The sequence below is a fragment of the Onychostruthus taczanowskii genome, unplaced genomic scaffold (assembly GCF_017590055.1).
Source record: "Onychostruthus taczanowskii isolate IOZ18803 unplaced genomic scaffold, ASM1759005v1 scaffold34, whole genome shotgun sequence".
Classification (NCBI taxonomy): domain Eukaryota; kingdom Metazoa; phylum Chordata; class Aves; order Passeriformes; family Passeridae; genus Onychostruthus; species Onychostruthus taczanowskii.
Window position 1 is genome coordinate 374,005 of NW_024500794.1, and position 68,984 is coordinate 442,988.

Here is a 68,984-nt window from a genome sequence, read left to right on the forward strand (position 1 = left end):
TAAGGGGCTGGGTGTGTCCTGCTTGCCGGCAGGGGTTGGCAAGGGTGCCTGTGGTAGAGGAGGTGGAAGATGTGGGGTGGCTGGGAGAAGAGTGAAAAAATATAGAAAGCTACTGAAGCCCTAGGCAGGGAAGAAATTCCTGCCTTATGGCACTAGTGGCCCAAAGAAGTCACATAAATGGTCGCATCCTGTAAAATTAACTTGACTTGAAAGCGGCGAGACCTTAGTGAAGTTCCCCCCATCTGTTTTGCAGTTTTCTAATTTAGCTGGGGCAAGACTTTTGCAAAATGTTACACCTCATAAAGTCTGGATATCTGGGTGGGTTTTCTTTGTTTTACAATGAAATGGAGGGCGTAAGGGTAGGGATTTAGGAAGCAGAGGTGGTTTGTCGTGTTGCAGTACCCTGGAGGAGGGGGACTGTAGAGTGTGCCAAAGAGCAAAGAGCTGTAAACACCTGCAAGCAGTTAAGCAAATCCTGCCCTGAAGGTATTAGATGCAGGAAGCAGATGTGTGGAGGGGCAGAAAAGGAGAGCCCAGGAAAAGACAGAGTTGCATGGAAACTGCGAAGATGGGGGTTGTGGAGCATTAAGAGTCTCTGCTCTTCAAATCCCTAGTAAGCATGAGAGGGAAGGGCATGTGTGGGGAAGGTGTGGTGGGCTGGAGGGAGAAGTTCCATCCCTATGCTAGGAGCCAGGTGTACCTTCTTCAGCAGCCAGGAGCTTGGGGCCTGGCTGTAACGGGGTGTTTGAGGTGAAGCCGTCTCCAGTACTAATACTTGCTTCCTTCCTCACGCTTGCTTTCTCTTTCCTCCGTGCTGCTGCCACCCCCCAGTCCCACAGACGGCAGCACAACAAAGACAAACCTTTTAAGTGCCACAACTGTCACCGTGCGTACACGGATGCTGCCTCGTTGGAGGTACACCTGGCTACGCACACGGTGAAACACGCCAAGGTCTACACCTGCTCCATCTGCAGCCGGGCCTACACCTCGGTGAGTGTTCGCTGCCCTGGGGCTGGCAGAAGTGGTCACCTTCCCAGGGAGCAGCTCCTGGAGATCCGATGGGAGCAGTCCCCTGAGTTTCCGTGTCCCTCCCTATTGGCTTTTGCTCTTGCCAGCTTCGTTCCCTCCTCTCACGCGGTCCTTCCCGTTGCAGGAGACGTACCTGATGAAGCACATGCGGAAACACAACATCCCTGACCCACAGCAGCAGGTGGTTCAGGCACAAGCCCAGGCCTCGCAGCAGCAGCAGCACTTCCAGCCGCAGGGCGGGGGGGCAGCAGGGGGCCCTTCTGGAGACACTAACCAACCCAACCCTCCCCCCCAGTGCTCCTTTGACCTGACTCCTTACAAGACTTCAGAGCATCACAAGGACATCTGCCTCACTGTCAGCACCAGCGCCATCCAAGTGGAGCACCTCTCCAGCTCCTAGAGAGACCTCAACCCAGGGAGCAGAACGCCTCTTGTGCATAGCCTGTGCCAGGGGCACCGCTTGTGCAGCGGCCCTCCTCGTGCAACAGTTTCCGGCCTCTCCTCCTGCAGCAGCCTCTCCTGGCTGTGTAACCCTGTTCATGGCAGCCCCTTGCACAACAGCCTGTCTCAAGGGGGTGCTCCTTCTGTGCAACAGCCTGTCTGGTAGGAGGATGCTTCCTTGTGCAAGAGCCCCTTTCCTGTGCTGGGATCACTTCCTCATGCAAGAGCCCCTCCTTTGAAACCCAAAGAAAGGCCCCTGTTTTGCCTTCTCTCTCACTGTAGGATGTGTACGAAGCGGGGTTGCGTGTTGAGACGCGCGTGGTGGATGGGATGGAGAGACGGCCCTTGTATATACAGGGGCTTGGACACATGTTTTTAGCAGGCCACAGAATGTGGTAGGGTTCACAGCTGGATGGGGTTCTTTGAGGATTGCCTTGAGTGTCTAAGAGAGAAATATCCATTCCTGTCCCTCCTGCTTGTGAAAGGGAGGAGGGGTCGCTCGTCCTGCCCCAAGGACTGGATGGGAGAAACCTTCTCCCCAGTGGAAGATGAGACCAGTGGAGGGGGGAGAGGTGAGGCATGTTCTCTGGGATGGACAGGTGCCTACACTGCCTAAGGGCTGTGGAGTATTGCATTCTTTCTCCTCCCCTGGTGGAGAGCAGTAGAGAGGAGTCTGTCTGAACTGGCTGCTGCCTCTCTCTCACAGCTGTCTGAGCAGCACAGTGGCCCCGTAGGAATGTGGGTTCCTGCTCATTGCCCTTCCTGCCCGTTGTGGATGATATCCTAGCAGCTTGTACTCCTCCTCCTCTCCCTCCTGCTTTTCCTCTCCTCAGAAAAGTCAGCAGGCATCAACAACAAACCAAAAAGCAACTGGAGGGAGGGTAAGAGACTGCCAAAATAATCATCACCCTTCTCTCTACTCCCTTTCCTGAAAGGTGGGATGACAGCAGTTCTGACACACACACCTGTCCTGCCCCCAGTTTCCCAAAGGGAAAGAGGAGGAGGAGGAGGAGGAATAGACCAGTCTTTTCAAGGGGCTGGCAGGAAGCAGGGAAAGGCTAGCTTCTCCTGCTCATCTCTTGCCAGAGTGCTCTCCCAGGCTCCCTCTTGCCAAGACGGGCTGGACTCACATGGCAGTGGTGGCCTCTTCTGGACCCTGGTCATGGGAGAGAATCCCCAAAAGTTGGACAGTGGAGAGAAGGGGATGAAGATCCCCACAGAGAGACCAATCTAATGAGAAGGGGGAGCCAACAAGAATAAACTGAAGGCCCCTTGAATTTATATATATATATATATAAATATCTATTCCCCACCCCGGCCCGCTCTGTCCTTGCTGTAACTGTTTCTATCTCTGTGTTTATAAAACGCATTATCCTGGCGAATTTTTATTTTCAATCTTCGTTTGTTTTTCCCTTTCTCTTCGTCTTCAATTCTCCTTCCTCTTATTATTTTTTTTCAATTGGTCCACATGACTGCTAGTCTTGTGTGTTACTTATTAGTTTCTTTGGATCATGGAGGCTGACTTGGAAGAGAATGAGAAGGCAAGGGAAAAAGCATGTGTTGTTGGGTTTTAAAATCAGTCACCCACCCAAAGCCTATAGAATCCCAGACTTCTGTATGAACAACCAATAGGGGCTTCTATTTTATTTTTTTTAACCACCCTGTATAGAAATAAATTGGTGTAAAAGGCTCCTTGAAGGTGCTGCTGTGAGCACCCTGCCCCTGTGACGTGTGTTCCTTCCCCCTGCACCCGAGCCCTGCAGGAGTCTCTGGCTGCCCCGAGTGTGGAGGGGCCGTGCGGGCAGGCGCGAGGGCAGCGCGTCCCTGCCTTTGGCACTTTGCGGTTTGCACGAGGAAAGCGAGGAGCTCTGCACCTGGGGAGCCTGTGGCAGAAACCTTTTCTCTGCGTTTAGTCACCAGGTTGGCTGCAAACGGGTGGAGTGTTCGGTATTGCACAGGCCAGGCTAGAAGGAGCTGTCTGGTTTGACTCTGCATTTCACGGGTGACATTTCAATCCATTCGGCCTGTACTGAGCCCCGAGGTCTGATCAGTATTTGAACTGTGTTGACAAAATGCGTTGGCTTGATTTTGAGGCACTGGGACGTAAAATCCATTGGTAGCCTGCTGCAAGGGCTTCGTGTTTTCACTGTTTAAATATTTAAGCCAGTTTTCCCCTTGCTTTGGCTTCTGGTTCCTAGTTCTGGAAACATTCATCTCTCTGATTCAGAGAACCCAAATGGGACTTTTCCCCCCCAGACTTGCATTTAAACTCTCGAATGTCTCTTTTCAATCCACTTTTTGACAAGGTAAACAGATAGAACTCTGTAAATCTTCCACTGTAAGATTTCTTCCAGCCCATGGATTACTCTTTTCTTTCTACATCTTGTCAAAGTTTTCATTATCTTATAAACACATTCATTTTGGAATTGAGTGTTGAAGCCCCAGTGCCATGGATGAAGTCCCCCTGGCTCTTTGCCTTAAGTCTGCAGAGGACTGCATTTTCCCTCCTCTCACGGCATTATAGAGGAGCTCACAGTGGCTGCTTGTCTGGTCAAGTCTGATCATCCACAGTCTCGGCCTTCCATGATAGTGTTTTCCCTTCTCTACAGGTATGCTCTGTGTTCTTGTTTCCTGGGTGCTTCCCGTGGGGCTGTGTCCAAGTGCAGCCTGTGTGAAAGGACCTGGCTGACTGATGGACCAGGTTACTCACAGCTTTCATGGCTCTGTCACCTGCAAACTGTATCAGTTGTTATTTTTACTTTCAGATCCAGGTTGAAATGCAATATTGCATCTGACCTAACTTGAAAAGCATTGAGTGCAACTTCTCATTAGCTTTTTCTTGAGACTTGCAGGCTGAGCATTTCTTAATCTTCTTAGTATTTGATTATGTACAGTTTATCTTTCTGACTTATGGTGCTAGGTGAATGCCTTATACAAATTTAAGTATGTTGCACCTATGCAGTCCCCTTTGTTAAACCAAATGTATAATGATGTCATCTAAGAATGAAATTAGGGTTTGGGGTTTTTTTTTTGTTTTTTTTTTTTTTTTTTTTTTTTGTTTTTTTTTTTTTGTTTTTTGGGTTTTTTTTACTACAGAATCTGTATTTTGTAAAACCTTTATGTTATAGGTTTTATTTTTCTGTTCACTAATTCTTCATCTCTACAATTTTTCCAAGATTTTGTCATTGAGTCACTTCATTTGCCTTTTGGGAGTACTGTCATGAGTGTCTTAAGGTATTTGTCTAATATCCCAAGTTTAATTTAAAGATCAGAATCACTGGGCTAGAGAGCTAGTTACTAAACTCTTTCAGGCCTCCTGTTTCTTTGCTGATTTCAAAATATACATCCCTAGTAGGTGTTGTCTCATCTCCTACTTTGATACTATGGTACTAGGTAGAAGTTGCTGTTTTCATATGACTGCTACATTTTGTTCCTTTCTTTAGATGGAATTGGAAGTATTTCTTGACTGGTTTCTCCTGTTCTGTGTCACTAGCATTTTCACCATTTTTGTCTAGCATAGATCAGTACTATTAGTAAGGTTTCTTTCTTTATTTTGTGATTGAAAGGAATGAAAGAGCAAAATATTCCTTTTACCACTAGTTTTTGTAGTCACAAAGCCTTTCTTAAGAGTTTTCTCTATTTTTATAGTGTCTAATTTATGTTGGTTGCTGTCTGACCTTCACCTTTTCCATCTGTTATGTTTCTTCTTACAGGAGAGTTTAATTCATATTCCTCTGCCATCTTTCTTTTTTTTTTCCCATGGACAGCTCAGTTTATAGTTTTGCTCCCCTTGGAAGTTACCAGACTCAGGTTTATTACTACTTGTGTCTCTCCTCTGCATGTCTGTGTTCCACACAGACAGGACAAAACTGCCAGTTTCACTCAAGTTCTTCTCTCATCTTGAATGCATCGTCTTGAAGTCTGAAAAATGACTTGGATTGGGTGCAGTGTCTTTGAATTAAGCTGGGAAGGCTTTAAAAGTCAGAGTAAGACCTTGCTGACTGGTTGAATTCCCTGGAGAATGGCTCAAAAGTTCAAATTCTTTGCAATGATTTTTTGGTATATATGTTAAAGGTGTTTGTAATCACCTTTCCTGGTCCCTGGTTTGAGGTTTTCTGCTGTCTGTTGCCCTTTCCCTTCTTGGAATCTGATACCTGGCAGGGGTATCCATATGTATTTGAGGCTGTACAATTCCTGTTACCAGTCATTTCAAAGGTGTTACTGTTCGTGTTTGTGCAGTTTGCTGCTGAGTCTATAGCTTTTACTGTTGGCCAGGAAGAAACTAATTATTTCTTACTAAGGGACTTTTCCATTGAGCTTCAGAAATGCCACTTTATTCCGGGCCTCCTTTTTTTTCTTATCAATGAGAATTTCTCTGTTTACCCAGTCCTGTTGCTGATGTGGAAATAATTGAAGATACCTTGCCCTCATTATCTCTGCCACTTATTTGAGTTTGGATTAGGTCTTCCTCTTTGGATTCCCATGGTTGTTTCACATATTCATAGTGCTCCAGATGGTTTAAAAAGTGCTGTAGCTACCTGCAAGACACAAAATGTATCAACTTGTACAAAATTCTTCCCTCTTTAGATGAAGCCTGAGGTTCTGCAGTCTGCAGCTTTGTGCACTCAAGCCAACAACAGTTTAATTATTTACCTCCCACTGACAAGAGTGGAATATTCGCTTAACAAGATCTCATGGTCCTTCTTCAGCTCCATTAATTCTTTCACCCTGCATTTTCATTGTGCTGCCAATCCATTTGTTTCTGTATGTTTGTACCCAAGAAGACTTGAAAATGACTCTGGAGTTCTGTATTAGGTTGAATCTTGTATCTTTGCTGAAAGGTAATAGCACTTTTTCTTCTTGTCCTTTTCCAAGCTGATTTTCTGCTCTTAGCTGGATTTTACAAATTATCATTGCTTTAAAAGGAAACATCATGTAGGCTGGAAATCATTTAGAAAAGTCACCCACAAACAGTAACAGAATCTCAGCCATGACTAATGATAGTATTGCTGGTCTATAATTCAGTTAAATCTTCAAGAAAGATTTAAGACTTTTATAATTTAAAGCCTTATGGTTAATCAACCATGTCCCTTATTACAGTTTTTTTGTTAGCTATCACTGCCATTGAAACTGCCACTCTATATTGCTACTTTTTTTTATTCTAATCCATAGGGTCTTGGCTATGCCTTTGTTGAGTACATTAAAGTCTTCTGCTATAAGAAGTCTTTCTTCTTGTGTAATGAATTACAGACCATGATCAAGTCACTGTATTCATCTTTCCAAACAGCTGAATTAAATTGAGCTGGTTGAGGTGTTTCACGATAAGGCTTGGCTCCATCATGTAGTTCTTATCTGTGGCCTTTCTTTTCCCTTTCAGCAACCCAGCTGTGCAGTGTTCAGCTAAAGTCTTGCTACATTAGTCCTAGATGGCTATCTTGAGCCACCAAACTTAACCTGCCATGCAAGGATATCCAGTTCTTTTAATTAGGACTTTTCCTTCAAATTAAAACAAACAACAATAAGTTCCTTTCCTTAGCTGAGTGCGGCCCCTGTCAATGCCACTGTGATTTTGTCACATCAGTGTTAGGTTAACTGCCTTACAACAACCTGGATGAGCCTACTTGCTTTGCAGATACATCTTAAGGAAAAGTATTGGCTGGTCTGGAACACATTCAGAACTTCAAAGTTGTTTGGAAAAGAAAGCCCATTGCTTCCATCTGCTTGCCAGATAATTCTTTTCAAATTACTGATTGTCAGTTTCTAGCTATGCAACTTCTAGGATGTTTTATTTAATGGGTAGAACTAAACATCTTCCTAAATCTCATTGGCAATAGGTAATATTTCATTACCTCATGGATGTGTCTACATCATCCAACTTTCTTCCTAATATAGAATATAATTATGAGATTCTGTCTGTCTTCTATATTTTTATTGATTATTTTATCATCTTTATATCAACTAAAGGATATATATCATGTTTAGGATTTTCTTCTGATATTTTGCAGGTAATGTACCTGAAAGCTGCCCAAGTTTACTAGTGCAGTTTCAGAACACAGAATGAAATTGCTCTGTACACTTCCTTAACTACAAGATAGGTACCTGTTCAATCGTCCTTTCAGGTACAACAGATTAAATTTGTGTGCATGGTTTCTTGTTTCTGTATAGTAGAACACCAAAGTACTAGAGAGATGTAGTAACTTGGTCCAACAAACATTTCGATTTCATGTAGTGTCTGTGTAATGAATGGAAAAAAAACTGCAAGAAAAGAAATCGTGACACCAAAGAACTAGAGTCTACGCCTAGTTTTGCTACTGAAGTAGGTATGTTTTTGAAACATGGACACAGTTATAATTTGTGGCCTTTGGCATCCTCTTTCGTTTGTAAAGTTAATTAACCCCCTCGGGGCCAAGTGCTGCAGATCAATCATTTGCCGTTTGTGAGAACAAAGTGTGGGTACCTCTGGTGTTTCCTGAAGACAGGAAATTGAAAGTTCAGGGACCTCTTAACTGAGAATGTTAAAGAGTGAGAAGAGCTGAACCTCAGCAACAAAAAGGTAACTGAACAAGGGTCGGAAGTTACAGCTGTCCTGCTGGGGTCTGCATGAGGATCCCTCTCAAGCACTGGCCTTTTCCTCACAGTCCTTGGACAACATTTAAGAAGTCTAGAAGGTAACTAAAATCCGGAGGCTTGAATTTGGGATGCAGATGTTTACATTTCCAAGGGAAAACACATAGGCATCTGCAGATCAATAAAGGTTGAGAACAACTCCTGCAGACTGCTTCCGTAGGCCGTGCAGCTTCCCTGCGGAGGTGCCGAGGCCTGGGCAGCCCCGCTCATCCCGCAGGTTGTCTGTGGGACCAGGAGCTACCTACAGGATTGACTGCAGGATGGAGCTGTGGCAGCAGCCTGGGGCGAGGGGGAGGAGTGTGACAGCCACGGGGGTTAGCGTGTGAGGCTTTGTTCCTACAGTGTGTGAGGCTGGGCGAGGGTTAGACAAATGGGCCTGGGTCTCTAGAGCTTATTCCAGCTGGGACAGCACCTTCCTGCACAGCCATCTGTGCCCCTGCTCGGACTTGGGCGTGCAGAAGTGTTTAAAAAATACTCCTCGACAAATAACTGCCGTGCTGACACTTCCTCTGTGGGTGAGGGTGCTTCTGGAGCCCTGAGCCATGCAAACCCTTTCTTTGACTTTGTAAAGAAAGCAAAAATAACAAGCTTTCCAAGACTCAGAGCTCAGGAACTAGATTTTGCTGGAATGGTAGAGTTCCTACTGCTGTGAGACCACACAGGCACACAAAACTGCCTCTCCCCTTTATTTTGCAAATTCACAGTGGCAGTTCATGCAGTTAGAGACACATTTGTATGCTTTACTGAGATTTGCCATTTAGATTTTGGGCAAGTGCCTCTTCTTTGCCCTATCGTTTGTATCTGTAGTGGCAAGAACTCCAGAGGGAGATTTTCTTTCTGGCATCTTCCTAGCCTTGGCTTGGAGGATAAGATGGGGTTCCCAGGTGGTCTCCTAAACAATTTAGTGCTGTCTAAGAATGTCTGATTTTTAACATCAGCTCCATTCAGCTTGGTAGCCCCAACAGGATGTGTTTGGGAGATTCTGGTTTAGGACTGTGACATGGTGTAGGGAGCAGATTTTTTTTTTTATGTAACAGCCACATCCTTCCCCTTAATTAAGAGTATAAGGCAATTTATACGAGAATTTTGAAGCACTTTAAAGAGGCTTAACAATAATGTTCAGCTAACTGAAGCCAGCTGCTCCACATGGGAACTGAAAAGACTAAGAAATGTGTTTTGAATAATTAAAAATATGTCATAAATAACTTAAATGACTGTAGGAAGAGGAATGAAAAACTCCATCGTCAGAACACAGAGACTCTGAATTAACCCAGTAGTTTAACAGCAAGATGGTTCATAGTTCAAACAGCTGCAGTTCCTTTATGTAACAGCTCCTCAGTCTTGCAGTGCAGGCTGCTCAAAGAATTAATCATAGTATATCCATACAGATAAAGGCATGGTATCTTGGAAGATCTTTGGGAGGAAAAGAGAGAAAAAGAAATCTAATCACTTCTCCTTGTGGCCAGAATCTGGGAGCATTCAGTCCTGAGCGATGGCTGTCATTGCATAGACTGTCAGGATAAAACAGGATGGTGTAGGGCAGGAGAAAGGTGGATGAAATGTAGTATTTACCAAACCTAGTGCCTCCCAAACTGCACAGGATGCTAAATAGGTGCTGACCTCTTGAAAAAAAAAAACAATCCTGCATGTCTTGGAAGCTAAGGATCAACAGAAGTAAGGTAATTTTGTCTCAGTGCCTCCATAATCACATGTGACAGCACAGCAGCACACGGTGCGTGTAGCAAAGGACGGCTGGGGAGGGGCTCTAAACCTTCAAGTGGCTCGTGGTGTGTGGTCACAAAAGTGGCCCTGGCATGACGAAGAGAAAGCGAGCAGGCTCACATGTTGAACTCAATTGCTTTGTTACTCTGTTGGAAGAGTTTCCTCACACCCGTCCCGCACAGCAGAGACCCTCCATGTCCGCCCAGGACTGGCGGCTTACGGGGCGAATGGGAAGCCACGGTAACCCGTGCCCAGCACGTCCTGCCCAGAGCGCAGAGCGGGCCGGGCTGGAAGGGAGCGCGGTGTGCCACTGCTCCGACCCCCTGCTCCAGCGGGCTCCTTCCTGAGCACACGATTGCCTCCAGATGGTCCTGGAGTCTCCAGCGAGGGAGACTCCACAACCTCTCTGGGCAACCTGTCCCAGTGCTCAGTCCCCCGCACATGAAGTTACTCCTCATGTTCAGGTGGAACTTCCTGAGCATCAGTTTCTGCCCTAGGGCCTGGCACCACCGAGGAGAGTCACATTCTCCTTTCAGATGCTCATAGACATGGATGGGGTCCCCTCTCAGTCGTCTGAGCCTCCAGGGCTGCAGAGGCCCAGCTCCCTCAGCCTTTCCCCGCAGGAGCGATGTCGCAGTGCCCCGGTCACCCTCGCTGCGCTCCGCAGGGACCGCCCGGGGCTGCTCCGCTGAGCCCGAAATGGCGGCGGGAGCGGGGCGGAAGTGCCGGGGCAGGCGGGCGGAAGCGGCTTCGCCGCCGGGCAGCGCCGCTTCCGGGGGCCGCGCGCGCCCGCCTCCCGCCGGAAGCGGCGGTGTGTGGGGCCAAGATGGCGGCGGGGATGTACCTGGAGCACTACCTGGACAGTAAGAGCCGCCGGGGCGGGGCCGAGGCCGCGGCTGAGCCGGCCCGGGGGACACGGACGGGCCGAGGGGCGGGGCCCCGCGGGGGCCGAGCGCTGCCCGGGGCGCCCGCGGGCTCTCCCCGCCCCTCGGGCGCAGCCCGGCCCGGCTGGCGGGCGCCCGCTCCCCGGGCCGTGCGGAGAGGCCCCGTCCGTGGGGCAAGGCTCGGCTGCAGGTGCCGCGGGAGCCCTGAGAGCGGGGCCCCGCGGCTGGTTTGTCCCACGAGAGAGGAGCCCGGTGCAGCTCCAGCCGCCGCTCGGGAGCGGGAGCTCGGTTGGCTGTGGTTTCCCGGGACAGACGCCGAGCCGCAGATAACTGTTGGATCTGTGGGGCGGTAGTTATGGTAGCCTTCCACGCTGTCAGTTTACAAATGCAGCCCTGCTTTTCTGGCCGAAGAGGAGCTCTGTAAATGCTAATGGAGTTGGCAGGATTATCAGAGCCCTCCTGTGATACCTCTTATTTTACCGTCGTGCCTTAAGGTGCTTAAAACTTGGTAAAACTCTGCCCTTTGGGGATGAGACTTTCAGTGCATGTTTACCCACTAGGCGTTCTTAAAATAGCCGAGCAGATCCCTCGGAGGAGGTGTTTGTCAATGAGTGGGCTAATGAGTTAAGAATGAATAACCTGTTCTTTGAGGAATGCTGTTCTCACGTTTTCCTGCTGGTCTGGTGTGGGCACTAGAGACAGGGGAGGATGTTCACGGGATGGTGTCTTTTGTCTTTAAAGCGGGGTGGTTCTGGTAATGTGTCTTCTGCTTCACTGCACCCGGCCAGTTAAATCTCTCCCTGTCTGCTTGCATATGCATGGGGAAAAAATGGAGTTTGGCTCTTCAGCTGCCCTGCTACACTGGGTTTCTTCCAGCACAGAAATGACAGGGTGCTGGTAGGGACACAGGGTGTCTCGTTCCTTGCGTCTTCGGTGCTCCTTTTGTCTTTAGGAAAGGAAATGTCTCTAAGAATGTTCAAGAGCCCTAATAAATTTCAGTGAAAGCTGAAAAGAAGCTGCAGTTGAACAGGCTGGGATCTGTGAGGTGCAAGGAAGGAGGCAAAAGCCAGGAAGAAGAGTTGAATGAGGAGGCAGGTTGGAGAGGAGCGCAGATTGGTGTTCTTGTGCAGTTCTCACTCCCTTGCAGGAGGCTGCGCTGACTGAGGCTCCTCAGCTGGGAGAGAGGAGAAAGAAGCAGGTGGACAAGGAATAAGTGCACAGGGGGGATGCAGGGTTTTCCTGCTGGGAGGCCAGAGGTGTATTTTGGGTAAGAGCTGCAGAGCAGAGATAGGGGAGCAAAAGCCTGGGATGTGCAGCTGGTGAGCAGAAACTGCAGGATGCAGCGCTGAGGTGGAGAGGTACTGTGGCTACACAGCTGGAGAGAAGGGAAGGTTGGTGGCTGGAGAATGCTCCTGCCAAAGTCAAACAGCTCTGGACCATGTCATCAGAGTCAACTGAAATCAGCCAGCCTGGGAACTCCTCTTCCTCTCTTGTACAGGCATGCAGAGGAAACGCCAAAGTCTTCTCTCTCAGCTGAGAGTTGTGGTCCTGCAGCTGGATTAGAGGTTCTTGTCCTGGTGAAGGTGGATATTAATACAGGAGAGTCACTGTTCTTGTTGAGGTGTCTCGCTTAAAAAAATAATGAAAGTGATGGGCACAATCTAAAAGTCCTTAAAACCATCTGGTTACAAAGATTTTAGGAAGAACAAAACATTCCTTGCAGTGATGCTTTAGCCTTTTTTTGCTTACCCTTAGGTGTCTAAGGCCTTTTCAGTTTTGTCTGGTGCAACATTACTTGCTGTCATTAGCTGCTCACGAGGCACTTGCTGTGCTTATTCTAATTTCTTTCAGGAAAGCGTGGATGTCCTGTGATACTTGGCATCACAGAGCACCCACCACAGCCTTCAGTGAGCTGGGCTGCTGATGGGTAACAGCTTGTATCTCTGATTGCCCATATTGCTGCACTTGCTGTCATTAGCTGCTCATGAGACACTTGCTGTGCTTATTCTAGATTTCTTTCAGGAAAGCATGGATGTCCTGTGATACTTGGCATCACAGAGCACCCACCACAGCCTTCAGTGAGCTGGGCTGCTGATGGGTAACAGCTTGTATCTCTGATTGCCCATATTGCTGCTCTCTAAGCCTGCTCTCCTCTCCTCTCCTGGCCTTCTGCCTGACTCCTGACTCTGGGAGAATGCATGCAGTATTTTAGACACGAGTGTTCTTCTCCATGCTGATTGACAGCATTCCGTTTCCTACTTGCTGCTCCCCTTTCTTTTCCCACATTATTTCAGTGTTTTTTTAAAAACATTCATTTCCATTTTAAAGTAGTTCACCAATATCCTAAAACTTCCTGAAATTTGATAGAAATAAAAAGTCCAGAACTTTTGGTCATCTCTTATAAAAAGTGTCTAATTCTTAATTTACATCTGTGTCTTGGAACAGGATTCTTTAATAGCATAGTGCTCTTGCAGACACAGTTTTCAGTTGAATGTCTTCTTTCTTCCCACAGAGATTCTCTTTCCTGTGGTTTTCTGTCTGGATCTGCTCAGGGAATGAATGAGGAATGTGTGGTGAAAGAGGGCAGTTACTTGTAGGACCTCTTCATATCTTTGAATAAAGGAAGGTGTGTAAGGAATTAAGTGAAAATTTAGGAAGAAGAAAGGTGGCCTCCTGTTTGAAGCAACTGAATATCACTCTGACAAAGTGAGTTTGGTGGGGTTTTTTATGTTGTGAGTCCCACTTCATTCAGGTTTTCCTTGCTTGGATTGTGCTTCCCTCAGATTATGAGTGGAAATTTTTAGCCAGAGGAGCAGATGTGCAGAATGCTCATAGCTGCAGCTGGAGTCTGCCTTGAACAGATCAATCTGAAAAGTCATGCTATGAAGCATTTTTGCACATTTCAAGAGGAGAGTTTGTAATTCGCTGGCCTTTTGGCTTTAATCTCTTGGCCTCAGTAAATCTCGTGGCCTTCGTTCTGTTGGTGAGGGAAATGGGCCACTCCCCTGCAGCATTGTGAAAACACTTCATTGTCACAATAGCGAGCACCTTGAAAAGCTGGTTACAAAGTCAGTTCTCAGACTGAGCCCTGGGTCTGAGCATGTGACTCAGTGCTGGGCAAAGAGAATAAAACAAAACTTTGAATCGGAGCTCAGCCACTGGGAATGAGAAACACCTTGTGTGAAACATCATGTGAGTAGGTGATTAAAAACTCTATGCTAAGGTGCATGAGCAGTCTGACAAAGTTAGGCACACAGCCCCAGCTGTCTCAGTTCATATATTTTGAGCCCTTTGCTTTAGACATCTAAAGTTCTTTTCCATTATTTTTTGTGGAACAGCCAAGTTAAGAAGAGTTCTCTTAGTAAAAGGTGTCTAGAAGCTTCTTAGGTCAGGTATTTCAGCAGCTTTCAAGTCTTGCTGTAATTTGAAACTGGGTTTAGACCTAGGATTAGGCATGCCCTTTTCCTTGGCTTTAAGCTGTTAATTACAAAGTAAATCTCTCTGAAATGTGTTATGCTCTTGGCAGATGCTTTTGCAGCCTTCTGTGCTGAGCATCCTGACAGAGCAACTCCATATATCTTGTCTACTCTGATCACCTTCATTCCTTCATCCCTTCATCCTCCTTACTGAGCCATTGGATTCAGGGAATGGGAGAAGAGGAATGTCTCTTGTTCCACTTTTCTTCCTCAGTGTTTTTCTCCAGTGGCTGAATTTAAACATGAAAAGATTTCCATGTTTTCAAATACTGTCCTCCTTCTGGTTTCTAAACGATTTTATGCCTGGTTTTGAGGGGTGAAAGCAAGATAAAAAAGTGCTTTCCCTCAAGCACTAACACAGTGCAGCTTTAGTAAAGGAAGACCTAAGGGTGCAGACGAGTTAGAGACGTAGAAATGAATGGAAGAAGAAGGGAGAAAACAGTGTTTTGTGATTAAAAGCTGGAATGTGCATAAAGGCTCAAGAGAAGAGAGAAGTTTTGCTTGCTCGAGCTCGAGTTCCTGTTTGGCTCAGTGCTGGCCCTCGGACGAGGTTAGAATGCTGTAGTGGGGGTGATGGAGGAGAGGCTGAGGTGAGGAGACCTCAGCTGGTAAGTTAACGTGGTACCATGCAGCCAGTATACCTTGGGGTTTTCCCCTTTGCTTCTCTTCTTCTGTTTGCATTTGCCACTTGGCACACAGAGATGCACCAGTCACTTGTCACTGCTAGCTTGTCACTGCTAGAAGACTTAAGCCAGCATAAGCACAGAGCAGTAGAAGCAGCACATGTCCTCATGGAAGTCATCTTTCTCCTACAACTGGCATGGAAATGTCCTTTCATTCCTTGATAACATCAGCTAACCTGGTAAAATAGGACTTTTCTTTTGGAATGGCTACATCTGCCTGGATTTTCCTCTGTATGGATTCATCAAATGAGGGTGTGATAAGTATTGCAGTCTTAAAGCTCTTAGAGGCCATGGGTGTGATGTTGGACATTGCTGTAGGCGAGCCCTTGTTTCCTTCCCAGACCTGGCTGTGTTCCAGTTTCCCCAGCAGTTCTTTTATCTCTTGCATTCCCTACCTTCATTACTCTTATCCCTTCCCCAGTGTAGCATGCAGCCATACCCCCGTCCCTGCCTCTACAGTTTCTCACGTCATTCTTCAGAAAGGAGAGTCTCTTAATAAATCCTTTCTCTGCTTGTCACTGTTCTAGAGTAGTGAAAGCTGCCTTTCACCTTACAGAGACTTTGGATTAGTTACACCTGTGATGCACCACACATGATCTGTGGAAAATTACAAAACATTTCATGCAGGGGAGAGAATTTGGTGATTCATAGGCATCATTTGTTTCTGTGTGAAAGCTACTGGCACAGCCCACACTGAGCTGATACATTTAATGACCAATTCATTTAGAATTGGTTTTGTTGTTGGCTGATATTTTTATTGGAGCTGATACAAGATAGCTTTACATGGCAAAGCATGCTGTGTTTTCTCTGTGTTTCTTCACTTGTCCAACTGCAAATCTGATGTCATTGTTTTGGCAAACAGCCCTGTGGTCTCTTTGGTCGTCGTCTCTGCCTTTGGAGGTCCGGGGCAGGCTGGAAATGCCAGGAGTGTTGCGAGTCTCATTCCAGGCCCTCCAAGTTTTCAAATCAAGGTTGATCTTTAACAATAAAGATCCCTTTTCTGACACTTAACAACATTCCCTGCTATCTTGTCTGTGGATGCTGTAGCATTGAGCTGCTGTAATAAGCTCAAAAAGAGTCTTCCCTTCCTCAGAAATGGGCCCACATTTTGGGGGAGTATTGGATTTCCATGGCTGACTGTCACTGCTGACTGGTGCCCATTTTTTTGGACAGTGTCTGAAGTAGATGTGCTTGGGGGGACTGGTGTGCAGTGCGTTGGCCCAAAGCGTGGGATATGTGGTATGGCCACAGAATTCCTGGGTGGCTGTGGCTAAATCAGTCTGCCATGCAGCTAAGCACCCTCTTTGTAAAACTGTAGGTAGGGTTATCCCTTACCAAGGTGTTGTGAGGATAATGGCACAGGTTAGGATTTTTTATTGCAGCAGGACTGCAATTCCCTCTGGATAGAGGGGAAGGCATATATTGTGCTCAAGCACCAATTTCAATGAAGGTGCTTGTGTAAAAGTTTCGGTAAATTCCTGCACAGGAAGGTGACTGATTACTTGGGAACGCAGGAGACAGAGCAGAAGCAGTAGTTTGAGAGGGTGATACACTCTGAAAGGAGGGATACAAAATTCACCCTGCCCCCTAATGAGGGAGCGAGGAAGCTCTCCAAGATTACTGCGAGCCAGTTGTCCTGCAGTGTACTTCAATGCTGCAAAACTATGAGATTCATGGAGTACCAAAAAGTCCATTGTGCTTCCCTGGCAAGCTCCCAGCCAGTTTGCAGTCCTGGGGGGTAAAGAACTTACCCTCTCATTGTGGCAGTCCCTGGCACAAGCAGGAATTTTTTTAATTGCCTTCAGCAATGTCGTGTCTGAAGTGTTTGCTGAAATCTAAGCTGTTCAATAAAGCAACTGTGGTTATGTTTCAAAATGTCTTTTCCCATTTTTTAATAAAATTTAAGCATGCATCTAAACGTGGTGGGTGAACAGATGTCTTGGGAAGGGTACTGTGTGTTTGGGTGGTCTTTGGTGCTACTGATCCGTTTTTAGGACTTTGGGCAGCACAAATCCATTGTTTGGCAGCGCGCAGATGCGCTGCAGAGGATTGAAGCACAATTGAAGTTACCAGGCTGTGTAGGCTTGCTCTCTGCATTTGTGTGTCACAGTTAACATCTGAGTTAAGTAGATGAAGTTTAAATATCAGTTGCCTGCACCTGACAGCCCACGTGTGTTTCTAAAAAGAAGTAAATAAAATAATAATTATTGGAGAGGGGAAAAAAGTGGTGTTGGATTCTGACTTTTGGAGAGAGAGTGCGTGGTTCTGAAGGGAGAAGACAGCATGGTCATGGATGCCATGGATGCCTGTGGAAGAATGAACTGGGAAAACAATGACAAGGAAAGAGGAGAGTGAAAGAGATGAAAGAAGAATGGGCTTAGTGGAGGGATAACATTTGAGGAGAGAAAAGACGAAGGTAGGTAGAGAGACTTTAGCTTGTGATCAGAAATGAAAACAAGGTAAGAAAAGGAAGGGATGAAAAAAATTCACAGAGAGCTGCTCCGGTGATTTTTAGGATAATCAGACCATGAGTGGAATCAGTAGGGCTCTGCACCAAGCTTCTCTATGGATCTGTGCAATGAGTCCATTAGGAAAAGCCTTGCCAGCAGGTTGAGGCAGGAATTCTGCCCATCTGCTCAGCCCTGGAGAGGCTCCTCTGCAGTGCAGTGTCCAGTTTTGGGCTCCTCATTAAAGACAGACATGGAGCTCCTGGAGCCTGCCCAGCAGAGGGGAATGAGGATGATTTGGAGACTGGAGCACCTTTCTCATGAGGAGAGGCTGAGCGAGCTGGGCCTGTTTAGCCTTTAGAAGAGATGCCTGAGAGGGGGCTCATCAATGTCTATAAGTATCTGCAGGGAGGTGTTGAGGGTGGATCCAGGCTCTTCTTAGTGGTGCCAGGCACTGGGACACGGGGCAATGCACATGAGCACCTGAGTGTGAGGAAGAACTTATACTAAGTGGCTGACCAAGCACTAGAAGAGATTCCCCCACTAAGGTTGTGATGTCTCTCTCTGGACATATTCCAGAACTGTCTGAAGGCAATCCTGTGCCATGTGCTCTGGGATGACCCTGCTCGAGCAGGGAGGTGGGAGCAGGTGACCCACTTGGTCCCTTCCAGGCTTTCCCATTGTGTGATTCTGTGGCACAGTTATGTTAATGGCAGCCCATGCTTTGGGCCACGCTGCTGGCCTTGCTAGCACTTTCTTCCCTGTACGTTTTCACCATCCTCCTGTTCCTCTCCTGCTGCTGTGCCATTTGTGTGGAAAGAGGGCCTTGCTTTTCCTTGTTTTTCTGTCTGTTGTTGCATATCATCAATCTTCTCTAGTGATCAAAGATGTCTCTAGGGTGTTCTTTCTTTACAATTATCAGTTTCATAATCTGAGAATTACGTGGGTATTTTATGATACATAGTATTTAGTCATGATGATTTTAAGTGAATCTTACTAAGATGAAAGAGCAAAATTAATTGCAGAGGGAAAAAAGGAGAAAAGCAGGAGGAAATGAAATTACATAAATAACATGAATGTTTTTTTAGAAATAGTGAGGAAAAATGTGGTGGTAGGAATGAGGAAATGGAGACTCAAATCTAATTTTTTTTTTAACAGCACTTAGAGAGTGATGATGTCTGGTAGCCAGCACAGCACAGATCAAGAAATTTCTGCAAGTCTTCTGGCTCCTGTGATAAATTCTGTGATGCAGAGAATCACTTCTGTTTAAGGCTATGCAAGAGCTTTGGAGTTAAGCTGCAGATAGTAGAAAACATCCCCACAGCTAGATTAAGTTATGTACCATACAAATAGTTTGTTGCTCAGTTATAACTTGCTTATCTGCAGCTTTATCTTGTTATGCTTTTTGTTATTGCCAGATTCTCTCTGGATCATAATTTGTAACGGTCTGCTCAGCTTCCTTCCACGTTCAGTTGAACAGATAAAGTATCTTTGTAGCAGTTCTGATTATAAAGTCACTGTACTGTCACTTGTTTCATTTTCTCCATTTATTGACGAAGCAGTGGCAGAACATTTGTCCAATAATAGATTTGCCGAGTGAAATGTTTTGCCGTGGTTTTAGGAAATCGTTTTGCTGGTTTTAGCAGGGAAGGAATTCAACTGGCAGGGGTTTGTCTGTCAGCCCCAGCGGAAGCCTGCCCAGCTAATGAGCCTCTGGAAGATCGTGGCTCACATGTGCGTAAACGATCTGCCCGTGGTGCCTGAGCTGAGCGCCCGCTCGGCCAGAAGCAGAGGCAGGTGACAGCCCTCCCTCCCCACGCTGCCAGAGCCGCCGGGAGCAGGGGGCTCTGCACGCCGGGAGGCAGGGAATGAGGCACGGGAGCCACTGGCCTGGCTGAGGGGCTGGCACTGAGGGGAGCGGGCTCTGGGGAGAGAGGGGCTCTCAGGGGTGGGGGGCACAGGCTGAACAGACAAGGCACGTAGAGGCAAAAGAAGGACAGATGTCCAGACGAGGACATGTGCTGGCATCAGTGGTGGTGGCAGATTTTTACAGTGATGGCTGTAAAAACTAGAGCACAGTTCTTTTCAGGTTGTGTAGCTGAATCAAACTCCTGCTTGAGTTTCTCCTGCTGCAAGAATATCACTGTGAAATGTGACCCTAACCTCATGTGGGGTTGATCTGCCCGCACAGTAGCATCCTACTGGTTTTTGTGCTGGCTCAGGAGCTTGCTCTATCTAAAGGTTTCTAGCCCTGCTGAGGGAAAGCTGACAGTACCTGGTGGAATTTGTGCTTTTACCATCTGTCCTTTTCAGAAGAGAAAAAGAAATTACATTAATCTTTTCTAAAAACCACAAAGTCCAGAATTTAGAAGCTGTGATCTTCCAGGATTAATAAACTCAATATAAATTTGACATATTGTGTGCAGTGCAGGAAGAGCTTCTGTTTTCCTCTAGAGGATACCTGTCTTGTCTTCTGCAGCGGGCGCTTTGGAGAGGAATGAAAAGCAGCGTGCTGCAGTATGCCCCATGTTTCATTTGCTGTATAAATTGAAAGGTTTAGAGTTGATGAGGCTGGGGATTGCAGGAGGGAAAAAGGCATGGTCTCTAGATTCCCAAGCTGAATTTCATCCCTGCCATAAGCTCCCTCTATAAGCAATAATAATTTTCAGCATTGTGTCCCCGTCGTGTTCTGAGATGCTTTTTCGAACCATAGGGATGTAATCCGGTAGTCAGCTGCTTAACCCTTGTGTGAAGTCTGTCATGCCGAACACACATGGAAGGATCAAATTCAGGAGGTGCCTACAGACTTCATTTTGCCACTTACTAATTTTTCAGCATTTGAATTTGCCCTGCTAACTGTCCTTGAATGCAGGGGTGATGTGTATGTGCTGTGGAATATGTATCTGGGTACTTAAGGACACCTACTATCTGAGCATTTCTCAGGTAACTAAATCAGAAATGGCAACAGAAATCTGTTGAAGCAGCGGCTTGATTGCTCCTAAGTGTTGTGCATGTAACTTCTTATTATGCTGTTTGGGCAAAAGTCTAAGTAAAAGGAGCAACTTTACTGCTCAGCAAGGCCCATAGTTGGCTTTATCTCTTACAGGAATTAATTTCACGTCCTGTTATGTAGTACTTGTTAAAACTTGTTAAAACCTTCTTCTTGCCTACAGAACCTTCCCTGTCAACTGGTTGCTCTTCAGGGAAGTGGAAAGGCATTCATTGCTGTAGAAATATGTGCAGGGAAAATAGAGATTGCTGCCTGGACTGATGTGTTGGATGGCTTTGGTGATGCACTCCATGTGAGCTGCAGAGCGAGTTCAGGAAGCTGAGACATGCTTCCGCTGTGTTTGTGAAGAGCTTTCCCCAAGACCTTCTTTTTTAAACCTTCAAGAGAGATTTATTATTTTTATGAGGTATAAAGGTGACAGTAATCAGGCTTAGGCTTCAGGTTAATTCAGTGACACTAGATCTCATTTTGATTAGACAGGCATGGAAAAAGAAGAATTATTTTTACCAGCTTTGCCAGTTGAGCATCTGGTGATGCCTGGGGGGTGAGTAGCATAGTGCATTGAAAATTAATTGACTATCAACTTCACATTGCTCATTCAGAGCCCTACAAACATTTATTATTCACGGTGTGTGGCATCCTTCCAGGTGTTGGACACACCACACTGAGATGACAGGGCAGAAGGCACAACAAGTTACAAGTCACGAGGGGTTAAGGCTGCACTCTGTTCCCCATCCCATCTCAGACTTGATCTTTGCTCTGCCCAAAGTGTCTACGACCCCTGTATGTTACATGAATGCATTAAACAGATTCACTTTTCAGTGAATTAGCATTTGATCAACTTAATTTTTACATCCTTATGTAGATATAAGTAAATGGCTATATTTACCAGCTGTTGGGGTTTTTTTTTTCATTACTGAGTGGAGTTTTTGGATGGAGATGTTGTATTATAATGAGTGACTTCATTACAGATTTTGGGTTTCTGCTTTCTTAGTGTGGACCTTTCTGCATGGCAGCAGTTTTCTTCTAACTAATATATATTCTAGAACTATGCTTCTGCATTAAATATATCACATTTTTATAGTCTGTCTCCCTTGGGGCCAGCAACAAATGGAAGCAGTCTGATGTGCACCGGGGGGTGTGTATGTTAGTGGTTAGCTTTGTTCCTGCCTTGGCATCGTGGACAAGAGCCTGATTTCTCCATGTGTTCTCCTTTCTCTGCAGGTATTGAGAACCTGCCATTTGAATTACAGAGAAACTTCCAGCTCATGCGAGATCTGGATCAGAGGACAGAAGGTGAGGATCAGGGATGGTTTTGTTGGCAAGACAAGGAGTATGTAGCTTGACCAGCTTTGCTCTGCTTTGCCTTTGTCATGGGGATCTCCAGGCAGGGGAGGAGGCCTGGAGCTGCTCCAGTCGTTCAGTCTCTCCTGGTGGAGGGCAGTGTGGTGTGCGTGGTGTTTGTGTATTTAATGGCTCACTTGTTTCAGACCTCAAGTCAGAGATCGATAAGTTGGCCACGGAGTACATCAGCAATGCACGGACTTTGTCTTCCGAGGAAAAACTGGGGCTTCTCAAGCAAATCCAGGAGGCCTATGGAAAGTGCAAGGAGTTTGGGGACGACAAAGTTCAGCTGGCTATGCAGACCTACGAGATGGTATGAAGGGAAGTGTCTCGTGCTTATCGTGTGAACGCCCGAACTAAAGCCGCCCATCGCACAAGGGCGATCTCTCATTTTTAGGCCATGCCCACTCTTGCTCTTCGGCTCTTTAGTGGGCCTAAGTCTTTAGGGAGCCTCATAAAGGGCCCCCTGCCCCTTTGTCCCCTCTTTGTCCTCTCTTTGCCTTCCTGGCTCTGTCCTGTGGTAACCGCTGGCCACTGCTGTCTTTGCAGGTCGATAAGCACATCCGGCGGCTGGACACAGACCTCGCTCGCTTTGAAGCAGACCTGAAGGAGAAGCAGATAGAGTCGAGTGACTATGACAGCTCTTCCAGCAAGGGCAAGAAGAGTGAGTACCACCACTGGGCTGCAGATTGATTCAGGAGGCAGCCGAGTGACTGTGGAAGTGGTGGGGATGAAGGCAGGCTCTGGAGTGGTGCAGATCAAAGACTGTTGCGCTGGAGTCTGAAGGACAGGTAAAAAGGTGGTGACTGGGCTCTTCCCGTGTGAGCGTATGCAAGGCCGCTAGATAAATTAAGATGGGGTGCACGGCCCAAAGCCAGTATACATTCCAAAGCAGGAGTGTATTGTAGTGCTGCAGAGGTTGTCACTGTCAGGTGTCTGTTTTGGTGGGGTGACAGATGCAACACCTTTTTCTCTTCTTACCAGAGGGCCGAGCCCAGAAAGAGAAAAAAGCTGCCCGCGCTCGCTCCAAAGGGAAAAACTCTGATGAGGAAGCACCAAAAACTGCCCAAAAGAAATTGAAGCTCGTCCGCACGTAAGTGTTTAAGCGACTCGAGGGAATGAGAAGCAGCACCAGAAATCAGACCAAGGCAGACCTAGCCAGGCTTCCCTGAGATCCCCAGACTGGAACTGTGTGTCCTCTGTCCCTTCTTGGGAAGCAAGAGGAAGGAAACTTCCTTATTCTTTCAGGGCAGTGTGGGTTGAAGGGAAAAGCAGGTCCCCTGGGTGTATACACTTAAATAAGAGAAGTACCTGTCTCTGGCAGACAAGGGCGCTGCCTTGGGACACACAAAGGTTCTCAAAGCCAGTTACTTTGCTGATGTACTTTATTCCTGTCCTGCAGTAGCACAGAGTATGGGATGCCTTCTGTCACCTTTGGAAATGTGCACCCCTCGGATGTACTGGATATGCCCGTGGACCCCAATGAGCCCACTTACTGCCTCTGCCACCAGGTCTCCTATGGGGAGATGATTGGCTGTGACAACCCAGATGTAAGAGCCTGCACATGATGGAACTGGGGGGGGAACGGAGTGGAGATGAGTCTTGCATGGAAAATCTTGTCCTGCTTGGGTGGGCCCTGGGACAGCAAGCAGTGACAAGGAGAGGGCTTACATCAGGTAGCTGGGATGGGCAGAGGTGTGGCTGGCAATGGCCTCAAGTGCCTCTCTCTTCAGGGTTTTCCTTAAATTGTTTTCTTGTCCCTAAACTTAGCATGCGAGAAGGGGAGTTCTCCTTGCTAACAGCGTGTAGACTGGGTGTGAATATTCAATCCTTGATCACTGCTAGGGATTTTGGAGTTTATGATTAAATAAACTGGGAAACTCTGGTAGCCCAAAAGCAACAACTTCAAAAGGAAACTGGTCTTTAACTGGCTGTTCTTCATCCCAACAGTGTTCCATTGAATGGTTTCATTTTGCCTGTGTGGGTCTGACAACAAAACCAAGAGGAAAATGGTGAGTGAAGCAACCTGGGGGGCCCATTTGACCTTTGGAAAGGGGAGGCCCTTGGTGGCAGGGGGAAAAGTACTATATATACACACTTAGAAGATATCATTGAAAGGAAAATTTGAATTAAGGCTTTGTCAGGGACCTTGGAAAAGGTCTTTTGGGACCATGCACTTGAGGCTCATGTCATGCCCTAAATGTTGGCTTTGTACTTCCCTTTCTAACAGGTTCTGCCCTCGCTGTTCCCAGGAGAGGAAGAAGAAGTAAATTCACATGAGACCTCAGTACTGCTGCAGGAGCTCTCTTCCCCCTGCCAGGGCCTCGTCCCAGTTCTCCCAGCCCTTGGGGCCTTGGCTGAAGGGAAGTCTTGCCCTGTTTGTGGTTTGGGCCATCCCTGGAATGGTGTGTACCCTCACGGTGGTTCCTGTGTGTTCTGTATCCCTGGTTGCTTCTGAGTCCTTAAGGGAGGCCCTCTCTGTGTACTATTCCAAACAGGTCTCTGAACCTCAAAGGGAATGAATGAGGGCACCAGGGTAGCCACCAGATTCCCAGGGATTCAGGTAGCCCCTGATTTTCCTTGGCTTTCCTTCAGCCTCCTCAGAGTTCATTGCCTGTTCTCTGCTTAGAGAACAAGGCTATGGGATGGGGGAAGGAAAGGAGGTAAGTCTTCAGCATTTTAGGTCATTCATTTTCCTGGATCTTTTTCAGGAGAGAGGGAGTAACCAGGCTACTTCTTAATCTAGTGGGCTGGTTGAGAGACTGAAAACGTGATGTGCTCCCTGTCTTTAACCATTCCACTGCTGGCATTGGACAGCCTCTTTTGTTGGGGAGAGGAGGAGGCAGAGGGATGTTTAGAGCTAGCTTTGTCTCTCATTCCTGGGGTAAACCTGCTGGTCTGGGAAGCACACTATGTGAAGGAGGAAGAATTTCTGACCACGTGGGGAGAAACAGCTTGGTCCAGTCTGTCTTCCAGCTTCAAAATTCTGCCTTCCTCTTGTGTAGCGGTGCTTCTCCATGACATTGATGGTGGGAAGTTTGGGGATTCAGATCCCACTTGTATAATAGAGAATGAAATAAAATTCATTGAAACCAATGCTCTGTTTGCCTTGATGTCACCTCCAAAATAAACTGCAGCAATTCTTTCTCTCTTAGCTCCGCATTTATTGGAAATGGTGAATGTGGTACAGCTTTTTCATGCAGCAGTCCTGTCCCTAAAAAGTGACATTCTGCATAAGTCAGGCTTGAAAAGAAAATGTACCTAATGTACTTGCAGAAAGCTTCTGGGCTGTGAAAAATACCTGCCCCTGCAGCCATGCCCTCGCAAGAAGGGGAACATTTATTCCCACTATTGTTTGATGATTTGCTTCATCTTCTCTTAAATGAACAGGAGTGGAGGTGGCAAAGGCCGACCCTCACTGTCTGTTGGGCAGCACAGCTGAGAAGATAAGCCATCAAGACAAACCACGTGCCTCCAAGAAGGTGGATAGGTTTTCCAGACAAGCTGATAGCTTGCTTCCCAGAAGGTCACAATCACCTTGTTGCAAGAAACTCTGCCTGCTGTTCCTAACATAAATTAGGCTCCAAAACGATTCCAGAAGACCTGCAGTCTGAAGGTCTGTAGTGTCTGCAGATAGCTGTGAGGAGATGGCCCGTACTGAAGCTGCTCTTTATGAATTCCATTGGCACAGCCTGCAGACTGACAAACTAAGACTTCTTCCTCCTTGTGGTCTGCTCACCAGGAAGGTTTAAGCCTTTCACCTGAAACATGGAATGTTTTCCTCACCCAAATTACTTGTACGAGGATCCATGGAGGATTTTGCTGGTTTAGTTATGAAGCCAAAGCTCTGCTCGGGTTCAGAAGACACTGTGGGTTAAGATCAGTGCTACTCCCACCATGTCACTGCATGGGGACCCTGCAGCCCTCAGCTCAGAAGCTGATGTTATTTTCTGTTCAAGTGAGTTAGCACTGAGTCAGTCTCTGCTTTTGCCTTGAGAAGGGATGTTCATTCTGTTTTTCTGTTCATTCTGCACAGAAAAAAGGATGAGTTCTTCCCCAGGCTGTGACTTACATGGTTTGTGGTACCCCTGCCACAGTCTGAATCTCAATCCCCAGATTTTATTACACCACCTCCTGGGGCTTCCTTTCTTAAAAAGAGGTGAAGCAAGTTCTGGAAGGTGTTGGCTGTGTCTCTGGTATGGTTTTAGTATGAGCCAGTGGGTGAGCAGGCTGTGGCAGGAGACCTCATCTCTTCAGCTGGGGGTTACTCAGACATCCACTGGTGCTCAACTGACAGAAGAAACAGTGGATGAGGCCTGAACTGGAAAATGGGCTTTGGGCAGGGGGTGGGGGTGATGGAGGGTGGAAACTGCTCCAAGCAGCTTGGTTTCAATGGATAGGACACGGGATTTAATGGCCAGCATTAGCAGCAAGCTCTCTAGGAACCATGGGCCAGAGAGGGGTTTGAAGCACTAGCCAGCAGCCAGGAGCATTCCAGGTACTTCTGTGCCACTGAGGGACTGAGGGAATGCTCTGACTTGTACAATGAGACAACTTACACCAAAATTTGGATAAAACCTGGGCATTTTCAAATGGCTTGCAAGTATAAATGCAAATGAAAGCACATTAAAAGCTAACCTTGGAAGAGAGGGAATAAGGGCAATAGCTGTGCGGTATTTAATCACCAGAGGAGGAAAAGAACCAGTAGGAGCTAGAAAATACAAAGTACAAAAATGAAGCCAGTAGGAACAAAGCCTGTAAGTGACAAGGCTGGAAACATGAGCAGCTTTTTTTAGAATGCCTTTTGTTTTTGATATAATTGAACATGGCACTTGTCCATTACTGACTGCAGATAGCAGAATTGTTTGTAATGAGAAGAGGGGAAGTGTTCTGTAAATATTTATTCTGTGTTGGTGCTGGTGTCATATGGGGATGGTGTACTTCCTAGGCAAACAGTAAAGAAGGGTTTTAAATGGCACCTCTTGGGGCAAAGACTTTTTTAATCACCAGTCCTCAATAAATGATGTTTGTCGTCCTGTGAAAGCCACCCGGAGGCATCTGTGGGTTGATCTCTGTCAGACTCTGGACTGCTTAGGAAAACCTATGAGGCTGGAAAAGGGCCAGCTCTTTTTTGGTCCTTAATGATGTCAAGAAGGCTGCCACAACAGTCCAGATGTGAAATACTGGAATAGTGCGGCAGTAAATTGCTTCTCCCTAAAACAAGCAAGAAATCCAGGTCAACAAAATAAAATCAGTTTGATGGGAAGTTGCCAAAAAAAAAAAAAATCTGTCAAAAATTAGTTGAATTTTTTTAAGATCCTTGTTAATAGTTACCTGGATCACTGTAGTGGTAATGGGATCTGAGAAGTTTACTTCTAGAATTGAAGTGCTTAAAGCAGGGATATACTCAGTTAAAGTAATCATGAACTCTGTTGCAGAACTGGCTAGCTTGCAGATTTCCTGGAACAGCTGTCAGTGCAACATAAACACTTTCTAAAATGGTGCTGGAGAAATTGCCCTTTTAGAGTGATTGGAAATATCCTAGTTGATGAGTGAAGTCAAGTCTGAGTTTCAGGAGGTTGGAGCCATAGAGCGTGACAAGAGGGAAGAATTTTGCAGCCTTGTTAAGCCCATTTATTAATAATAATTGGTCCTGCACACAAACGACCAATTTATCTTGCCCAGTTTGATTGCCCCATCTGTGGGCATCTTTCCTGAGTAGCTGGGCAAATGTGCTGACGAGGATGTTCAGCAAAGTATTCCCCTTTCCAAGGAGCAGATGTGCTCCTCAGGCTCCCGTCCCTCAGGCTCTGCCACCACCATGTCCATGGCATGGAAGCCATCCCAGCCACGACTCAGTTTCCACCACGGAGCCACCTTCCTCTCCTGCCTGTGAGTAAACTCACCCCACAGCTCAGCAACACCCAGCCTTGCTTTAAGCACTCTCAAGGTACTACTCACCCAGCAAACACCCAGAGCTGTGCGGTGGACACTCTCACTGTCATGTACACTCAATTCAAAGGTTGCCCAAATCGGCCCAGAGGTCTCAAGTTGGCAGTGGAAGACATTCCCAAGAGACAGCTTGCTCATACAGACTGAAAATAAGCCCATCTCGTTACAGACCTGCCTGGTTTGAAAAATTCTGAGCTGTTCTGCTTTTTATAATCAACCACAGCTCCACTTTCTCCCTGCCAGTGTGAAGACATTGAGAGTGGGAACATCTGCTCTAAAGATCTGGCTGTAGGCAAGGAAGACTGCAGCACTGAAAGAGTTAAAAACTAATAGAAGAAAATGAAATGTCCTACCTTTCTTTCCAAAGACAACTGAAGGAAGTTTCTCCAACTCTGCTTCCTATTAGTTACAGTATCAGAAGAAATAAAGCTGTTTTTATCCAATAAAATGAATTTCATTTATAAAAATAGTCAAACATCTTGATTAATTTATGCTAATTTATGTTTATTTTTCTGAATACATAAAAGAAACTAGGAGTGTTAGTTTTAGAAAAACACATTTGTGCCCAAGGCTTAAGGACAGGCAAAGCTGTGACAAACACTAAGCTCCTACGTCTTGGTGTGATAGAAATGTTCACCAAGGTGTCCCCTTCGGTCTGTTTTTGCAGGTGTGCAATTTAATTTCAGTGGGCTGGGTTGCTGCCACTGAAGAAACAACTCATTCAAAACCGAAACCCCATCTGGGAGTAGGAAAGGAATTATTTTTTACACACAACAAGCAAGGAAAAGAAGTGTGAGACCTTGGCATTTCCTCATTCTGAAAGCCTGAATGATGCAGCCATTGGAAGAACCCATTTACTCACCACAGAAAGACTGAGGTGGGGAAGAAGCCTCTCTGGAGCTTTGTAGTCCAGGCCCCTGCTCACATTAGGGATAAAATTGTGGTTGGATCAGGTTGTTCTTGCATGCAACAAACCTGCCTAAAAAGGCTACAGCAGTTTGTTCAAGCAGGCTTTTATGTATCCACTCCATTTTAGTTTGTATTAATAATTCAAGAAACCATTTTTAAATGCTGTTTTTGCAATCAATTAAATATTCCATTTTCTAAATGTCAAGTAAAAAATGCTTCATTCACTATTTCCTAACAAAATAAAATGTAAATTAAGTATTTGAATTAATGCACGTTATAACTGTGCGGTGCTTGTACAAATGTGAATAGATTAACATATCTACCAGGTTAAAAAGAGTGCCAATTTTAATGTAAAGTCTATATTTATCAGCATATTCGCATAGGTCTCAGCCAATGACAGTAAACCCACCGAAATAAAGTACAAATGAAGAATGAAGACGATTTAACCTGTGAATAAAGTCAGCAATTTAGAGAATTTTGGTTTGAATCAGAACACTCCCAGGCGCTTTTGTCTGTGCAGATGGGCTTCTGTGCCCTGCTCTGCACGGGCTGGTACCTACAGCCCTTCCCACGGGGTGAAGGTGTCCAGCACTGGCATCTTGGAGAAGTGTTTGGAATGGTCAGTGCTGAACGGGAAGGGGCTCTTTGCCTGTCTGCTCTGTGCTGGCCTGGGGGCTCTTGGCAGGGCTGTCCCCTCTGCTGAGCGGCTCCTCAGACTGCGCAACTCCTTGTGTGAGCAGAGTGAGTGTCCCCCTTCTCTGCCCGCTCCTGAGGTGTGTGTTTTGGGGAATGGAGGTACCTACACACCCTCCTTTGGTGCACTGCAAGGAATGCACAACCTGGCGTTGTCTCGGGGGCTCTGTCGACCCCAGCATCGACACAAGCAGAGCTGCTCGTGGCCTCCTCCCTAAGCAGCCTGCTGTTTCATTTCTACCAACACACATCCAGCTGCGTTTGGAAGCATTTTTCTATCATCTCTGCTCACGTTTCAAATTATTTAAGACACATGCTTTCTGGAGATGCTGCTTCACAAGCCACTGGAATGCACACCTGATCTTTGTGGCCCCCCCATCTTTATGGGGTTTTCAGCTGACCAGACATCCTCTCCCTGCCCCAAACCCCCCAGTTTAACTCACTGTGCTGGCACAAGGTCTGTGAGCCATGGTCCTGGAGTTTCCAAGAGGTTTTCAGGCATTGCTGCTGCTGCTGCTGGTGGAACATGCAGCACAGAAAATGCTGAGAAATACCCAAAGCATTTGAGACAACAACAAGGAAGAGGAGCTCATCTGCTGAAGGGTGGTACCTCACTAACCAGACAGGCTCTTACAAAGCTCAGGGTTGACATGCAGTTGGATATTAACATGGAAAACACCATTCCAGTGAGTTCTTGTCCTGCTATTTCACCTCCCTGCTGCTGGCTCAGGACTCCGTAGACCTGGGGGTTACAGCTGTGTCCCTCAGCCCACCAGGTCCCAGCTGGCACAGGAACACTGGCTGCAGGAAACTCTGCTGTGTGGCAGCCCTGAAAACAAGGGTGCAAATCTGCTTCACTGCAAAAATTACACGGCTTGTAATGCACCATCGAGGGTACAGCCTTAAAGGTGCCAAGTGAGCCCTCAGAAATCAGAAACACTGGAATTAGCATCACCCCCGTGCTCCGCATTGCTGACAACTGTAATTGCTTGATGCAGCAGTAGGGAGTAGACTTCCCCCAGCCTGCAGCATTGATGCATCGTGTACAAGTTGCTGTTCCTCCCCTCCTCTTCCCTCCCCCAGAGATGACTTTGGTTTTGCAAAGACTTGGAATGCAGGTGCCCCACAGCCAGCTGGCACACACCTCATCAAACAGCACAGCAGTGCCTCCTGCTCTCACAGCCTCCCAACCCCGCTGGGTGCATGCCAGAGACTCACTGGCTTCTGTAGAATCCACTTGTGGACTCTTGTGGAGTTTTCTGAAGGATTCTGACAACCTGAACCAAGTCCAGGACGTGCCACAGTGCATGAGAAGTGCTGGGTAGCCAACATGTCCTCACATCCGTAACCACCTTTCCAAATAAACAGCAGCTCACCACAGGGATTGCTACCAGAGCACCAGCCAATGGGGACTCCTTTGACACGTACCCTTCCTTTGCATTCATTCTTGTTTCCTGTTCTCAGGAAAATAAATCTCTTGCTGGCACGTGAACACACAGGCAGAGTAACCAGCACCTGGCAGGTATCAATAACACCGTGTGGCATTGCCCAGAGAGGTGCTGGGTGCCCCATCCCTGGCAGTGTTCATGGCCAGGTGGGCTGGAGCCCTGAGCAACCTGTTCTAGTGGGAGGTGTCCATGCCTGTGGCAGGGGGTTTGGAATTGGATGATCTTTAAGGTCCCTTCCAACCCAAACCATTCTATGATTCTATGATTCTGTGGCATGCCAGATCAGGGTGCTTTCCTTAGTCCCATATTTCTATCAGCCAGTGAGGTCAGCACTGAACTTCTCTGGGAAGCTCCTCAATCAGGGTGACAGAGCTCAGCCTTGGCTCTTTCGTTGCAGAGAAGTGGAGGTGATTAACAGAGCTAGGGAGCTGAAGGCCCTGCAATTGTCTAAAATCAGCTAATAAGCAATATGTCTCCAGCTAAGTAATGGAAGACTAGGAACTGCCAAAAATAAGCTCCAGCAGTGTTTCCTATTTTAATATGGGTAGCAAGAGCTAGCTGGAAAAACTCTCCTGATTATTGTTTTCCTAAAGAGCTGCAAAAGCATTCAAAATTCAGAGTGCCGTTTTTAAATGGTCAGGCTTCAAGCTTCTCAGAAACGCCACTTTCCAACAAGACACCTCAGAGCAAACCCCAGCTCGTCTCCTGCCAGGCCCCGCAGAGCTACGTGCTGACAGCACACACCTCTTTACCACACTGCGTGGCTGCAGCGATCTGAGCTGTCACCTCGCTAGCCCGAATGGCCACAGGGCTCTGGCAGGCGATGTGTCAGCCCCGCCACCGCAGCCGGGGCACCCGCAGCGCTCTGCAGCCGCTCCGCACGGCAGAGCCGCCGGAACCTCCCCGGACCTGCGGCACAAGCGGCTCCTGCAGCAGAGCCCTGCAGCGGAAAACTCTGCCCGCTTTGCCCGCAGCTCCTCCTTGGCTCCGCCGCCGCCGCTCCGCAGAGCCAGGGGTGACAGGCGGGGGCTGCCGTGCCAGCCTGACTTCTGCTTACGCCTGCACTTCCCGGAGCTGCTGTGCCAAGCGTTTTCCTGCCAGCTGCTCAGCCGTGCTGGCTGCGGCCGTGTCTCTCTCCCCGCGGCACCGCAAGGTGCCCAGCCCTGGGGGGCCGCGGTGTCCGTGCCTGCACCTCGGGTGTCCCGGCACTAAGGAACGGGCATGGCTGTGGGTCTGCCTCACAGCCAGTCCTTAGGGCTCTGCGCTGGTGGTCCCCGAACCCTTTCTGCCGGCAGCAATCTTCCTGCTTTTCCTGGGAAGCCTTTACTGTGCACACAGAGGCGCTCAGGGCAGAAGCAGAGGGAGAGCAGCTGGTGCTCCCTTGACTCCCCGGGAGTTCAGCAAGTGGGAGAGACCAAGCCAGATTCCCACCACGCCCTGAAGCAAGCTGGGACACTCCTGGGAAGGCACGGGGTGCTTCTCAGACCCCTGCGGATGGAACAGATGTTGCCGCTTTCCCCCGCATAAAACAATGTGGGGTTTAAGGTACCCCACAGGTACCATTTTTGGGGTACCCTCAGCCTCAGGTTATCCTGGCCAGGCCTCAAACGCTGTCGTGGGTCGTTCCCAGCCACTACCGTGCCCCCAAGCAGAGGGAGACGCTCCCAGCCTGGCTCCCGCTCCTCCTTGTCCCCGTGGGCCCGGCGTGTCCCCTGGCGGGCAGGCAGCCCCAGCCCCGGCGCGGCCCCGCGGTCCGGTTCCGATCGCGGTGCCGCGGCCCGGGAATGGTTCCACCGTTGCCAAGGGCAGAACCCGAGCGCTCGGACTTCCTGCGTCTGCCCTGCGCGGTGTGAGTGACTCCCGCCTGGCCACCGAGCAGCTCCACGATGCCGAAGCGAGTGGCACACACCAAGTGGCTCCTCTGGCTGCTGAGTAAGTGACTGCCATTGCCGGCCGCCTCAGAGCCTGCGGCTGGAGCCCTCCTGCTGCTGCTGCCCGGCCCCGTCGCCCACAAGACCATCCCGGCTGGCCCACAGGCCGTGTCAGCCCCAGCTCTGCCCGCCCCGGGCAGCTGGAGGCTCCTGCGGGGACTTAGGGTGGGGACAGAGGGTGGTGCGGAGGCAGCAGGAAAGGAGGCCCAGCCGGAAGCAAAGAGGGGAGGGAGGAGATGGAGGGAGTCCCCCTGGACAGGGATGTGCCCATAGCATGGTGCTGTAGGGAGCAGGGGAGCCTCCACCGTTGTGGGTGCCTCTGCAGGCTGGGGCTTTTGAGGGGAAAAATAAAAAAAGCACATCAACGCCACCACCCCTCCCCCCCAAAAAAAAAACCCACAAAAAAACCCTAAACAAACAAAAAAAAACCCACCAAAAAACTCAGCCTCCCTCCACAAAAACACACACATACACACACACATAAAAAGGAAACAACAAAACCAAAATCAAAACACTTCCCCCCAGTCCAAACCAAGCTCACAATAAAATCTGCCTTTTAAAGGTTTTTTTGGTTTTTTCCCTTCCTTTTTATTCTCTATGACCCCTTTCTCCTGGGGCTCCTGGTTAACCCAGCACCCTGCCCGCAGGGCCAGCAGCTGAAGGGTTTGTCCCAGCACGCTGTGCCAGCAGACAGGAGCAGGCCAACCTGCCAGCCGCTCCTTCACCTCCAGCCGCCTGTCAAGGACAGCCCATGCCATGCCATGCCATGCCATGCCATCTCATCCCATCCCATCCTATCCCATGCCATCCCATCCCAGGTTGTTTGTCCCGCAGGCACAGTGCTGGCCTTGCCGCGGGCGGCAGTGGCAGCGCCGGTGGCGCCCGTGCCGGGCAGCACTCTGTCGGACAGGGAGTACGAGCAGTTCTTCGCCAGGCTGCACCCGCCCTGGCAGGCCAACATGTTCTGCCTGCTGCGCCAGGCCTACGGCTGCCTCAGCCCCAGCATCCTGCGCCTGGACCAGGACGAGAACCACGGGGAAATCCCCGAAGGTAAGGCCGTCGCCCACCCCCGGGCTCACAGGAGCACGCAGACCTAGCGTGGCTGTTTCTCTGGCCCAAAATGCCACAAGACTGTGGGAATGGGATGGGTTGGTTTGGGCTCTAAAAAAAGCAGCTTGGAGCAGACATTGGCAGAACTAGAGCACACCAGCTTTTGTGACCTCTCTGAGTGTCACTTTCACTGCTGCACCATTTTCCTGGAGAAAAAAAACCTTTTCCCAAAGGCCAGCTCTAGCCTCCTAAGCAGGAATTTGCATGGTTTTTCCCCCGCTCCGTGTGTTGTGTGGCACCACCAAAAAGGGTTTGTCCCGTCGTAGGTTTCCTTCAAGCCCTTGTGGGCTGCTGTGACTCCTCCTCTTCACCCAGCTGAGCAAGCACAGCTGTCCCAGCCTCTCTTTCCAGGTCATGTAAAGCCAAAAAAGCCACAGCCACTTCGGTGGCCCTTCCTTTCTCCCCATATCTGTTGGTGGGGTGGCAGGAGGAAAAAGTGGCCGCAGTTTTCTCAAACTCAGCGTAGCTCCTCATCTCTTGCAGCTCCTTCCAACTTCATCTGAGGGTTAATGCAGAATCTTGGCTCATGGGCTCTCGTAGGTCTTTAAGAAAACTTGAGATGATAAGCTGCCTTTTTAAGTGTTTAACATTTCAGGAGCCAAGAAACATCCCAGTTCAGAAAGCACCATAGCAACAGCACCCTTCAGATCTCTGCAGTCATATTTTCCCTGCACCCCTGCATCAGAGAATTTAAGTGGTATAATTATATCTGTGCAGCTGAAAAACTTGGGACTACTTCTGTTGTATTTTTCTTCAGAGGAAAAAAAAATAGGAGCAATTTTCTCATAAAAAAAATATGTCTTTATATTTAGATATGAACGTCAATGAGCTGAATGATCAGCCAACTGTGCTTATTTGGACTGCAGCTTGAGGGCAACTATTTCTTGCTGGTTTCTGCAGCTGTGTTGGGGGAACGAGTCCCACCCCACATCACCAGACCCAGGGATGGGTCCTGTGCTCCTCACTTACTTTTGGGCACCTGCAATCCACTGTGCCCTGGTGCTTTGTGCACTCAGGGTCTGTGCCTGGCTCCTGTCCTTGTGGTGCCCAATTCCCCAGCACTGCTCTTTATCATGTCCAGTCACACTCCCACTGCTGCTGCCTTCAGAGACTCAGTTCTCAAGAACAGAAGCATCTGGAAATGCCAGAAGATGGGACAGTTTTGCAGGTTGCCCTCTTTACCTTCTTTTCTCCCATCCCTCATCCTAACACGCCTATCCAGCAGAATTTATTCCCCTTTGTGTTACCTTTTTTCCAGTTTGGGGGCTATTTTGGCATGTTTCAGCCAGGCTGAGAGGTGGAACAGATATGGCAGAGTGTGTGCCCTCTGATGTTTAGCCTCTGCTGTCCTCACAGAGCTGTGGCAGTGCTGTGGCAGTATCTACACCCAGATATCCATGAGCCTTGACTGTGCCCATTCAGGTGTAGTGCTGAGGAAGGCAGTCACCTTGTGCTCTAAACAAAGCACAGTGTGAGGATCTGGAGTGCTCCCTACAATACCTTGTGCTTTAAACAAGGGATGGGGTGGGGTTCTGGAGTTTTCCCTACAAGCTGGGTGTTTTTCTGGGCTGGGATCCTGGTGTGTGTCTGAAATTCTGCTTTTGATGGTGCAGGTGTTTGCTCATCACAAGAAATGAGCACAGGCTAAAGGGTGGTGCATGAGCAACATCAGGAGAGCAGTGCAATTTCACTGCTAGTGCCCTCCCTCTCAGCCAGCACTCCCCCTGTTCTCACAGGGCTGGCTGGGCCTAGAGCAGAGGGAGCACAAGATCACCCAGTTCTTCAGGGTTTTCTGCTCTCCTGCACGCCCTTGGCTTTCCTGCAATCGCTGCAGGAACTGCAGCTCTGGAGTCAGTGTGCTGGCAGTGCTGGTCAAGACTGCAGTTTATGTGTGTACAGGTACAGGCTTTGCCAGCAGCATCCTGGCCCTATGGAACCTCCTCCATCCCTTGCAAGGCTGGAATCAATGTCAATTTATAATGCCCTGAAGAATTTGTCTCCTCTGGAGCCATCTGCCTGGAGAAGCTGTCGCAGCCCCATCCCTGACCCAACAAGACCAGGCTGGATGGGTCTTTGAACAACCTGGTCCTGTGGAAGGGGTCCCTGCCCATGGCAGGGGACTTGGAACTTGATGATCTATAAGGACCTTTCCAAACCAAACCGTTCTCTGATTCTCTGGTGTTCCCAGGCCGGTCTGGTCATCTTTTTAACCTATTATATCATTACTTGCCTTTTTTATCTTTTTCAAACCCAGAAGGACTAATAACAGAGGCATCAGATCCTGGAAACAGGAAATTTGTGTCTGTCATAGGGAAGATAACTGTGAAAAAGGGCAGAAGGACACAGTGAGACCCTCAGGGGGCTGGAGGGAAATGGGATGTGGTGCCTGGAATTGGGAGCTCTAACAGCCCAAGGCTGTGATCTCCACCTTGGGGCACACAGCTTGGAGTTTCCCTGCATCCACAAGCTGTCACCTGAGAGGGTCCCCATCTCTTGGTGCACGCAGGCCTGCCTCCATCCCACATCTCTGTCTCTAGGGCCAGTCTGCTCTGAATTTCCAGAGGTGGTGCTGTTCCAGACCTTCTGCCAGTTCGCCCAGTACCGCTGCCTCAAACAGCAGTTCTTCATCAAGGTAAGGAGTGGGCTGTGGGACGGCTGGGGGGAGTATCCCCTGGGAAATGGAAGGCTGAAGAAGAAGGGAAGATAACACAGTGAGAGTTGTGTTTGTCCCTCTCCCCTCCACGCAGCGAATCCCATGTTTGAGCGAGTCTCTAGCAAGCCCTTCCCCAGTGGAGCCATCCAGCACCGCGAAACCCGCGGTACAGGGCAGAGCCTCCCCTGTCACACAAGGTACGGCTGCACCGAGCTGTGCTGGCACCCCGTCTCACCTGCTGGTCTCCTGTAGCTGCCCTGCACCCCTGCAGCTTTCTGTCTGGCCTCCAAAAGCCGCCTTCGGCCGCTCCATCCCTCTGTGTCAGCACCCAGGAGCAGGCTGTTCTGTCAGCTGCTGATGCCCTGCTGCAGGACAGCGTGGCAGACCTTCTCAAGTTCTCTCCTGCACTGTTAGCTCAGAAACCGTGGCCGACGAAGCACCCCACAGCCACGGCAAAGGCGCCCACGCCCTGGCAGAAGAGCAGGACTATGCACCCAACAAATCTCTGGGCTGCCACCTCACCTTCCCGGACAGAATCCCCTGACGAACAAAACCTGAGAAAAAGCATCTGGCAGCTGATCCATTCAGCCCTCTCCTTGGATGCATCCTTGGACACCAAGGCCCCCTCTTGGAACTTCACCAGCCCGGTCCCAGGAGGCACATCAGAGCAGGAAACTCCCCCCCGAGGCAGGTGAGGGGAAGTCTGCTCTTTCTGGGTACCACACACCACCCGTGCAGGACTGTCCTCCTGCACAGCAGCCCCAGGGCATCCATGTCCCTGCTCGGAGCAGCTAGTGAGTGTGGGCAAGTGTTCTGGAGCAAGCTGTCCCATCCAGATCAGGAATGTTCCTAGGGAGCCCCCAGGCACCTCGCGTTCCAGCACAAAGTGAGCAGGGAGTGGGTGATCCAGCACTGTTAGTGCCTGAAAATGGCACTGTCCTTGTATCCTGAGCAAAGTGAGTTCAGTCTGGGCCTGAGCTGCAGGCAAGGCTTTGTGCTGTGTTTCCCCACACTGTGGCCATCTGCACTGTGCAATCACCTCTGCACTCGTCTTCCTCCAAACACGTGTCCCAGGAGTCTGGGTGATGTGCAGAAACAGTGTCCTTGCAAACACAGGTCCTTGGGATGTGTCTTGCTGTGCTCCTTGCCTCCCGGTGTGCAAGGCAAAGCAGATGTTTCTTAAAGCAGCCTGACCTGAGGAATCCTCCCAGGAGTGCTCTGTCCTCACCCAAGGGGAGCTACAGCAGCCCTGGGCTAGGAAACAGCCAGGAGCCCAAAGCTGTGCAGGGCCACGCTTCTCCTTGAGCATGTGCACCTCTGTGCACTCTGGATGTGTGCACAGCTCTTCCTAGCATGCTTCTGGTTCCCCATTCTGGTTTTGGAGGCAGCATCACGGCAGTGCAGCACAGGGCCCTGCACCAGGCCAGCTTGCTGCAGCCCTGTCACACACCCTCCCCAGCTCCTCTGGCCTATGGATGCGTTAGGAGCTCATGGAGCATGTTCAGCTTTTCTCAGCTGGTCTGCCAGGATCTGTTTGCTTCTGTCCTCAGGTACCTGGGGCTGGTGACAGAGAAAAAAACCTGCAAAAGGATATTATGCTTTCACTCAAAGTCACTTTTTGATCCTTTGGTACCTTATGGCTGAGGACCATTTGCTTTGACTGACATGCAAATATTATTTTGCTTACCAAGAGGAAAAAAAATGTGTCTAGATGTGGTTTTCATGGAGAAGTCATTTTGGTTTCGCACTCTTGCAGACTGGTGATGTTCCTGTAAGCACACAGATTTTGTGCCTCATTGCACATCTGTGGTTTCTCTTGAGCATGCTGCACACCACTGCCACAGCGCAGCCAGAGATTCACTTCTGCATGTAAAGATGAACTGCCTCATGTTGTAAAGCCATAACTGTCTTCTTGCAAGCCTCTAACATATGTCATCCTCCTTCCTAATATCGTAGGAGGCTTTCACAGCCTGGCAAAAGTTTTGCTGGTGTATGTGCTCTCAGGCAAAATGGTGTTTCATTGAGGATTTCGTTCCCCCTGCCTCTGAAACTGAGCCTTGCTGTGACTGAGTTCTGTTGGGATTACTGGGGGACTGCTGTGATGGCAGATGACACTCGCTGCTCTGCTGCAGAGTTTCTCAAAGACACTAATGCTGACTGTGTGTCTGTAACTGGCAGCTGAGCCTCATCAATCATGCTAAGCAAAGCTTAAGCCCCCACTGAAGGATGAAAAGGCGAGATAGACCGCGCCTGTCGGCTTTGCAGCTCGCCACATCCCGCCTCCTCTCAGAGGGACTTCAAAGCATGACCTAAAAAAGGGGCAAAATGCCTGGAGGCACTTCCATTCCAGCAAGAAGAGCAGTGCTGGGTGGGACCGGTCGTTGTGCACAGGTGCCATTAAGCATCTGGTTTAACACAAGGTGGGCATGGCTGTGATGGACACAGATCCCAGAGCTGCAAGTCTTCCCTAGGGTCTTATGCCCAGCAGGACATCTATCCTTATTCATCCTCTGTGGCTTGTGGCAGCTGCTCTGGCAGCTATTCCAGTTTTCATAGCGCCTGATGAGGCCAGCTGTGATCTTTACAGAGAGACAGGGCAGGGGTAGTAACACAAGAAGAATCTGCAGCACTTTCCTGTGGTCTTGCTGGTAGCAGTGAATCATTGGGCGGGAGGGGGAAATGAAAATTGTTGCACCTATTTGCTATTTTTAGTCCTTATTGTGCTTTCTGCCTTATTTCCCAGTATATCCTTTCCTCAGAGTTAACTCTAAACCATGATTCATTCTTGCAATAAGCTAAAGAGAGCTCTGTACCCCTTACTTTGTAAAGCCCATGCAACTCTGATTTTCTGCAGCAATTTTCAGTGTCCCTTCAAAAGACGTCCATGTTCCAGCTCTGGGCACACTACCCAGTGATGGGATTCAGCATTTGGATATGTGGAAAGACATCAGCCTCCCTTCTCTGCTTTTCTGTTTGCAGGAAGAATTGCACATGCTCTTTTTCCCAGAGCTTCCCACTGTTGTGTCATTTGTCAGCTACAGCCCCTGCACCCCTTTCAGCACCACAGCTGTCCTGGATCCAGATCTTATTCTGTTGCTATTCACATGTGGTTCACGTGAGCCCAGCTTCCCCAGCAAGGCTGCTCTGAGCCCTCTCAGAACCCCAGAACTGTTAGGGTTGGAGATCATTCTGTCCAATCCCTGCCAAGGAAGGGTCACCTGGAGCAGGTGACACAGGAACCTGTCCAGATGGGTTTTGATTGTCTGGAGAGGGAGACTCCATCACCTCCCTGGACAGCCTGTTCCACTGCTCTGCCACCCTCAATGTAAAGAAGTTCTTCCTGATGTTGAGGTGGAACTCTTTGTGTTTTAGTTTATGGCCACTGCTCCTCATCCTGTGGCCAGGAACCACTGTAAAGAGTCTGGAACTATCCTCTTGACACCCACTCTTGAGATACTTATGTGCAGTGAGAGATACACACACTCCTGGTGACTCCCCCTCCTCCTCCTCCTCCTTTACCCCTCCAAACAGTCCTTTGGTGCTTATCTACTTCAACCCCAGAGGCTTTCATTTTAAGGCCAGACCCTTCATTAAAAATACCATCCCGAGAAAAAAAAAACCTCTTTTTGAATTATCATCACCCATAACCAGTCCTGGAATGCAGTCAAAGATCTTTTCTTCCTCTTTCTGAAGCTGTTAAGAGTGGCTTTTTCATAACTGGTTTTAGTTTCCTGCAGCAACCCCCCTAAATCAGAATTTACCAGGTGCTGGAAAGCTGCTGTTTGCTCCTTATCTTCTTTTCTGCTCGCCTCAGGTGCTCCCTGCACCTCAGCCAGCCAGTATCAGGAAGGCTCAGCAGCCGAAAGCTAATGGCCCAAATCCTTGTCATTACGTGGCGGGAGAGGCGGATGCTGCTCCCCAGCACTCTTCAGAGATACCACTGAAGCAGGCTCTGTGTGTCCTTCCACATCCTGAGATGATGAAGTATGATAAGCTGGTGCCTGAAGTTTTCTCTTTTGCCTTGGATCAACTACTGATCTCGGCCCACAGATTCTTCTTAATCCTGGTTTGGTTTTTTTCCACATTTCCTTTGGATCTTTGCCTCACAGTACCCGTTAGGCTTTTTCCAGGGCAGTGGTTAGGACAATAACAGGCAGAGGTACTAATCTGGGGAGGGATTTGCATTAGGAACTTGCTTTAGATAGACCCATCCCTTTCCCTGAAGCATGGTGAAACCTCCGTGCATCCACAAACAGCTCAGCAGCGTGTCAAGGAGTGGAGAGAGCCAGCAGCAGTGCTGTTATACTCACACAGAGGTGGTAAATCAGCTCATAAATTTGCAACTGTGAGGCCAGAAAACCTCACAGCAGAGATGGAGAGCAGAGATAGAGCAGGAAAAGGATGTGACAGAGAGCACAGCAGAATTTCTTGGTAGAATTATGCAGTGTGGCACAACAACTGAGTTTTCTGTGAAGCTCATAACTTTTAACATTCAGGTCTAGGAATTGCCCTCACCTTCCTGCTCAGCACAGGACATGAAGTCATGTCTGGTGAGCCCCAGAGAAGACAACAGTGCTATGTGGTTGAGCCCCAGACTCCTCTCCTAACAGAAGTTTGGGATATCTTTTTGAAGTCCCTGAGCTGTAGGGGAAGCACCCATCAGCTGCTCCCATGCTAAACACCCGTGGTGTCAGGAAGATGTAGTTTGCTTCTGGTTTGAATGGATCATGCCCCAAATTCCAGTCACCAAAAGTCATTACTCTTTCACCTGCTCACAAGGAGAGCTTTCCAGCTGAAGCCCTCCTGGGCAGGGAACCCACTGGTGTCTTTGCTCAGCTGAGTGATGTTTCCTAGCTTCTACCTCTAGGTGAAAGTTTTCCAGGCCTTAGGAAATCTCATCTTCATGACCTTCCTTCAGGTTCTCCACCTCTTCTTAATTTTTTTTTTTTTTAATGCTAATCTGAAGGTCTCCAAGAAGTTTCAGATATTCTCAGGAAAACTCGTCCATACATGTTAGCCTGTGCATGGATTTTAAGAGCATTTTAACATACGCAGCTGCTGCTCTTCTTGGCAGATCAAAGTTTGTTTATTTATCACTGGCTTTGTTTCCAGACACAAGAGGCAAATATCTAATGAGCATGTTTACCTCTTCTGCATCATTGGTGATGATTGAAACCAACCATCCCTGTCTGCTAACAGTTCTGTACCATGTTTACAAATTCCATTGTTCCTAAGAGATGACAAATATTCTCATTGCTTTCATCCCATTGTCCTTAAATTTTCCACTTTTAGCTACCCATGTCAGTTTGGACAAACAGTAAGTTCATGGTTAACAAGTTTTTCTCTGTTTCTGTCAAATACTTGGGAGAGAGGTTTAATATGTGACATCCTCCAGACCCAAACGGGGCTGTGCGACGTTCAAGACTCAGCAGACACCTAACAAACATCTCCTCCAGATGCACTCAGATGGATGAAATTAGGTAGCAGCTGCTGCAGGGGCCCTGGGAAAGCTCTTGGAGCTGTGCTCCTCATCCAGTCCCTCTCACATGCCCCCAAATGCACAGCAGCCCCCCTGCAGCCTCTGTGTCACACAGGCCTGTGCAGACCCTGCAGAGAGCCCCATTCCTCTATGCAGTTTAGCCAAGAGCCCAAGGTTTCTTTGGGAAGGGATTTTTTTTTACTTTGTTTTGGCATTAGCTAAAGATGCATCTCTTCAGTTTGTGCAAGGAAAGAGATAATTCCCTCCTTCCCTTTCTCTGTCAGCCTTCTGGCCCTGCAGAACGATGAGGCAGTGCTGGTCCTGTGCTACGCAGTGCTGGAGGGAAATTGCCTCTCATCGATGCTCACCATGGCCTGGAAGGAGATGGAAAAAAGAGTCCTTGGGTTCGGAGACTCGGTAAAGACACCAGTGTCCACCTTTGGCCCCCACTGTGTGCAGCCCACCTCCCGAGAGAAGCTGACCTGGGTGACCAGGGAGGCAGGCTCCAAGCCAGGAACATGGGAACTCCCCAGCCTCCTCTTTGGGGAGGTTCTGAGTCTCCTGTTCCCCCCTGACTCCCCGCTGGATCCACCCCAGGTGTGTGACAACCTCGGGCGGCACCACGTGGACCTGTGCCCCGACTGCGCGTTCTGCTCGCTGAAGAGGGAGCAGTGCCAGAACATCGAGACCCTGAACCGCGTCCACTGCGACTCGGACGACTTCGTCACCTACATGAACCCCGAGATCTCAGCCCAGCACAGGCACTTAGAGGGCAAGGTACCCAGTGAGCTCTGTGTCCTGCTGCCCTTGCAGGAGGAGCCTGGACTGGGAGTTGGGGGAGAGGAGGAAGAAGCACGGCTCACTTTATCCCACCCCTTTGCAGTCCAGGTCCTCACAGACCCCGGAGGACTACAACGTGGACTTTTTGAGAGGGATGAGGATGGAGTACTGGTGCAGCCGGATGGCCATCTATGGCTGTAAGGACCCTGCTGTGACCTTCTGGCTAAAGGCAGAGTATGACATCTTCCCAGAGGTGGATGGCTCGGGAAAGGTGGGTGACTATCAGTGGATGTCCCATCCCTTCTTCTCCTCTTTTTTCTCTGACCTTCATTCTCTTGTCACCAGATCTGTGACTCGAGCGGGGTTCAGCATCCCAACTACTGCATGTTCAAGAGTTACCAGTGCCTCCTGAAGAGTATCTACAACGAGAGGGTGAGAAGCAGCTACGCTGCCTTTTGCACAGCCTGCTCTTCCATGGCTGGCCCCTCCACAGCCAGCCCCGAGCCCCTGCTGGACTCACTGGCCCACTGCTTTTCCTTCTAGGAGGACAGAATTAGGTGTGTTTGGGGGAGGTGGGGAGTCATTGCTGGGTGAGATTTGCACAGACAACATGAGGGATGATATCCCTGTATATCCCTGAAGGGCAGGATCTCCCCCATCTGCTAAGCAGTAGCAAAACCCCAAATCACCAGAGCAGGACAGAGGACTGGCCTGTATCCTAGCAAACACACAGTTCAGCTGTCAGTTCAGCTCGTCCTCCCCTCTTCCCCTGGTGCTCCCGTCATCCCAGCCTCCAGGTGCTATCCACCATGGAGGTCTCTTTCCTTGGGGAAGGATGGGCAGCGGTACCACCCCACGAAGCCAGGCTCTCCTTGCAGGTGTTTCGCGTGAAATGCAGGCGTAACAAGACCTACCGGGTGCTGAGTGCGAGGGAGGGACGCAAGGAGGTGCAGCTGTGGCAAGACAGGTTCCACAGCCTCTCCAGGAAGCAATCAAAAAATTATTAAAGTTTGTAAAGACCTTCAAGATAGTCAAGGCCTTTGACCAAATACCACCATGCCCTCTAAACCATATTGCAAAGCGCCACTTGTTTTCTGAACACTTCTGGGGTGGTGATTCCACCACTTTCCTGGGGAACGTGTTCCAATGCCTGACCACCCTTTCAGTGAAGAAACTTTTTTCCTAATACCTGCCTGAACCTCCCCTGGCGCAGCTTGAAGCCATTTCCTCTTGTCCTGTCGCTGGTTGCCTGAGAGAAGAGACCAGTTCCCACATGGCTGCAGCCTCCTTTGAGGGAGTTATAGAGAGTGATCAGGGCTCCCCCTGAGCCTCCTTTTCTCCAGGCTGAACAACCCCATCTCCTTTTGCCTCTCCAGACCCTTCACAGGCTTTGCTGCCCTTCTCTGGACACACTCCAACACCTCAGTGTCTTTCTGGAAGTGAAGAGCCCAGAACTGGACACCAAAGAATGCACCTGCTCAGGCCGTGGGCTGCCAGCTTCTCCAGGAGAACGCTGTGGGAACTGGTGTCAAAGGCTTTACTGAAGTCCAGGTAGAAGATGACATGCGCATAACTTTCCCTCATCCCTAGGCGGGTCACCTGGTGATAAAAGACCAGGTTGGTCAAGCAGGACCTGCCTTTTATGAACCCATCCAGGCTAGGACAGATTCCCTGGTAGTGCTGTGCGATTGTACTTAGGATAGCTTGTTCCATAACATTCCCTGGTGCTGAGATCAGACTGAATGAGGGAGCCTCATTGTGGCAGCTGCTGGAACTCCTCTTGGAAACATTTCTCCAGCCAAAGGAGCAGCTGGGCACTGGAAAAGGCATTTCTTGCATGTCCAGAGGCTAGAGGGACCAGAGACAGGGACTCTCCCGATCCCAAACACAGCATGTGAGCAAGAAGCTTTTGTGTGCACTTTGCTTTCCACTGCGGCTGGGTTTTTTCCTCAAGCTTAGTGGTTTATTTGGCCTGTGTCCTCCAACCCTCCACCCGGAAAAATAATTCAAACCACAGCAGCCCACGGCGGCAGGCGGGAGGCTGCTGCGGGGAGAGCTGCTGGCACCCGGGCATCTGCCCTGCGGCGGCTCTGCCGTCCCTCGGCGGCACCTGTGCAGCTCCACGAGGTGCCGGCACCGCCTGCACTTGAGGGAGCAGCACCATTGGAGCCTGCAGCTGCAGCACTCCCCCGGGCCCGGGCAGCCCTGCCCTGCTGCCCTGCTGCCCTGCCCTGATCTATGGCCGCAGCACAGCGGCTCGCTGCCGGCCCTGGCCGGCCATGGCCGCTTGCGCTGCCGGCCGGAGGTGCCGGAGGGGCCGGAGGGGCCGTGCCGAGGGTCCCGCTCGCAGAAGGCCGGGCTGGCCCGCAGGTAGACCAGGCCGTGTAGGGCTTGAAGTGAGAGCTGGGCATCAGGAGCTGCCGGGAACCGACCCGCTTCGGGAAAACCTCTGTTGTCCCCTCAGACTTTTCCTTGAGGACGTTGCCCGTGTGGGGAGGGGAGGCACGAGCTTCCAGCGGGCTCACACCTCGCAGGAGCCCGACACGCCATGGCACTTGCACTCCGCCTTCATGTGGGCCAGGAGAGCCTGCGGAGCAGGAGGCAGCTGCCAGCCTGACCAGGGACACCTTCCCAGCACCTCCCCTGTGCTGCTGTTCCCCCAACACCGCCCATGGGGCTGGAGATCAGGGGCGGAAAGGGGAAGGGAAAGGGCAAAAGTGTCTTTTTAATCCAGCACAGTATGAACTGAAGGAGATCCACTCTGTGGGAAACAAGATGGTTTGGGTCTGCAAGATAAATCCCTGATGCAGAGAGAGGATGGGGAGCTGTTCTGACCTGCAGGGCTGCGGGGAGGGGAACAGATCTGGCCAGAGTGGAGGATGCTCAAGGGACCAGATCTGACTGCGGCCCTGCAGATGTCTGTCTTTATTGAAGCAAGGCTGGAGGGGCAGGGAAGCCCTTCAGAGCAGAACACAGTCAATTATTTCCTGAATCATAGCTGGGATCTGTGTGGAAAAGGAGACAGCACACCCTCCACACAGGCAGGAGCTGCCTCAGGATAATCAGCACAGTGCTGGGCTAGGAAAGACAGCAGGATGCAGACTGCTGTGGGAGCCCCTGGCTGCCCTGAGGTGCCTGTTGGGGTGTAGGGGCTGGACTGAGTTCTGCTGGGCCAGGGAGAAGCCCTGCAGCCAGGCTCACTCCCAGCCTCTATTCATGCCCTTTCCTTCCTTCCAGCCTCATTGCTGGACAGGCTCATGAGCGCTCAGCTGGAGGAGACACTGCAGCTCCTCTCAGGGCTGTCCGTGAAGGCCTGAGAGAAGGCAATCCCATAAAACAGGTTATTAGAGCAGCCTGACCACTGGAAACCTGCAGAGGGAAAGCAGCCTTGTGACAAGGAAAGAGAAGCCCTGAGAGGATCTCCCAAAGACCTGTGGAGAATGAAAGCGTCTCCTTTTCCAGCCTGTCTCCCCCATGGACCTTCCCCTCTGCCATTTACTCCCAGCTTCTTCCTTCACCTTCAGGGCTGACTCCTCGGACCTTGCGGTTGCAGCCACACTCGTGCAGCTCCCCCCGGCTGCAGGCAGGGCTCACAGCAAAAGCAATGCCGGCAGCCGAGATGGCGTGGATGAAAGCAGACTCCCGTGTGCCTGCAGCGGGACAAGAAGTGGCACCAGTCTGCGGAGGACAAAGGCACGTATGGGGCAGAGTGTGGGAAAAGAGGCTGTCACTGCATGCAGGAAGGATGCATTCAGATGGAGACTGCTCGGGAGAAATATATGTCAGGATATTCACACAGTGCAGCTGTTCCCAAGGCTGGGAGTCAGTAAGTGCCATGGCTCTGTGGCAGGGTGGGTGGCAGGGTCAGGGAGAAATTTACCAGTCTGCAGAGCTGGCACCCAGGATGGTCCAATGGGACCAAAAAGCCAAATGTGGCCAAACAGGAAGAAGTTTCTCCAGAATGCTAGTGTGTGTGAGAGCATTCAGTTCAGTTTGCCCTGCACTGACATGTTAGCACGTGGAAGAAGGCACTGGCCACTCTGGGGATGGGTCCAGTGCAGCCCTTGCACACCAGCCCAGGAAAGGCTGATGTGTCAAGGGGACAGTGGGCATACTGGAGGGACACCATGCCAAGCCTGCCCTCGCTGACCTTGGATGGTGGCCTTGCCGAAGACCTGCAGCCCCTGCAGGGTGGAGCAGTTCCAGCGGCGAGAGTGAAACTGGAGCTGGCACTCGAGGACAGCCAGCTCCACACCTCACTTCGTCACCTCCATGGCTTCCACTGCCACTGGCAAACACAGACCTGCTCTTCCTCCAACCCCCTCAGGCCATCACAGCCCCTGGGGTCCCGGAGGACTGCCTGCAGGGAAGTCTGCTTGGCCAGGGACCTGTGGAGCAGGGCAGAGGTTCTGTTGCAGATGGGCTAGAGCCAGAGCCTCATGTCTGCAGGACTAACCCTCTCTAGCCATATCTTAGAGCAGAAATGGGGCAGGGAAAGGGGCTGTGGCCACGTTGTCTGTGAATTGGACATTCTTGCTGCCCATTCTGGTCTGCATCTCTTCAGCCTTGCCATCCCTCTCCCTCCATGCTCCCAGAGATGCCTCTTCTGCTTTTTGGTTGCCCAGATTCCTTCTTCCACCCTGTTCTCACCCTATTTTCTAGGAGACAGCACCTCCCTAGGTGGCTTACCAAACCAGACAATACAAGCACAAAGCATACTTACAGCCAGGTCACTGCAGTGACGTGCTGCACGTGGATCAGCATCAGATGCAGCCACACCAGCTCCATCCTGTCCCTGACAAAACTTCACCACCTACAACTCCAGCACTGCAGCTGCCTGAATCCCCTTCTGTGGCTTTCCACAGCCTCTGCCCAACAGCGGCTTTCACATCAGCTCCAGCCCAGCACTGCAAAGTAGGAGTAGCTCCAGCCCTGGGCAGTGACCGTGGGCTGCCCAGGTGTGCCTGCCAGCATCAGAGACCCTGCAGCCTGCAGAACCCTGCTGGGTTGGCCCTGCGAGGTCATCCACACCAGTGCCACAGCTTGGGCAGCATGGTGGGAGAACTCTGAGCTAGGGCTCTGGGGTGGGCATCCATCACAGGGAGCTCACACGGATGGGGACAGCATCTGTGTCACACCCATGTCAGGAGATGGTGTGGTTGCCTACCTCCACAGTCCAGTCACTTCCTCAGCAGGAGGCAGCCCAAGACCCGCTCAGACGGAGCCTTCCACAGAAGAAGAACCAGAAGCACCAAGCGGCTGTTGCCAGACCCACCAGCTCGTCACTGCTTTGTCACCAGACCTTTTGGGGACACAGAGCGTTTCCCTGCAGTGACAGCTCATGGGAGCAGAGAGGGGAAGACCTGCTGCCTCCCTCATCCACATCCACTGTTCTTGAAGACACTCCCTCATCTGCCTCCTCCAGGCTGGAGAGTGTTCTTTTCTACCCTGCAGCCCACATAGCTGCAGCAAACAGACACAGCCCAGCTGCTCCCTGCCTCTCTTAACTCTTTCCCTGGCAAGTCTCCCTTCACCTCCCTCATTTTCTTCCCAAGGTCTCTGCTTCCCCATGATCAGCCCTTGCCCTTCTCCTAGGAGGCACAACAGGGTGGCTGGCACCCTTCTCACTGGGCACCCCTTTCCTAAGAGCCCCTGGGAGCCCAGGAAAATGTGAGCTGTGTGACCAGGGAGCTGAAATGTCCCGGGACAAAAGACTGCCATTTCCCCAGCCAACCTGGGAAGTGCCAGCTGTTCCCACCGCCTTGGAAGGTAAAACTCCTCTGCAGACACAGGTTTCTGCTTTTCCTGTCTGAATCATTCAGAAAGTGAAGCTTCCATAATGGGATTCACCCCTTTGCTCTCCTCTCCCACATTTTGCTGCACAAAGAAGTCAAGAGCATTGTGGTTTATCAGTCATCCTTTCAGACCTGAGCAGCCTCTCTCTTGTAGCGTGCATTTCACCTCTTTCCTTGCCTTCCCAGCTGCCTGCATCCTTCCTCCTGCTGGGTTCCTTGCTCCTACTTTCTGGAGCCAGCACTGCAGGGTGGCAGGCATGTTGGGATTTGCAGCATCAGGGTGTAGCCTCCAACACACACCCCAGTAATCTGGTCTTACCTGCTGCTCGCTCAGACAGCGGTGAGGAAACGCCGGGGGTTGAGCTGCTCTGCCCCACGAGCTGAGCCTCCAAGAGACAGCGAGGGGCAGATGTGTGAGCCCACCCGGCTGAGGGGACACAGAGTTCGTGGGCTGAGGCTCCGAGATCCAGGGAGGTGAGTGAACTTGGCTGGGTGAGGATGCTGTGGGGCTCATGGGCTGGGCTGGGTGCCATTGTGTCCTTGTCTTCTCACACATGGAAAAGCCAGGACTGCCGGGCTCAGCCAGGTGTGTGCTCATGTGTGTGAGGGGTGAGGGCTGCAGGGGAGGGGGGAGTTCCCAGAGAATGTGTCAGACACTCCTTAGGCAAAGGACACCCCCTGTGGCATATCTGCAGGCTTTTATCAGTAACAACACCTTGATGGGAACTGAAGAGACACAAAAAGCCATGAGAACAAAGATCCCAGCAACTAGCAAGTGAGAAAAGGGGTCTGGTTAAAAAAGAGAGGCACTGAAAAGAAGCAGGGTGAGCTCAGTGGTTCGGGTGCTATTGTGCCCTCCAAGGATTTATGAGCAGCAGGAACATATATATCCCTTGGTGTGTCATTCCCTGAATGAGGAGTCGGTAACAGCAGAACAAGGGAGGCAGGGAGTGAGAAAATCAAACACCAGCAGGCAAGGACTGCAGAGAAAGGGAACCCACAGCAGCTTCCCAGGGCAGCTGTTCTTGGGGCAGGACGACAGTGGGATTAGGAGTGTTGCCATGACTTGTGTCTTCTTCCAGGTGTGCTGAGACTGGCAAAGCAGAAATAGGACTCGAAGCAACAGAGTGCCAGATGGGCTCTGCACAAGGGCAGCTCCCTTCCCAGCTACACGTGGCAGTGCCAGGTCACAGATGTGCTGGTAAATCAGCCCTTGTACTTTCATAGCACTCTGCCTCCTGTAGCCTTGAACACCAGGGACTGAGGTTCGTGGCAGACATGCCTTTGCTTGCCACAGATAATGACACCTCTCTAGAGCCTGGTTCTTTTTGGGATCCTGCCACATGCCAGTGATGCACAGCTGGGCCCCCGGGCAGGAGTTCAATCCCAAAGCCCCCTAGACCATGGGAGTGACAGGACTCCAAGTCTTTGTGCAGGCTAGCCATTAAATCAACTTGGCTCTCACTTCCCATATTTCACTTCTACCTCCTGTTTAGCAATATTTTGGGGAGAGGGATGTTTTATTTTCCCTCTGTCAGTCCTGGGGGTGGCTGAGTTAGCAAGACAAGCAAATATTTGGCACTATGACCCAGGGCAGGTCTCCTCCGTTGCAAGGACACCTGGGTACTGCTTCTTTCATGATTGCATTTGCTGTTGTAGGATGTGGTTTAGCTTATCAGCCCTTGATAACAAAGTTCATGCTTTGTAGCCAGGCAGAAGTGCATCAGGAAGTGAGAAAGGAGAAGAGACAAACTGCAGCATGCCAGATGTAGAATCAGCCGCAGCGCGGTAGGGGACAGCTGTGATTTGGATGAAGAGCCCGCCCGGTTCTGTTTCGATCCAAGCTGCTTTGTGGGTTTGGGGCCCGGATCGAGACCTCTGCAGAAGGAGCAGTCACCGAGCAGCAAGCCAGCCGGCATCCACACTTGGCTCTTCTCCAGCAGTGAGGTAAGGCGGGCGGGAACATCTGGAGAGCCGGATGGTCTGGCACCTTGGGCAGCGGTCCCCGTGCGCTGCTGCCCGTGTGCTGCAGGGCACTGCGGCACATCTGCCCCTCATCAGTGGCCCCGTGGACCTAAGGGTGCAAGGCACATCTCTGTATTTACTCAGACTGAGGCTTTCCTTGGGATCCTGTGATACTAAAAGCACGGGCAGCCTGCAGAGCTTACTTGCCAAGGTGCCCACCGTAGGAGCCCTCTTCCACGGGACCCTCAGGAGGTGAAGAGGGGTAGCATCTCTAAGGAGGAGGCAATAGCAGTGTGATCAAACCTCATGAGTTAAATACAAAGGTCTCAGCTTTTATATCATGTTTCTCTCTTTAAAAACAAGCCATCGTAAGATTTTAGTGTCTTCAAAAATCTAATCAAATCCTCACAAAAATCTAATTTCTTGAGTAGAAAAACAGATGAAAAGTGGGGCTTGAATATCACCTACAGCAGGTAAAAAGCACCCACATTTATTAAAAAAAAATCTATCTCCAATTCCTAGAGTAAAGTCAGTATGTTTTCTGAGGTTTGACACATTTTTGTTGTTTCCTCTTTGATTTCAGAATAAGCAAGCGAGCTCATGCAGTTTGTGTTTTAAGTTCTGCACCCCGATGCCACATTTGCTCTCTGTATTCTCACAGGAGCCCCAAAACTCCCCATGGTTTTAGTGGCAAGCCACTAACAGAAACACTGACCCTGCAGCATCCTCATAAGTATTTTTCCAGCTCTCTTTTTCCACCTCATTTTTCAGCCCCATACTCAGATTCTTCATCATTTTTGTAGTGCTTGGAGGCTGTGACTCCTAGTGAGACAGGAGAGAGAGGATTCTCAGGACCATGCAGCAAGATGCCAGGCACACATCCCATCTCAGGGCATGCCTGCCTGTCCTAGACCTAAAGTACATTTAGGGCTTCTCACCCCAAAAAAGAAAAAATCAAAATCCCACTAATTTTGCAAGTCTTGGAAGTTGATGGTATTCAGGGGCTCAAATAAGAGGGAAAAAAATACTTCCTCCACCTCCTGGGACACATAAGGTCAGTCACCAAAGAGAAAGTATCTTCAGGATTTAAAGAGAGCATCTTGTTGTGAGGAGGGGGTTATTCAGCTGTGGTACCACTGCCTCCTTACACAGCTGGTGGTTTGAGATCTCTTGGCAGCTTTTGTGCAGAGCAATGAGTACTTGGGGTTTTTTTAGAGGCAGCCACAAGGAACATGCCTTTTGACTCTCAGACATTAACCAGCAAGGATAATCAGTCTCCCTGCTGCCAGCCTGCTTTACCTACCCCTAGCTTTCCTTTTTAGAGAGGGACAGTCAAAGCAGGACCTCCAAAGCTCACTGGAGAAACTCTCCACACCCACAACTTTATCTTTGCAATGACTGTGTCTGCATACATCTCCTTTCTCATGTGTCTTGGTCACTGTATCTGTTATGGCAAGTCTGAGACTATCAGCTCAGCTTCCATACCAACACCACAGCAGACTCTTTCTTCTGTGTTTCCATCCACCCATGAGAAAAAATCCCCTCAAAACCCCAATCTATTTTCTGCTCTCAGCGATGTTTGCTGCCAGTTCAGAACTGTGCTGTTCAGCCTGTTGAAGGCTGAAAGGCTAGAGTATGTAAGGAAAGACCACTCAGAAAAGAAAGAAAACCTGGTGGAGGGTAAAAAAATGAAGAGGTCTCTTTCACTGGTATTCATGTAATGAAAGCCTGGGAGATTTCCACAGCAGAAACTTTCTTTATGGGAAGTTCATAAAAGGACTGTCTCTGGTCAAAACAGCAGTAGGATCAACCTTGGAGGAAGGAAAGAGTGTCTAAAGCCACACGGCTCCTACCCAGAGGTCAAAAATAACTGAAGGGTGGAAGATCTGACTAATTGTGCCATAGAAACCTTTGCTTAAAACAGCTCTTAAAGACAGACTCAATTTAAGAAAAGGCTCTTGGGGGGTTTCAGACCAGGGAGCTTGATGGTTTTGCTGAACAAATTAGTAGAAGCTATAATAAAGAAAAAAATCAATTGGCATGCGGTCACATCTAATTACTGGGGAAAAGTCATCATGGCTTTTATAAAGAGATGCTGTTCCCACAGTTCTTCCTTAACGGGCTCAATAAGCATGTGAACAGTGGCCCATGTGGATTTCCAGAAGGCTTTCAAAGGCGGTCTCACCAATGGTACTTAAAAAAAATTAAAGAAAATGTTCCTACCTGGATAAAAAGTGCCTAAAAGAAGGGAGGGAGAATGAAGGTTGTTTTTCTCAGTGGAGTTGTCAGACACCTGTGCTGGGGCTTGGACTGTTTGACTTATTCATGAGGGATGAATAATAAAATAACAAATCCGTTGGAGACATAAAATTATTCAAGTTTAAAAAGATGAGGTTTGGCTGCGAAGAACTGCAGAGCTTAAGAGAAGTGTGAGTGACTGGATTTAAACTAACAGCTGAAATTTTATCTAGTGAAGTGATGGGAAAAAGCAAACTGAACTGGCCATTACCACTTGCAAATGAGATCTACACCTACGCGGCTCAGTGCATCCACATTATCAGCACTGCCTGTTTTCAGCACCCCAGCACAGGCTCACAAAGGCTGTAGCAGAAGTGGAAAAGTGCTGAGAAGGGCAACAAGGATGTTCAAAAGTACAGAACAGCTTCTCTACAAGGAAAAACTATGAAGACAAGGACCCTTTAGCCAAAAAAAAAAAAAAAAAAAAAAAAAAAAAAAAAAAAAAGTTGCTGAGTGGGAATCTGGTAGATATTTACAATATTATCAGCCATGAAATGAAGGTGGATAGGGATGGGGTTTGCCCTGTCTGTTCCACCACTAAAGCTAATAATTGAATCTAGCAGATGATGAATCAGAGATGGGTATATGGAAGTGATTCCTCACCTGAGGCACAAGTAAGCTGTGGAACTCCTTGGCACTCCTAGCACTGGATAATGTAGATGGTAAATTTTACATCAACTCAAAAAATTACTGAAAAAACCACAATGAAATAGAAGTCCCCTGAGGCCTACTGAGTACAACTAGGTCACCTGTGGCTCAAGAAATTTCTGGGCTACAGTTTGTTCTGGAAGCAGGAAGACAACTTGAGGCAGTGTAACTACATGATTGTACTGTTGTTAACATAATCCCTTCACCATCCACAGTTTGATATGGAATATTAGTGGTAGAAAGCCTGACACAGCATGGACTGTGCTTACATATTATAATCTCTAGATCTGTTAATTGAGTACCTCAGGAAAGCTTGAAAAAAACACATTGTCTGTAGAGATAAGTCCTTTTCACCTGACATCTGGCTGGTCTGAGTACATGTGTTACAGGAGGTCATGGTCACTCACTAAGTCACAGTCTCAATAACTTTGTTTCCATCAGGATAAAGGTCTGACCAGTCTGTTCAGTCTGCTGTTCATTTCAGGGTGTTTGCTCTAGCAAAAGCTGACATATTCTCCTAGAATTACAGAATCACAGAATATACTGATTTGGAAGGGACCCATCAGGATCATCAAGGATCATCAAGCCCAGCTCCTGGCCCTGCATAGGACATCCCAAGAATCATACCCTGTGCCTGAGAGTGTTGTCCAAACAGTTCTTGAACTCTGTCTGGCCTGGTGCTGTGACCACTGCCCTGGGAAGCCTGTTCAGTGCTCAGCCACCCTCTGGGTGATGAACCTTCTTCTAATATCAAACCCAAATCTCCCCTGATAAAACTTCAGGCCATTCCCTTGGATCCTGTCACTGGTCAGCACAGAGATCAGGGCCTGCCCCTCCTCTTCCCCTCTCGAGGAAGTTGTAGACCACAATGAGCTCTCCCCTCAGTCTCCTCTTCTCCAAGCACAACAGACCAAGTGACCTCAGCTGCCCCTCGCACAGTTTCTCCTCAGGGTCCTTTACCATCCTCATGGCCCTCCTTTGCACACTCTCTAATAGCTCCATGTCTTTTTTATAGTGCCCAAAACAGCACACAGGACTCCAGGTGAGGTTGCATCACTGCAAAGCAGAGCAGGACAATCACTCCTTTGACCACTGATGATGCTCCTCCTTGAGATTTTTTGAAGCACGAAACATTTCACTTGAAAACAACAACATTCTTGCACTTTTGCCTTGTCAGCTTATCTTATACTCCAAACTTGCACAAGAATTAATGCAAAGGAAGGGTAGAAGGAAGGGTAGAATCCACTCAGATATAGTTTGATAAACTAGTAGAAGTTTCCGTAAGAAACCTGTTTTAGTGATGGACCTGCACAACAACACAAAGGATGGGCAAGTTGGTAGCTGTCTACCAACAGCTTGTATTAGGTTTCCACTTCCATTGTTTAACATGTTGTTAGCAGAATTATTATCTTCCTCTCTGTGGGGTCAGCACATGCTTCTGTCTGCAGCAGATTCTCCCTGGATCTGTGCATTGCCACACAATGCTATCCAGGTCTGACATGCATGACATGCCTGTCAAGTTGCTGAGTAATATCAACCTCATGTAAAAATATTCTCTAGACAGAAAATTCCACTTTCCTTCTGAAGTAAATCACAATCCACATGGACTCTTATGAGGGAGTCCCTGTTTGACCCTGCAAACAACTGTGGGGAACTGTGTAATCCAATCCCTGCTCCAGTGTGAGTCCCTTCCACAGAGTGCAGTCCTTCAGGAATAGAGTGCTGCAACATGGCTTCACCATGGTCTTCTCCAGGGGCAACAGGGGAATCTTTGCTCCAGTGCCTGGAGGACCTCATTCCCCTCCTTCTTCACTGACCTTGGTCTGCAGCAGGGCTGTTTCTATCTCATATTCTCACTTCCCTTCCCTGCCTGCAATTGCTGTCTCACAGTAACCTTTTCCCTTTCATTATCCCAGAAGTGCTACCACCATCACTGATGGGCTCAACCTTGGCCAGTGGCAGGTCCCTCCTGGCACTGGCTATATCAGACACAGAGGAAATCAGGCACTCTCACAGAACCACACCTATAGCCCTCCCAGCTGCCAAAACCTTGCCATGCAAACCCCAGTGCTGCTGTTACATCACCTGGAGCCTTCTCTTGTCCAGCTGAACAAGACCGGTTCCCTCAGCAGCTCCTCATGACACAAGTGCTCCAGCCCCCAGACCATTTTGGTGGCCTTCCACTGGGCTCACTCCAGCTGGTCAGTGTTTGGACAGTGTTGCTAGTTAGTACCTAGAGTGGTTACTAGCCTCACACTGCTTTGAAGTCATGTTTGTCCACATGAATCCCATGGCACTTCCTTTTTTATTGTGTTTCCCTCCGTGGCTGTGCTGCTCGGCGTTTCTGGGATATGGGCTGCTTCAAGCAGCAGAATGAGGACATACAATGCAAATAAGCACCACTGGTCCCATGCAAGTAAGGACACCAAAGGAACTGTATGAATGTAAGAAACATAAGGACCTTGAAGTCACTGGAACTGAGGTCTGTGCGTGTTGTTTTATGTAAGAAAAGGAGCTTGGGTGGAGTCAGGTCTAACTGTACTGTAATTTCTTTTATCTGAAGTGGATGTACAAAGTCCTTTTTCTCTGATATAAAACAGTACTGTGCCATTTTTATTTTAAGTTCCTTCCAGTCAGCATTTTTCCTTCAAAACACTGCTCTCTTCTTTTTCTTTCTCTTTCTCTGGAGCTGCCTCAACTGCTTTCCGTGTGTGCTCGTGGTGTCCCTTTCTGGTATTCATGTGCTCTCAGCAGTGATCAAAGCAAAGTGCATTTTCTGGGGCTGAGTGATAAATGATTCTGTACACCAACCACCTTCTCTGTGCTCTGTCTTCTTCTGCCATGTAATTATTCACATTTCTAGTGTCCATTTTCCCTCATCTTCTGGTTTCTTTGTGAGTTCTTACTGCAGAAGCCACCATGGTGGGATTTTAACATTTCAAGAGATTTCCTCCTCTAACTTAAACTCTTTTGTTTTGGTCTCCCACTCTGACCAGGAATTGTACTGACAGCTAGCAATGATCCTCCATCACCTTGTCACCTCATAACCACTGGAAAGAATTGCTGAACTGGGGGCAGAAGCAGACTTCACATTACCATCCGTGCCAGATGACCACAGACCAGCAATCCAAAGCAGTGCCAGCCAAGAGAGGTATTGCTCATCTACCTCCCAGCAGCAGGTGACAGGAATGATCTGCCCGTGGCTCCTCAGAGGGGAACAACTTCCCTCAGTGCTCTTCTTTGTGCCTCCTTAGCCCATCACCAGGCTCAGCCATCTCTGCGAGAGCATTCCCTGACCCATGCTGGGCATGTCAGCGTCCAATACGTCCAATACGTCACAGACATGCAAGGATTACACCTTCAACCACCACCTCCTCATGCCTGGCTACACCCTGATATTCATCACAGGTTTGATACTCAATGTGGTAGCCCTGTGGATATTTGTCCGATACCTGCGCCTGAAGTCTGTAGTGATGATCTACATGTTGAACCTGGCCATAAGTGACCTCAGCTTCACACTTTCTCTGCCCATGCGACTCTACTACTATTCCAACCACCACTGGCCCTTTGGTAGCTTCCTGTGCCAGGTCTCTGGCTCAGTCTTCCAGATCAACATGTACGGTAGCTGCCTCTTCCTCATGTGCGTCAACCTGGATCGCTACGTTGCCATTGTTCACCCGCTTCGCTGGCGGCATCTGCGGCGCCCCAAGGTGGCCAAGCTCCTCTGCTTCATCGTCTGGGTTGTGATCTTCGTGGGCTCCATCCCCACAGCCATAGTCCACAAGCAAAACCACTGTAAAGTAACAAACCAGACCATTTATCTGTGCTTTGAAAGCTTTAGCGACAACATGTGGCAGAACAACCTCTTCCCCCTGGTAATCCTGGCTGAAATCTTGGGGTTTCTCCTTCCTCTCAGCTCTGTGACGTACTGCTCAATTCGCATCTTTCAGGAGCTCTGCCAGCCCAGCCAGACGAAGACGCTGCGACAGCGGAAGACTGTCCGTCTCCTCCTGGTCAACCTGGTCATCTTCATCATCTGCTTCGTGCCCTACAACACTACCCTGGCGGTTTATGGGATGATAAAGGCCCGGGTGATGAAGGTCGAGGAACAAACCAAGGCCTCGGTGCGCCAAGCGTTAATTATAACGATGATGTTTGCCAGCATGAACTGCATGCTGGACCCCTTGGTCTACTACTTCAGCACTGAGGGTTTCCGTAACACCTTCAAGAAATTGAGGCGGGGACAAGCCTGGGACTCAGAGATGGGAACGCTTAAGCATCAGATTGTGGAGTGTAAGTCAACCCGAGACCACGCTGTGTCTAAAGTAAAACTGTTCCCATCTGAAAACTTTATCCGTCCCAATGAATCCTCACCATCACTTCCTACTGCAGTATTCCTGAATGGCCCCATTGAGGACTCAGAGATTTAAGCCCAGGAAAGCCATACCATTGCAGAGTCACACATGCAATAACTACAGCAAGCCTGTGGGATGCAGCAAACTGTTTGAGGGAGCACAGCAGACTCTCTGTGGGTGAACGTGATGATGCAAAGCTGAAGGATGAAAGGTTGTTTTGAATAAACAGAGGTGCCTTCGTGACATGGTATACCTGACTCTTTTGGTACAGGAAACACAGTGGGGAACAAGGATTTGAAACAAACTTAGTGTGTCTAGGTCTGGCCAGCATGAATTCCTATAGCAAGCCCATCCTGACTGAGTAGCTCCTGGCTGCATTAGGGCCCAAGGCAGTTCTGGGGACCAACAGAACCCAGATACGGTACTCACTGCTGACAAAGTGAATTTACTAGCAGTAGCTGAGGAAAACCTTTGACCAGATGTTTCAATCTGAGTCATAGGTCCAGCACAGGACACCTAAATGAGTATCTTAATTTTCCAAAAGAACTGAAGCGTTTAGCAAGCTTTGTTGAGGTCAAGGAGAATAGCTGAGTTTTCAGTAATCTTGCAGAAAATAGGTTCCTAATTATATAGAAAATCACAGACCTTAGCAAAACAATCTTCAGGAGGTATGTCAAATCTGCAGCTGTAAACACATGCACGTGGCACAATGGCTACACATTTACCTAAAGCAAAATGGCTTGGGAAACACTAGCATGCTTTAAAAAACTACATTCCAAATGGCCCCAGAACAAAAGAGAGGATAGCAATATTGTCATCATGTCAGAAGCTCATGCTGATGTTAGTGCTTTGCACTCTCTTGTTGCTGGCCCCTGTATAGGACAATTGATTTTGGGTCTGAGTGATTTTCACTGTTGAAAAGGAATGATGTCAGAGAATGAAGCTGTGGTGAGATGTATTTGCTTGCACTGTTTGTACATGCTTTTTCAGGCTGCACTGTATGTGAAAGCCCTATAAATCTCCCCAGAAGCGAGATCCAGCTGTACACAGGCAGTGCCAGAAGCCCCAGTTTTTCACTCCTGCCGATGGCCAAGGGTTGCCTTTCCAATTGCACTACAAAACAGCCTCTCTGTGGCTTCCAGCAGGTCTCAGGCTATTCTGGAGTGGATTCATTACAGTGGTTTGGTTCTGTTTTTCTTAAAGGAAAGGTCAGGGAAAGTGACAAGAAATGTAGTCCAGACTGCTAGGGTTTATAGTTTTTAGACTTCTCAATAAGCAATAAATCTGGTTTCAAGTTCCTACCTCATGACTGCTGTGGGAATAAATGTATTGTAATACATCACGGGTTGGTGTTAGGAGATACCATGTTTTAAATCCATTTTTGCAGTCTCCCTTGAAGACCCTCTCTTTTATGAGAGATGACTGCAGAAGCAGGTCTTCGAGAAGACCTGTAGAAGATGATGAGCCTCTCCACAGAGACATCCTTGTGCCACCCCCTGCCTGTGAGACATATGCCCTGCGTGAGCCAGCTCTGTCCCCTTGCTCAGCCCATGCATCACCAGCACAGCAGCCTTGAAATCCATTGCAGATGAAAAACATTTAATGGTGCCCAAGAGATGCAGGGAGAAAGGTGGAAGAGGGCTTGTAGGGCAGTAGATATTCCTATTTTAAAGACTCAGGACTGCCATGAATGTGACACAGTGACAAAGTGTAGCTGGAGAGGAAACAGAGCTGTGTGCATCTCTTCTGCTACCCTTTTGTCCTGGGATTTATGCGATAATGGAGTGATATTACAGCAGATGCACTGCTGCCCGTTTTCAAACCTTCTACCACCTTCATCCTTTCTAGACCCCTTTCCTTGTCCCTGTCCCTCTGGTCCTTTCTCCTTTTCCTAGTGTAATGCACCGTGCACCTAAGCATCAATGCAATGCCTTCAGAGCTATGATTTCTTCCCTGCACAGAGAAGCTACTTTTTTCTTTCCTTTTAACTTGGCTAGAGTGCTGTTATAAGTTCACGGAAAGATCTGGATGGGAAGGGACCTCTGGAGGTCTCTACTGAGGCTGCCTGCTCACAGCAGGTTGCTGGGGGCGGTGAGGGCTGGCAGCTCCCTAAAGGAATACAAGAGCTGAGATCCAGGCATGTAACAAGGCAGGCAGAGGAAGAGGCTTAGCCAGCAAGGGAAAGGAGACAAAGGCAGGTATAGGCAGATAGCCGGGTTCAGCTGGGAATCCAGATCATCACACGAGCTTGTGGTGATGGGGCAGGTCCAAGGTCAAAGTAAGAAGTCAAGTCAGCATCAGGATTGGGTCTGGAGGCAGGAACCAAGGTGAGCCACAGTCCAGAGATTGCCTGACAAGTCCATCATGACAAGACAGGTCTTGGGTCAAGACAGGAAGCCTATCCACAGGTCTGGATCCACAGATTGCGTGGTCAGGCACAGGCCAGACTCCTCAGACAGGAGCCAAGGGCAAGTGCACCGGCCTAAAAGCATCTCCTGGGGCAGGGGGCCAGTCCTGGCTGAGGCTCCCGCAGAGCTTTCTGGAAACTCTCCCCAAAGTCATCAGAGGGAAGAGGCTGCTCAGCTCCACTGCCTCTGACCTGTCCCCAGGCTCATACAGCCCAAGCCAGGAGCAGAGAGGATGTACGTGGCAAGTTCAGGTTTCTCAGAGCCTTGCCCAGGTGTCCTCTGAGCACCTCCCAGGATGGCGATTCCTCAGCTTGCTGAGGTACCCACAGCAGTGCTGAAACGTGCCCTGGGGAGAGGCTTTTCCTAATGCTCACCAGGACTGTTGCAAGTCATGGCTGTTGTGCTTTCTCAGGGCCACTACGAGCAGAGTGTGGCTCTGTCTTCTCTTGGCAAGCTTGCCAAGAATGAATGAAATGTCAGCTGGCAGATACCACACCTTCGGAAGAGGCCGCTCCTCTGCTGAAGTTACAGTATCTCCACAGCACACAACTTCTCAAAAAGCACACCAGAAAACGTGATCTTTTCTTGTAGCTTCATTCCTGAAAATAGTGGAACTATTTTTACCTGGAACATTTAATAAATATTCCACCTCCAGCAGAGGAAATTTTAGCTCAAATATTTTGACTAAATTATAAATAACTGCAAAGCTGATCTCCTAATGAATCTCATCAACCAGTTTAACAATAAAGAGGGCTGCTGGTCTTGTTACATGCAGCAGAAAAGTTCCTGACTTTGGGGTTCTGAAGGCTTTGCTTAATTGTTACATATCGATAGCTGTGGGCCCAGTGTGGGCTGTTGTGTTTTGTCCTTTGGGTATTCAGTCTTTTTCAGCTTGCATTAGTTTTGTTTTGGTTTTGAGGACTCTAGTCACATGTAATTGCTTTGGATTCTAGAGGGGATTTGGGATATTTTTCATGTTTGACAGAGAGAATTGGTGTTAGCTAAGTTTCTGTTTCCGCATTTTTGCTTTGTAAGCTTCAGGAGTTTTTTATTCCATCACATGGTGATAAGGAATAGCACATGTATGTGCTGTCTTTTAGTGGAATGAGTCATTCACCCTTATCTTGCTTTATGGCTTCTTTTTAGTCAGTGTTTAAAAAACCCCAGACAAACAAATCTGAAAGTTCTAGGGTATGATGGTGTCCAACAGTACAAAACAGAACTACTTGAAAGCTTGTGTTCAGAACAACAGGAGCTATGTGACGCAATGGTATTCAAGAAGGGAAAGTTAAACGGGAATATAAGCTTAGCAAAGTCTTTTCAACCTGTATAGGTGACCCTCTACATCCTACTGTGATAGCTCTTGAATTAGCATTCCTGTTAAGTATGTCAGAGGTGCCATTCACTACTTCCCTGTACTTCGTGTCATTTGCAGATGTGAACATTAAACAAATGTCTCCTGATCAAGTAAGACTAAACAAGTGAAAGGTCAGAGAGATGGCAAAGGTGCACAGAATGCTTATTCCGTATGATCAGACAGTATCTGCAAAAATGTACAAATACATTAGGATTTCAACTCCTTTGACTTCCAGAATGGATATGTCCTATGCTTCTGGAAATGGTTCCCTACTTGGTTCATATATAAAAGTATTGTTATTACTATTAATCCTGACTATTAATATTAAAATGTATTTATACTTTCTAGAAACCCTCTGATATTTTATATTTTCTAGAAACCCTCTGATACTCTGAGTTCTGTAAATTGGCTTGAAAAGATGTTTCAGAAGTCCCAGAACAAGCCAGACCTTATCTTCAAATTGCTTTTATTACTGTTTTTATTCCTTCCACTGTGTACTGGCTGTCTGCCTCCCACCACTAGATGTATCCCTACAACAAAACATGTATTTTGTATTACAATTGCCCTGAGCAACTTCAGCTGTGCCTGCTTTGAGCTTGGGAGGTACATGCTGCCTTCCACTCCCCCCCCCCCGCTATTGCTGGGAGTTAAAACGGATGTCCTCCAGAGGTCCTTCCAACCTAAATAATTGTATGGTTCCCTGACCTTGTGTTTTAGATGCTGATCTGTCATCCCAGGCATTTTTTTTTATTATCTTTCCCGCCCGGAGTTGTTCTTGCTCGGATTACATTTTGCATACCCTGCTTGCCTTTCAGCTGCAGAGTCCTTGATCCTGTGGCTGAGTGCAGCGAAAGCTTCACATTTTGTGTGTTGCTTTTGAAGCCTTTTTTGCAAACTCGTGTGTTCTGCAGTGCTAACAGCATCTCGGCAGAGGCCAGGCTGCCGCTGTGCTGATGCTGCTGTACATCCTGCTGACCAAAACTGGCTCAGGGTTTTCCTTATTGTTTCCCACATTCCCACTGTCTCTGCTCTTACGCTCGGAGAGATCTTTAGGCATGGATCGGGTTTTTTTGTTTGGTTGGTTTGCACAGCATCTTGAGCAGCGAGATCGCGATCAGTGACGGCTCCCAAGCAAAATAAGAAGAAATAATGTAATATCACTGAAGAACCTGCCGTGCTGGTGATTTTGTTTGAGGTTATCTGGGAGTCTGCAAGTACTAAAGTCAGGCATAGCTGTCACTGCTTTTACCTGTTTCAGACAGTGACAGCGACAAAGCTCCGATGGCAGTTGTAAAACCTCCCTGCACCGCTTACGCTGTCCCCTGGAGCATGGGCAGTCAGCCCTCCTCCACTGGAGCCCCTGAAACACAAAGGAACAAGGAAGAACTTCTCTCCCAAGGAGGGCGAGGGGTAGAGAGAGAGGATCAAATTTTTCACCTCCAGGTGATGATGAAAGAGGTTTTCTAACACCATGGGGGGGAAAAAAAAATTTAAAAAATTTTAAATAGAAAAATAAAAAGAAGGGGGGGAGGGTGGAGGAGGCGGTGCTGAGCCGGCCGGAGGAGGCTCCGCTCCCGCCCCGCTCCCCGCCCGCCCCGCGCTCCCCGCGGCCAACAGCGGCCCCCGGCGGCGCCTCGGGCCCGACCGGCGGGACCCCCGCGGGAGCTCCGGGCACACGGACACCGGTGCCCCGGGACCGACCGGCGGGACCCCCGCGGGAGCTCCGGGCACACGGACACCGGCGCCCCGGGACCGACCGGGTGTCCGCTCCCTCAGCTCCGGCCTCCTCCGAGATGCAGCGGGGCAAAGCGACTCCTCACAGCTTTCGGAAGAAAAGCAGTTTGTAAATTTTAAAAAATGTTAATAAAGGCAAGAAGCTGTAAAACTGAGGTAAGTAAATGTGTGAGTGCTCCTTCGCTGGAAGCAAGGGGAGAAAATGAGTTAATTTTGTTGTCAGGATAGTAACATCCCCGTAAGGCGTTAAGAACAGAATTAAAAAACCATCTGGAAGTAATCTAGCCCCTGGCACGGTCTTCCTGAGAGTTTTTACCTGATCAGAACCTGGCAAATGTTGAACTCACACATTTAGGGAGCAGTTCAATAACTGAAAGCACATCCCCACAGAAGGTGTCGCAGCCCTGCTTTGAGTCGAGAAATGCCAGACTGACTTTTCCCCTCCTGGACTCCTTGTGCATAGGTGCCACGGTTGTCCTTCCTTACGCAATGACAGACTGTTTTACCCTCGATGTCCCTTCTTTGTTCACCATATAGGAAGAACATCGGTCACAGAGAGGGGAAAAAAAGTGGCCTTTTACTTGTTTTTCCCCTTCTTTGTTTTTTTTTCTGTGCTGTATACAAATCCATCAGCTGTCTATCACACATATGTGAGCTCCATTCTGCAAACAGGGCTCCTGATCTTCTCTTTTCTCCTTCTCCTTTTCTGTAGTGTTTACCATCCCCACTTCCAGTGGCTTTATAAATTTGGATTAGCGTCATTCTCAGGAGGCCCTTTAGCTGATAAGGTATTATTACTATTTTATAGGCAGGAAACTTAGTAGCTAAAATGTATGTTCTGAACTACTTCGGATGGCACTATCTGGAGTGCTACATAGCACATATCAATCGTGTCACTCCTGTTGGTTTAAGTCATAAATACAAGATCTAAGTAATTCTGTGAATCAAACACCAAAGCCTCATGATAAGGCTTCCTTCCTCTATAGGAAGGAGCAAAGGAGTGGTGGTTTTGGGGACAGTTTGGTGCATGTGCTCGTACCCAGTATCACCTGGGGGTCCTGGGGCAGTCGCAGGAGCTGTGAAGGTGGTGGCAAAGGGTTCACAAATACTCTGTTATGAGGAGATTAATTTTTTCAGATGCTTCTATATCAGTGTGTGACATCTATATAATGAGCAAGGGGAATTAGACATTCTCATTGATGAGCATGCATTTGATATAATTAGCATTACAAAAAACCCGGTGGGACGATTTGCATAATTTCAGTGTGCTTGAGTCCCCAGTTACAGCTTATTCAGAGGCAGCAGGGAGGTTAAAAAAAAAAAAAAAAAAAAAAAAAAAAGAAAGAAAAAAGAGAGAAGTGTTGGGGAAACATGCTGCTACGGCTGAGGGACAGCAGTTCCTGCAGTAGAGATGCTGAGAGCAGCACTGTGTGCCCAGGATACGGAGCCAGGGGGTGGCACACATGCTATGGGAGACCTGCACTGGGAAACACGTGGGAGATATTTTGCAGTAATGGTGCCTCATTAGCACTTGCCAAAATTATTGGTGACAGTCTGTAGGCAGGGAAAGGACCTGTGCTGCCACAAGCCAGTTTGTTTGGGGTCATGCTGCAAAGGGTGGCAAGGCATTTGTTGTTGGCCTGGGAAGTGGAGGTTGTCTTCTTGACCAGGTCACCTTGTTTGCACATCTGGAATATAACCTGAACCACCAAGGAGCACACTTGGTGCTCCAAAAGGACCTGCCTCCAGAGGAGGGAAGTGATGTGGGGAATTATTCAGGAAGAAATACAGTGAGAGAAAAACATCAGTGGATCTTGTGGCTGGTTACATGAAGTTTATTACCTAGTGAAAGAGCCCACAGCTGTAATCAAGGGGAAAATGCCATCTTAGTCAGAGGGAATGTGACTGAGAAATTCAGAAAGTAAAAGGGTAAGGCAGACAAAAAGTGACATAGGCTATTCTGTCATTCTGCATTTTGTGCTTTCTAATGGTGAGGGAGTTAAGGCAATGGGTGAGACACCGTGACTTACTGGACAAGGAAGAATTAAATATAGGAGAAGCAATAGGAAAATTCTCTGGCTACTTAATTTAGGAATGGTATTTATTGACTTTAGTTTCAGAGTAACTGCCAGTAGCAATATATCGTCAGTCTGGTAAGTGGATCATGGCCACAGGCAGGCTGACATCAATGCTTCAAAGGGAAATGGTCAGGCTCATCACTTGAGCTATTTTTGAAGCTTTGGAGGGCCCTGTCATAGATACAATTCTCTGTTTCACTTTCTTCCAACTTGACCCTGTGCTCTCTGTTCCCTCCATGCTGTCCTTCGTCATGCCATTTTCTGGACATGCAATGTGAAAGTACTAAGAAAAACTACTCTTGCAAAAACCTGAGGGACTCTCCACCAAAAATGTCATTCAGCTGGGAGAGCAATTTCCCAAGGACACCAAAACACAGGAGGAAGCTGATTGTGCCTGTCTTTTTCACCCTTTTATTTCTGTCCTTGGGTTGACTTCCACAGCCCTCTATAGGGGGTAGCCTTCACCAACTTAAGAAAATAAAAAATAATTTAATTTTTAAAAAGTGTTTCTTTACATACTGGCTTGTGTTTAGCACAGGGGGTGGTTTTAGTGATCCTGAGAAACAACTTCCTCAGCGCTGATGGTTTGATCTGCCTGAGCTTTGTACTGCTTTTCCTGCCTGTCAGGGTGAGCAGGGTGGTGGGTGTGGATCTCGGAGTCTGACAGACAGCTCTTCCCCATGCCAAGCTCCTGGAAGCAGCAGAGCACTGCAGAGGGTAGTTGTCCTGGTTTATGTTTCAAATTGCCAAGGCTGCCTATGAGACATCAGGCTGCAACAAAGCCTGAAAAAAAAAATGGGAAAGGCTCTGAGAGCTATTGGAGAAGATGCTTGTGCTCTTTAGCAGAGGAGTATTTTGAGAAATCGACAGCACAGTGACCCTACCAAGAACACAGGATCTTCATAGCACAGGCTCTGTGCTTGGATGCCACGGCAAATGTCCAGAATGGCCTTTTGTCTCATCTCCTTGGACTCATGCCACAGTGATGGATGCTTTTGGAAGCTGATGGGGCCTTGCTTGTGTCTGAACCTGCAGCCATTTGGAGCTTACAGCCTGCTGATCTTGCCTAGCTCCTGGCTGCAGTTGTGTCTCCTTGTCCTGCACCAAGCCTGCATCAAATCCATCTCAAATTTCTTTCCCAGACAGATGAGGGAATTATGTCCAGGGTATAATCAGAAAGCTGATCAAGGAAAGTCAGCATCTCTTATATTTTGTTGCTCCCAAAGCTTCTCCAGAGGGAGAGGAGGCGGGGGAGAGGGGAGGGACAGGGAGAGGGGAAGAAAAAAGCTTGAGCATCCATAAAAGGGGTCAAATTACAAAAAGAGAGGTTCCACTTGCCTGCACATGCAACTAGGGCAGGGTAAACTGGAAACTTTGTTGGTAAGGTGCAATGTCCTTGTTTTGGGTATCTGGTGGAGTATATTTGGCTGTTGACTAAATAATTGTTTTTAAAAATATGGTAACACAAGACTTGAAGAACAACTTTAACACCTGGCATTGCCCCTGTGTGCTGCTCTGGGAAGTTTCTTAACATCATTCTTGTTTCTGCTTCAAGTCTAGGTGACTGCATCTGTCAGCAAACATACCAGGTGTTGCTGTAGAGACAGACAAATGTCTGGGAATGGCACACCTCATAGGGCTCAGTCACTCTCAGCCTGTCCCACTTCACCCTCTGTGGCTTCATGGATTTTGAAAAAGATGGTAAAGGAGAAGAATCACACAGCCTTCAACACATTTTGGATGAGCCACATCCAGATCTGATGTCCCTGTCTCCTGCCCATCAGCAGCTCTGGTGAAACCCTCTACAGCTTGGGCAGCAAGCAAGTGTGAAGGGCAGGTACGGAAACTTTAAGTGGAAGTGAGCAGAGCACATAGGAACTAGGAAGAGGTAGAGCACAGATGCTGGGAGCACCTTATCTGTTTTATATATAAAGAGCTTTCTATCAGGTCTGCTTACTCAACCCCTCCTAAAAAACAAAAAACAACAACAACAACAACAACAACAACAACAAAAGCCAGGATTTGTGGAATTCTTAGGCACAGACTTTAAAATAGACAGTCCTCATTCATTTGGGCCAGTCTCCGTGACATTAGCAAGGAGTCTGGAAGGGGAGCAAATGAGGATGTTGGGACCAGGAGGGATGCTCTTTTGCCCCTAAGATGGCCTCAGGATGTTATATATGGGCTGGTGAAGGAATCAGATCTTTTTTAGGATTAACTGATTTGTGGTTTTTTTCATGTGGAGAATGACAGCTTGGAAGCTGTTGCAGAATCCCCTCTGTCTTACTTTTTATTCTTTTTTTTTTTCTCTCCTTCAACATTTCAGGACAGAAGTGCTGCCAGCCTCAGGATTCCTGAATCATGACTCAACAATGAGGAGATGCTGGAACCTAAAGGTTTGCTTGTGCCCCTAGAACAAGATGGACAATAGTGCTTGTTTGGCCAGCTCCTTGCCCACCCCCTGCCTCAAGTCTCCTTGTTCTGTTATCTGAATGCTCTTCCTGCTCTTTGGTTCCTTAATGAGCCTGGCACAGCTTGTTCTTTCCTATCTCCACATCCAGTGTTGTTACACCCCTCCTACCATTTTTAGCTCCTCTTTTGCTCCTCGTTTCACTGGCTCCAATACTGCTGCTCTCTCCACAGCTCCCAAGACTAGCTGCTTGCTTTTTCAAATAGTCTTCCCTCTCTCTAGGCCTTGCTTCCACTACAGCAATCACTCTTGACTTTTATAATCCCATGCACTCTGATTTTCCATCTAGTCACGTTATTCAGCCAGTCAAGGTTCTTTTCTCCCAAAGGGTTCCATCCCTTTGTTTTCCAGTAACTCCTTCTGTCTTTATCCTCACAACAGACAGTATCATAAAGCTCCTGGCCCTGATCTATTCTCCATGTTTCCCTTCCCCAAGGGACTTGCTGTTCTCCTTTCACTCAGCTGCTCCTCCTTCCCCTGCCTGGTCCAGAGCAGTCACCAGAGGTTGGGTCCTTACCCAAGATGGCTGGCGCTCACATAACCTTATCCCACCTTTGTGACACAGTGTTGACAACAGATCTTGGAAGAACTACACAGGGAAAATCTCAAATGTCCCTACAGAGCATGCATGAAATGGATTTTTTTTAAAGGTTTATCATTGATCAAAATTTGACATGGATTTTTATGGGGACAGTGAGTAGTGTAGCTCTGACATAAGGACAGCTCTCCTTCATAGGTTTCAGCTTCCTCCTCCAAAGCAGTTGGGCAAAAGACTGTTCTTTTTAGCATACACTTTAACACTCAAATCCAAAATATTTTGCTCTGCCTTTTATTTCTCCCTGAGTAGATTTAATGTACAGGCTGAAGCCATATTTAAAAAGAAAACAAAAATTATAAAAAAATCAGATGTAGGCAGACAGCCAGAATGGAACATTTCAGCTCCAATCACAAAAATTACAAGCAACTGAATGGTTTAGGGTAGGAATGCCCAGTCTATCTAATTCCATCTCTGCTGGTAAATTTCTCCTTGCTAAACCTGCACTTTGAACTTGCCACTCTGGGCTCAATCACATTGCTGTCCCCAGCAGCTTCAGAGTAAGGCAGGAATACAGGACTTGCTTTGCCATAGATCAGGGCTTCTCAGAAGCTTTGTCTGAATTGTGAGGCAGGTGGGGAAATGAGGCCTGATAACTGGAAACAAATTCACACACAAAGCCTAAAATATTTCTGTGGAAAGAGAGAAGGTCAAACGCAAAAG

At 48.6% G+C, this 68,984-nt stretch overlaps 4 protein-coding genes, 1 long non-coding RNA gene and 1 pseudogene across 19 annotated transcripts in view; 5 read left to right on the top strand and 1 right to left on the bottom strand.

Annotated features, from left to right (window-relative positions):
• The window catches only part of ZNF384 (zinc finger protein 384), a 22,547-nt gene extending 19,363 nt beyond the window's left edge, over positions 1-3,184 (top strand). For all 11 annotated transcript variants that reach the window (XM_041410811.1, XM_041410807.1, XM_041410809.1 and 8 more), the window contains 2 exons: positions 832-990; positions 1,154-3,184. In XM_041410811.1, the coding sequence (XP_041266745.1) occupies positions 832-990; positions 1,154-1,429 (435 nt within the window). In that variant the 3' untranslated portion in view covers positions 1,430-3,184. The remainder of the gene's footprint in view (positions 1-831; positions 991-1,153) is intronic.
• Positions 3,185-10,620: 7,436 nt separating this feature from the next.
• On the top strand, positions 10,621-24,756 carry ING4 (inhibitor of growth family member 4). Of its 5 annotated transcripts, XR_005953155.1 has the most exons (10): positions 10,625-10,682; positions 21,544-21,615; positions 21,810-21,976; positions 22,213-22,327; positions 22,648-22,756; positions 23,066-23,213; positions 23,614-23,675; positions 23,894-24,068; positions 24,162-24,226; positions 24,375-24,756. XR_005953155.1 is itself a non-coding variant. In XM_041411001.1 (8 exons), the coding sequence occupies exons 1-8, from the start codon at positions 10,646-10,648 to the stop codon at positions 23,931-23,933; spliced, it is 750 nt and encodes a 249-aa protein (XP_041266935.1). In that variant the 5' UTR covers positions 10,621-10,645; the 3' UTR covers positions 23,934-24,756. The 5 variants fall into 5 exon arrangements, 2 of the variants coding, with proteins under 2 accessions (XP_041266935.1, XP_041266936.1); XR_005953154.1 differs by having other exon boundaries at positions 23,894-24,226; XR_005953153.1 differs by having other exon boundaries at positions 24,162-24,756.
• Positions 24,757-32,551: 7,795 nt separating this feature from the next.
• LOC121339192 (acrosin binding protein) lies at positions 32,552-43,625 on the top strand. The gene is made up of 9 exons (XM_041410794.1): positions 32,552-32,597; positions 33,431-33,646; positions 36,244-36,338; positions 36,653-37,050; positions 42,123-42,255; positions 42,436-42,615; positions 42,722-42,889; positions 42,964-43,050; positions 43,497-43,625. Exons 1-9 carry the CDS (start codon positions 32,552-32,554, stop codon positions 43,623-43,625), a joined length of 1,452 nt encoding a protein of 483 aa, XP_041266728.1.
• A 415-nt stretch (positions 43,626-44,040) lies between these two features.
• LOC121339193 lies at positions 44,041-47,406 on the bottom strand (annotated as a pseudogene).
• Positions 47,407-56,623: 9,217 nt separating this feature from the next.
• Positions 56,624-57,754, top strand: LPAR5 (lysophosphatidic acid receptor 5). Its single transcript, XM_041411021.1, has one exon. It carries the CDS (start codon positions 56,624-56,626, stop codon positions 57,752-57,754), a length of 1,131 nt encoding a protein of 376 aa, XP_041266955.1.
• Positions 57,755-63,074: 5,320 nt separating this feature from the next.
• LOC121339358 overlaps positions 63,075-68,984 on the top strand; it is a 7,600-nt gene continuing 1,690 nt past the window's right edge. Inside the window, exons 1-3 of the long non-coding RNA XR_005953166.1 lie at positions 63,075-63,334; positions 66,812-67,093; positions 67,583-68,984. The exon at positions 67,583-68,984 is cut by the window's right edge and continues 1,690 nt beyond it. This is a non-coding gene — a long non-coding RNA (uncharacterized LOC121339358). The remainder of the gene's footprint in view (positions 63,335-66,811; positions 67,094-67,582) is intronic.

Bases quoted from the DNA above. Each gene is read 5' to 3' on its own strand.
- ING4 (XM_041411001.1), top strand. From the start codon at position 10,646: ATGGCGGCGGGGATGTACCTGGAGCACTACCTGGACA. The intron at 22,757-23,065 runs GTAAGTGTTTAA...CCTGTCCTGCAG, and splicing joins AAATTGAAGCTCGTCCGCAC to TAGCACAGAGTATGGGATGC. The intron at 23,214-23,613 runs GTAAGAGCCTGC...TCATCCCAACAG, and splicing joins TTGGCTGTGACAACCCAGAT to TGTTCCATTGAATGGTTTCA.
- LOC121339192 (XM_041410794.1), top strand. From the start codon at position 32,552: ATGCCGAAGCGAGTGGCACACACCAAGTGGCTCCTCTGGCTGCTGA. The intron at 32,598-33,430 runs GTAAGTGACTGC...TTTGTCCCGCAG, and splicing joins GTGGCTCCTCTGGCTGCTGA to GCACAGTGCTGGCCTTGCCG. The intron at 43,051-43,496 runs GTGAGAAGCAGC...CTCTCCTTGCAG, and splicing joins AGAGTATCTACAACGAGAGG to GTGTTTCGCGTGAAATGCAG.
- LPAR5 (XM_041411021.1), top strand. From the start codon at position 56,624: ATGCTGGGCATGTCAGCGTCCAATACGTCCAATACGTCACAGACATGC.